The following is a 72,089-nucleotide window of genomic DNA, read 5'->3' as shown; positions in this document are numbered from 1 at the left end:
CCTTCAGATTCATACTTAAGTTTATAGACTGAAAAATGGCTGTGAGAGATCAGAGGATGAGACGGTGTCTCATGATGGTGGTTGCATGTTAACTCAAAAGGTAGGAGTAGAGAGTAGGATATAGAATAAACAATTTTCTTTTGCATTCCCTGACAAATGTGTTTAATGTAAGCTACCTACATGATGATAAAACTTTCTCATCATCTTTTGCGGTTAACGGTAAAAAAGTCACTATTTTAATGAAGCAAAATAGCAATTTGTGAGGAAGGATGCGGTTGTGAATTTTCTCTATGCTTCTTAGTTGGTGCAGGGACAGTAGGATCCCTTGTGGCCACATAACCGCTGCTCATACAGGACACAACAGAACGAGAATGGAGATGACTCATGGCTTGTCAGTGCTCTGGTATTTGCCTCCGTGCACACTACCCTTGCCCATCTGCATCATGACACAATTACATCTTTAAGGTCTATTTCTGCTTCACTCACAGTCCTGCTCATCAATCACTGACAAAAAGAAGGGCATGTTCTTTATAAGTCAGCATACACAGGGCTCTATGCTACTGAGAACCTTAACCGCATACTCAAATTGGATAACAATGAATTGATCCTGCGCGTTGGTACTTTCTTGCGAATAGCCACAGGGGCTCACAAATCTATGTGCAATCCATTAAGTTACTCGCACTTTGCTATTTATAATATGTATTTTGCCCATGCTATTGTAATTCGCCATATTATGAATTTGACATGGTATTTATTAGTCCTACTGTGATTTTATCTTTTTATATGTTTTACCTTTATGTAGGCCTGGGCGAAAATTTCGTTCCGTTCGCGGAAATTGCGATAATTTGACATTTTCGCATTCCGCAGCTTAGCGATAATTTGGTTCTTGCTCGCGCTGTAAAATAATACATTCTCGCGCGTGCGCGATCGCCTTATCTGAATCCCTGCGTTCGCCGACAAGTTTTCTTGATCCGGTCGCGTTCTCCATGAGATGTTGTATTGTCTTTAGCCATTTGCGCTGTCTCGCGACAGTTCGCGCCCGCAGTGACGTCATGCGTCGCGCGATCACGTCTTCTTCTCGCGATCATGCACTGCGAGACAACTGAAAACAAGATGGCCGCGCCCGCGAGCAACCACATGGGTAAGTTGGCGAGCCGCAACCATGCAGAAAATCTCGCGAACATGCGGGAAAAAAACTTCTGCATCTTCGCGATATTTCCGCGTGTTTGGGATAATTTTTAACATTTTTGCGATAATTTGCGAAAGTGGATTTCGCAAATTCCGCCCACCCCTACTTTTATGGATACGTTGGATTGGATTGGATTGGATTGGATGCTACTGAGAAGCATGTGTAAGGAAATATTCAGTTTAAATATTTCAATGTTCAGCTGTACCATCCCTCAATCTAAAGCCAAAAGTTAAATAGTCACACATTCACATACATGTTTTCGCTAGACAGATTACATTAACTATAACTCCCCCCTCTACCATGAACAGTGCTCTCATAAATGATACCATTTCAAATGTCATGAGTGTTGCTATGAATGATAATATTTAACATGGTGTAAGTGATGTAATATGAAAGGGTATAAGCAGTGCATAGTAGAGGGTCGAGTTATATTTAGCATTGTTTGCCTAGTGACTTTACAATACTGTTATGGAGGTCTGGTCTATGAGTAATAGTACGTCTTTGCCAGCACATAAATTACAACATTAAGTTATTTTCTAATTTTTGTGTAGTTAAGTTTGTTTTGTCTCAAAATAATAAATCATGTTTTCCTAACTATAATTAATCTTTAACCTTTGTCTTTTCATTGTGACTATATATCTATATAGCATCATTTTTATACTGAAATAGCTGTATCGACTGTACTATATTTTTATATGTTTTATCTCTGCTTTTATGGCCTATCAGGCCGATATAAAGTATCTATTGACTTGACTATATATATCTACATATCTATATATAGATATATATATCCTCCAAAAGCACTCTCCGAACCTCCACACCGGCGAACAGAGAGAAACGGACCCAGATAATGATGGCAGGTAAGATGTTTATTATCCTCTCACTCCGTGATGCGTTTCGAGCACCCTGTGCCCTTATTCACATATATATATAGCTATATAGATATATATTCAATGCAAAAACCAAAGGTTGCTGGGATGCTACAGTTAGGCTCAGATTTCACTCACACAAACCATAAAAATTGAGAAGTTATAGTTACCTGAGCTATCTATAACCTACACCCCGGCAATGCGCTGCTTATGACCTCACAGATTGCATCACACATGACATGTCAGTGACATCACTGATGACACTTCAATGACATCACTGGTGTCATTATCCAGTGTGTGTGTTTCCTAAATGTTTCTGAGATTTAAAGATACATACTAAGCTACTGCATAAGTTAAATTACTATTCTTTCTGTACAACTAATTAGTGGCTGTATGGATCTGTCAGTGGGTGTGTGAATGGCTGTATAGGTCTGTCAGTGGGTATGTGAGTTGCTGTATAGGTCTGCATATGGGGTTGTGCGTATTTTTCTCAGTATCTGAGTGGCTGCCTGAGTGGTTGTATGGATGTGTGAGTGTGTGTATGGCTGTGTTAGCGGTTGTGGGGGGGTGTGGGTTGGTATGTGAGTGGTTGTCTGAGTGTGTGAGTGGTTCTGTGATTGGCTGTTTGTATGTGTGTTTGGTTAAGTTAGTTGGTGTGTGAGTAGTTGTATTAGAGAGTGAGTGACTGTGTGAGTGGCTGTATGGATGAGTGAGCAGGTGTGTGAGTGGTTGTATGAATGTGTGAATTGCTATTTTTTTGTGGTTGTTTGGGTGTGTCTGTGTGGTTGTATTGGTGACTGAGTGGCTGTGTTGAGAGGCTTATGGGGAGTGTGTGGCTGTGCAAGTAGCTGTATGGGTGAGCTATTGGTTGTGTGTGTGGCTTTATGAGTGAGTGTGTGAGTGGCTCTATGGATGAGGAAGTGAGTGTCTGAGTAGTTGTATGGGTCTGTAAATGGGTATGTGAGTGGCTGTGTGAGTGGGTGTATGAGAGGCCTCCCTAGCTAATTTTGGCCCCGGGGACCCCATCACCTGGGGTTCGGCCTCGTGTTCCTGAGTGCCCTGGAGCCCACCCAGAGCACACAGTGTGTAGTGTTAGGTACTGTGGCGGAAGCCTAAATGCCCCCGAGGTCCCTGGCATTACTCCAGCATGCAGGGAGCTGAAAAACATGCAGCTCCCTGTGTGTGGGACCAATACTTCATCTGTTTCTCTGCCCAAAGGAAAGCAGATAGGGAAACAGATGAAAAATCTGCTCCCAGCAAGCGGGAGCAGTTTGACAGCTCCCGCTTGGTGGGAGCAGAGTTAGTGTTTGCTTCCGCTGACAGCTCCTGTCAAGCAAAGGCAAACTGCTACCTCTCAAGTGTGGGCGCCTAAGGGAGAAAGCATGAACCAGTCCTGGGATGGCCTACCCTGGGGCCATTAATGGCTCCAGGATGGGGGGCATGCAGCCCCCCTCTTTTCATTTTTAAGGACCTGCCCCAGGAAGGTGGTGGTCTCTGAGGCAGACACTGGTCCGGGAGGGGGGCATGCATGCCCCCTCCTGTTTTTTTCACAAGGCCCCAGGGAGGTGGTGGTCCCTCAGGTTCTTAATGCCTCAGGAGGGGTCCTCCACTCTATTTTAAAGCTCGGTCAGCCCTGGGCAGGTGGGGGTCCCCAGGCCAAGATTGGCCATGGAGAGGTGGGCTCATGTGTGCTCCCCTCCCAGAAATATATTGTAAAATATGCCCTTGAATCCTTGCCTACCCGTGGACTTTAATAAAACAAGAGTGGTTAAAAAAATGATTTTTTGAGGTGACGTTATCCCTGTGGGACCCCAGCACCAGGGCTAGGAGGTCATGGCAATACATATATATATCCACTAGTACGTTGACAAAGGCTGTTCACAGCCAAAAAGCAACAGGAGAGATGCGTGGGCCTTAATAAAGCGCACTGACTTTTGCAATGCATCCTGGAGTTCTCGCAACCACTGAACTGTGTGTGATATATGTATATGTATTTTCGCACCAACATAGGCATACCACAATGCATCTGTTTGAAACAAAAGCGCATGGTGCAAGCATCTGATACAGCAATACACCTCTAAGGCAGAGGTGGGGGTCAAGCCATAACTCCAGTGGGAGTGGACTATTCAGCAAGTATATAGATCCCAGGTGAAGCCGCCCTGTGAGTGAGACCGGCACTGAAGAAAACCATCAGGCTAAAACGTGTCTGCCGTTGTGTTTCACCAATTTTGTAACGATGCACAGAGACCTTTGAATTGGCAATAAATCCACTTGAGTGTCGATTCCCCAGCTTTGCCAGACCCTGTTTGTAACTTCAAGTGGGTATTGGATTTTATAAAATCATGGATAAAAAAAATGGCTGCATCTACATTTCTTGCAACTGATGAAGAGCGGATGATTGCTCGAAACGCGTTTGGCCTTGGAGACATGTGAGCATCCTGTCAGTGCTGCTGCCGGCGGTGGTGTGCTGAAACCTCTTCGGGTGTGACCTCCTCACTGGGGCACTGAGGTTCTGTAGCGATCCGAACCCGTGAAATCGGTATCGTAGTACTGACACGATTTTGGTACCAATGAACCGCAAATGATCCATTATATGCATAACAGTGTTTTCGCTACGCAACTAGCATGAATTCACTGAGAAATAGGGCATTCTGTTGTAAAGTCATGGCATCCATTTTAGTTACGGCATCCATTTTGTTTCTTGCCCTCACATAGTCAATGAACGGCCGATGACCCTGGCAGAGTCACCTTGTTAAGGACACGTAAGCCCGAGCCCCGAGAAAGGCTGACGCTACATGACTAGGCAGAATCAAGCTGCCTCCCCTGCCTGAGGCCAGTCCTGCTATACTGGTTCTCGTGTCCGTTGTCCCGACTGAAAGGCCGAAGATGGTAGCCATGCCCGTTTATGATCCATAAACACCTCTTATCCTACTTTTCAATCCTTTGCACCTGGCTCTGCTCCTCTCCTTCTGGGCTTTTACAATGGGGAGGTTACGATTTTTATGATGGGGAGGTTCGGACAAAGAATGGAAAACTGTCAAGAGAATCTGATCGAATACCGAAATCCTACGACTAATTATTATTTGATGTCTATTAACTGTTTGTTTGGGATACCGGGTTGGGCATGAGAAATATTCGTGTAATGTAGCCTAAAGACATTTTGCGTGTATTTAAAGAACAACCCACTTAATGCAATTTGAACAGTCTCGTAGATTCTGCCTCTGTGTGGTTCCTATGACTTCTGTGTCCCTGCAGTAAATAAACCTTGGTCTTTGACGCCACCATCGAGAAGCCCGTGTCTCTGTTTATTTGTGCACCGAGACAGGAGGAACTCAGGGGTCTTTGGGTGTTGTTTCCCTGACACCTCTGGACTCTTAAAAGTCCAGAACCTCAAATTGGCGACAACGTGGGGCGACGTCATCCGGTACCGGTCCAAAGCCTGAAAAGTTCGAGAAGTTTCGTGTGAAGATTCCGGAGGGAGGTACCCCGCTTCATCGATCCCTGCATGTCGTAAAAGTGGCCCGACGATCTCTTCCACGAGGGTTCCCGTTCCCAGACGGCTACAGAGGACCGCTGCCCTGACTGTCGCCCTGTCTTGGACCCGAGGTGCAGACCTTAGTACGGCGAGACGTAGACGGGTTCTCCTTGGTGACGTCTTCCACATTTCAGTTAAGTATTAAGTGGGTTACGTTCAGTTTGGTTGTTCCTTGTTGCTCTGGTTTATTCGTAGATTATCACTGGTTGCTCTTGTTTAGATAATCTTTGTTTTGGTATTAGTTCATTTTGGTAGGCCTAAGTTCTTTGCGCATTTTGGTTGGAATTTGTCTTTGTTTGTCATGACTACCAGTAGTAATTGTTTCCTGTCCTGGTTACGTTGCAACGAGGATTCCCGGTTGGAGGATTCGTGTTCGGTTCCTCCGATTGGAACTCCTACATATGAGCTCTATTGTAAACATGGTGTTGGTCCTATTACGTATAATGAAGTATGGGTCCGTTATACCAGAAAAGATGGTGTCCTTAGTTGGCCACCGCATGGTAGCTTAGAAACCGAAATTCTAGACAATCTAGAAAAGAAGTTGTTTAAGAGAAAAGCCCGGCCGGCAATGTTTGATTCTTTTCGCGTATGGCGTAAAGAAGCCAAACAGAGAGAAATTAGGAAGACGAAGAAAGAACAAAAAGAGAAAGGGTTGACTTTAATGGAGTCTGCTAGGCAGCTGCATGTCAACGAGACTGAGAAAGCAATGGAGATGGCGAATAGAAAATATAATTTGGCAATTGATAAATGTTACCCTGTATTGCCATCTTGTCCTACTAAGCCGATGGAGGATCATGAGAAGGATCCTCTGTTGTCTTACCTGTTGAATTCACCTCCACCGTATGCACAGGGTATTACAGTAGCACAGTTACTACCTGTTGTACAGCCAGCTGCTGGTCAGCCTGGAATAGTTGCTCCACTTCCTGTGATTCCAGCTCCTGTCCTTCCCGTGGTTAATGTTCCTTCGGCACCCCCTCTTCCTGGGTCGCCTGCTCCGCCTTTGCCTGTCGTTACGCAAACTGCTTTACCTGCTACTCCTACCCTTACTATTTCATCTGCTCCAGCTGCCCTATCCCCGAACTCTGTGAACATTCTGACTCCGCTTTCCGTTCGTCGGAAAATAACCGACTCTGTAACTAATATCTTAACTCCTCTCTACAGGTCTTTAATTGGGACCCCCGTTTCTGACTCTATACAGAGACGTAGCCAGCTTCCTGGTCCTCAGGAACGAGACATGTTAGATTCGACAGCTCTTAGGTGGATGTCGAAAGCTGTGAAGTATGATGCACAAAGAGTGTTAGATACTTTTATGCAATGGAATGAAACTACTCAACGTTATGTTTTTGACGTGATGTGTTCTCTTGTGCGTGAAGAATGGGAAGATGATGACTTAGATTCCGTCCCCTCTGATTTGATAAATATTCAACAGAAGTTCGCCGCAGGAATGGTGATAGGTTCAGAAGTAAGGGGAGCGATAGAACTGATTTTAGCTCATAGGGATGATTCCCCTCTTCGAGCGACAAGAGACCCTGATGGTTCACCGATTACTACTAGGAAAAAACGAGGTCAATATCCGATGAGGGAAGTTCCGCCGATATGGCGTGATGCAGTTCAAGCTGATGGGGCTAATAATATTGTAGCTGCCCCGGCGCATTTCCAGAGAGTGTGGATACACATCCCTTGGAAATGGGCCGAAGTGTTAGCAGTAAAACAAGCGTTACCAGACCCACGTAAAAATCCTGCTGGTTATTACAAATAGTTAACGCAGACAGTTCAAGCGTGCATCATGAATTTGGCGGACATTGAAATGTTATTTGGTAATGTAGTGCCACAGCCTATATGGGCCAAGATTCGGCAAGAGAACCACCCAGTCGCCTTAGGAGGTGATTGGCCAGTTATTGTAGCAGCAGATGCGCAACAAGTTGGCGGTGCTAAACCTGAACCTCTGATTGCTGCCTTGCCTGGCAGAATAATTAATCTGATAAAAACGCTGATGCCAGCGTTACGAGTCAATTGGGATAAGCTGTCGGCATGCAAACAAAAGAAGGACGAAAGCGTCTCTGACTTTTTCACTAGATTTGAAGAGACCTTCGTAGACCACAGTGGGCAAGATATGAGTACTGAAGGAGGCCAGAGATTGTTTGTCGACAAGTTCGTGTTTAATTTACTACCTGAACTTAGTAACAAGTTAAAGGATTCTGAAAGTGCATGGGCAGTGTCGACGACAGCACAGATACTTGCAACTGCTCAGTATTACGAGAATAGAGAGAAAGAAGAGAAGGAAAAGTCAGAAAAGAAAACAAAAGATTTAAAGACTAAAGTTCTTTTGCAACAGGCATATCCGCCTCGTTCGAATCAGTCAGATTCACAGCAGCGACCCCAGTTTCAGCAACAGCCACAATTCCAGCAAGGGACGTCCCAAAGATTTAATTATGGTTTTTCCCGACAACAGTTAGCATGGAATCAGTGTGCCTATTGTAAAAAGGAGGGCCATTATAAGAATGAGTGTCCGGTACTGCACGCACAGACTAGTGGTGTCCCAGCTCAGAGAGGTACTGTTGGATCTATGCAAACTCCTAGAGGTAGAGGACGTGGTGCTATGACACCACAGGCCGATCGCCAATCGAATTATTTCGATCAGCGAAATGCACAATCTGCGCAAGCAGGTAGATCTCCACAGTATCATGTTGAAGATTATTATGATCATAATGAGGAGATTCAAAGAAGCGAGTACTAGGACAGCCACAGGCAAAGAGAGGGAGTAGTATCAGTTCCAGTTGATCAGAGTGGACCGTATGTCGCAGTAGTTACATCAGGCGTGGTCGAACCGTTTCTGTTGGATACTGGTGCGGCAAAAAGTTCAATTATGCATGCGAAACTCCCTGGCGCACCTTTGTCTGGCTTAACGAACACTTCAGTAGGTTTCTCAGGCGCCCCTGTTCACAATCCTGTTTCTAGTCCTTTGCCAATATCTGTTGGGCCATGCGAACTAGAAGCACCCCTTATTCTAACAACCGGTTGTAATGAGAATCTGCTTGGTTTAGATCTGTTGAAACGCCTACATGCGACACTGTACTGTTCTCCTTCGGGAGTACAGCTCACATTAGGCAAAAGAATCATCTCTCCAATGTATATGTCAATGGATAAGCTCCCACCGGAGCTGCGTTCTCTCCCTGATACTCTTTGGGCAACTGGTCCTAACGACGTAGGCCTCTTGGAAATTGCCCCTTATGTGGTAAGTCTGAAAGCGAATGTTAAATTCCCACGAATCCCACAGTATCGGATTTCGAATGAAGGTGAACGAGCACTCTTACTGATTGTGAAAGACTTAATACAGAAAGATGTGATTGAGGAAACTAGAGGAAATGTCTGCAATAGTCCGGTTCTGCCAATTTTGAAACGTACTGACCCTTCCAAACCTCCAATCTACAGATTTGTGATTGACCTCAGAGAAGTTAATAAAATAGTGATTCCACAGTTTCCTGTGGTCCCAGATATCACTGCATTATTGACGTTGATTCCTGCCTCAGCCTCATGGTTTACAGTTATCGACTTGAAAAATGCATTTTTCAGCATTCCCATAGCCGAGGAAAGTAGAGACATTTTTGGTTTCTCCTTAGGAGGTCGCAGTTTCAGATTCAAGCAGGCTCCACAAGGTTATTGTGAGAGCCCTTCAATTTACAGCCAAGCATTGAAGAGTCAATTAGATGCTCTTGTACTTCCTCCTGGTGTTGCTCTGATCCAATACGTAGACGATCTTTTACTGGCTGCCGATGACAAGGAAACTTGCAAAGCAGCTACAATTTCTCTATTACGTCATTTGTCAGACTTACATCACAAGGTGTCACCTTCTAAACTGCAATATTGTTGCCAAGAAGTGACCTACTTAGGTCATCTTTTGTCAAAGGAGGGAAGAAGGTTGACCCCAGAGAGAATCAAAGCAATCTCGCAGATGACTGTACCAAGCACACAAAGAGAAGTGCGTGCGTTTTTGGGTATTACGTCATACTGCAGGCAATGGATCCCAAAGTTTTCTCTCATGGCAAAACCATTGGTAGCCCTGACTGGAAAAGGTGTTCCGAGCCCTTTGCCATGGTCTAATGAATGTCAGCAGAGCTTCTCCGACTTACGTGATGCGCTGTGTTCAGCTCCTGTGTTGGGTACTCCTGACTACAGTAAGCCATTTACACTATATGTCCATGAAAGAGAAGGTTGTGCGTTGAGTGTTTTAACGCAGCAATTTGGTGACAAACAGCGGCCTTGTGCATATTTCTCATCCACATTAGATCCGGTAGCCAGAGCATTGCCAAGTTGTTTGAGAGCTACAGCAGCAGCTGCAGTGTCTATTCGACAGTCTGCTGGACTTGTCATGAACAACATGTTAGTAGTCATGGTTCCACATGCTGTGGATACACTCATGAATCGAACGAAAACTCAGCACCTCACCAGTGCTAGACTATCAGGCTATGAGCTGACGCTTTTGGCAAGTCACATTCAGATCAAGCGATGCAACATATTGAATCCAGCAACGCTGTTGCCGACTACTCAGGAGTCGAGTGATTCAGAGCCCCATGACTGTTGTTTCAGAACTGAGGAAGAGACAAAAGGTAGGATTGATTTGAAAGATACTCCGTTACTAGATCCAGACGGCACCTTATATGTCGATGGGTCGTGCTTTAAGTTACAGAATGGTGATGTGACGGCCGCGTATGCAGTTACGACTTTTAGTACGATTGTTGAGACTGCAAGAGTAAGTCAGAATTCTGCCCAAGCTGCAGAATTAATTGCACTAACAAGAGCGTGTGTTTTAGCTGAGGGAAAGAGAGTGAATGTGTTTACTGATCGCCAATACGCCTTCGGCGTATCACATAACTTTGGACGTCTCTGGAGAGAAAGAGGTTTTCTCACGTCCCATGGAACTAAGATCCAACATGGACAGTTAGTCAGTGATCTATTGGAATCTCTGACCCTACCGAATGAAGTTTCGATTGTGAAGTGCAGTGCACATCGGAAGATTACGGATGATGTTGGCCGTGGAAATGCGTTTGCTGATGAGGTCGCCAAAGAGACGGCCAAGAACATGACGAGCCGAATGTATGTTGCAACGTCTGCAAGATGGATTGCTGAATCAGGGATGAGTGAGAATACGATTGAAAGTGTGAAGGCAATCCAGAATGAAGCAACTGAAAATGAGAAGAATGAATGGAAGGAGAAAACGGGTAAAATGGATTCAAGTGGATGTTGGGTTGATTTGTCTGAGCAGCAACGTTGGATGTTACCTGATGCGTATGTACTTGCGGTAGTCACGATGGCGCATGGAGCGGCGCACATCAGCTCGAAAGGGATCTGTAAAATGTTAGCTCCAGTATGGAAGAACGATGGAATTACTAAGTGTGCGGAAAGAGTGGTGAAAAACTGCATGATATGCCTGATGCATAATCCTGGCAAGGGAACCCCAACCCCAACTGGTCATTTTGCTCCCCCTTCTTGTCCCTTTGAAGTGATTCAGTTGGATTATATCCACATGGATATGTGTAACAATCTTAAATACGTCCTAGTGGTAGTTTGTGCCTTTTCAAGATGGATTGAGGCATACCCGTTGAAGGATAACACTGCTATGTCCACTGCCAAAATCCTCCTCAAAGAATACTTCCCCAGGTATGGTATGCCACGGATTGTTTGGTCGGACAATGGAAGTGAGTTTGAAGGGAAAGTTATGAAGAGTGTGTGTGCGGGTCTGGGTATTAACCAAAAATTCCACAGTGCGAATCACCCACAGTCAGCGGGTTTGGTTGAAGGGTACAATGGCACCCTGAAGCTGAAACTTGCTAAAATTCAAGCTTCCACTGGTCTCTCTTGGCCAGACGCACTGCCTTTAGCTCTACTCTACTCACCAGAGCGACTGTACACTCTCGAGTAGGGCTTAGCCCATATGAGATTGTGTTCGGTCGTCCTGCTAATGTTTGGGGAGTCCCTAGGCCAAAGGAATTCAAACAGATTGAATACCCAATGTTGATTGATTATCTTTATGATCTGACTGCTAAATTAAGCCTTATTCATCAACAGGTATTCGAATCCTTGCCTAAACTGCCAGAGAGTCCAGGCCACACGCTGAAACCAGGCGACCAAGTTGTAGTTCGGAAATTCGAACGAACTCGGAACCTCCAGCCAAGATTCGTGGGTCCGTTCCAGGTACTCCTCACAACAAGAACTGCTGTACGCCTAGCTGGAAGGAAAAATTGGGTGCACGCTAGCCATACGAAGCGTGTCCCTCTCCCACTCCCCTATGACAATTGGGTTAGACAGGGATTTGGTGTATCCGAGACAGAACCTGTTCCTAGGCACATCCCTTTCAGTGATGCAGAGTACATAACGGACCACCCACGAACTGAAACACAGAACTTTGACACCTCAGCAGGAACCGCTCCTTTGAATCCTGGCCCGAGTATTGTACAAAGTGAACATTTGCCACCTGTGGAGTCGAACATTTCCGCACCTGTAGACCAGCTATTTCAAGATCAGACAAGACCCGGAAAGTACAGATATAATCTACGTTCTCATGTTATGAACTAAAGACATTGCATAATTGCCTTTCTGTTTGAAAACTGTTTTGATCTTACTGCATTCCATTCAGTCAGGAAGTTTGCTCAAAATTTTTATCTTTTTGTTTTTATTGTTTCTCTCACCTTGCCGTCTGGGTTACAGTAGGGTCGTAAAGTGTGCCTTGTTTTAATTTGCAGGGAATCAGACATAAGGTCGGTTTCTTCTGTCTATCTTGGGAACTCCCAGGGTAAACAGAGGCAAGTTTTTAACAGGTACAAACCATCCGTTGCGAACGGTTGTAGAAGATGGAGCTTCCTGAACTGCGACGGGTTAATGTCATAAATGTGCACAAGACAAAGCTATATGACATATTATATAGCAAATGTTTTCTAATGCAATGTACTCTGACACTTCTAATTGTTTTGATAACTTTGGTAGGCGGAATTATTTTTGGTATTCAGTTGATCTTTACACCTGTTACATCTACAGTATCTCCCCATGTTCCTGTTTCTCCGACTGTTGTTTCTCTTCATTCTTTCCATCCTTTTCCTGCCCACGAGCAAGCTCGACGCTCTGAGTTTATAAATAACACTTTCATTCAGCTCTTGCACCAACATCAACTAGTGGTTAACACAACAAACTGCTGGGTGTGTGGTTTGATACCACATACCATGGACAAGGGCATCCCTTACCTGGTTCTGCCCTTTAGTTATAATGGATCATTCTGGGCATTTCAGACCATGTTCGCTTATGCCCTAGAGACCTATCCTCCACGACCTCCGCGTTCCACTCGGTATAACTCTGCTAATAGAGCCTTGGTAAAAGGAATCACTGACATGGTTAGAGATGTCAATAATACTCCGTTCATTCCCAAGGATGAATTGCGAGTTTACATGGGTTGGAATGTTACGGAATATGGCATTACTCTGGGTGAGAACAAACGTAAAAGCTCGACTCCGATCTGGGTCGTACCCCACCAAGGTCAGGTCTGTTTGCAAGGAAATGGGAGGAATCCAAAAGCTCGACTAGGGAAGAGTGACTGTATCGAAACATATGTTTTCCCGTCACAGTCTTCCCCTGCATTCTTAGCTGCTAAGGGTACCTATTTTGTTTGCCAAGACAGAGCATACACATGGCTGCCTGCTGACTTCTCAGGCTCATGTTATATCGCTCAACTGCTACCTCCGACATACACTGCTGCACCGGACTATCACAAAACTAGAGTTGTGAGAGGTGTTTTCAGTAAGGAAGATACTGCTGGCCAAGAAGCAGGAGACTTCTTCAAAGGTTTCCTTCCGTTCTGGGGGCCTATGGCCAACAGTAGAAACTTACGTCAACTAACACGGGTAGTTGAATCCACCATCACCGAAACTGCGGGTGCCCTTAGTAACCTGACAGCTGAGCTTCAAGCGGATCGCCTCATGACGTTACAGAACCGTATGGTTCTTGATGTGTTACTTGCAGATCGAGGTGGAGTGTGTAAGATGATCCAATCGAGTTGCTGTGTTTTTATCCCAGATAATGCGCCAACGGTGTACAAGGCCATCTCTAAGTTACATAAGATCTCTGACTCTATACATGTAGAGGAAGGTGACTGGTCATTAATGGTATGGTTCTGGAGCCTGTTGTCTGCGTGGGGATGGAAGGTTCTGATAGTCACTGGTGTTGCGTTAGTATTTTTATTTTCGTGCTGTCTCATTGTTCAGTGTGGTCCTGCCTTATGTAACCTCTGCATTTCAACATGCGTAAGAAGACCACCTGTGTTTAGAGATACGCCACGGGATAGAGTAATGCTTCAACAACATATCAGTGACCTAATGAACATAGAAATGGATTCTGACATAGAGTGAGTTATTGCCTATGTAAGGGCAAAAGGACGGTCTGAGGTTCTGTAGCGATCCGAACCCGTGAAATCGGTATCGTAGTACTGACACGATTTTGGTACCAATGAACCGCAAATGATCCATTATATGCATAACAGTGTTTTCGCTACGCAACTAGCATGAATTCACTGAGAAATAGGGCATTCTGTTGTAAAGTCATGGCATCCATTTTAGTTACGGCATCCATTTTGTTTCTTGCCCTCACATAGTCAATGAACGGCCGATGACCCTGGCAGAGTCACCTTGTTAAGGACACGTAAGCCCGAGCCCCGAGAAAGGCTGACGCTACATGACTAGGCAGAATCAAGCTGCCTCCCCTGCCTGAGGCCAGTCCTGCTATACTGGTTCTCGTGTCCGTTGTCCCGACTGAAAGGCCGAAGATGGTAGCCATGCCCGTTTATGATCCATAAACACCTCTTATCCTACTTTTCAATCCTTTGCACCTGGCTCTGCTCCTCTCCTTCTGGGCTTTTACAATGGGGAGGTTACGATTTTTATGATGGGGAGGTTCGGACAAAGAATGGAAAACTGTCAAGAGAATCTGATCGAATACCGAAATCCTACGACTAATTATTATTTGATGTCTATTTACTGTTTGTTTGGGATACCGGGTTGGGCATGAGAAATATTCGTGTAATGTAGCCTAAAGACATTTTGCGTGTATTTAAAGAACAACCCACTTAATGCAATTTGAACAGTCTCGTAGATTCTGCCTCTGTGTGGTTCCTATGACTTCTGTGTCCCTGCAGTAAATAAACCTTGGTCTTTGACGCCACCATCGAGAAGCCCGTGTCTCTGTTTATTTGTGCTCCGAGACAGGAGGAACTCAGGGGTCTTTGGGTGTTGTTTCCCTGACACCTCTGGACTCTTAAAAGTCCAGAACCTCAGCACCCCTCTTGTTTTGATGTAATGCGGCTGGTCCGGCTGAGGTTCTGGACTTTTAAGAGTCCAGAGGTGTCAGGGAAACAACACCCAAAGACCCCTGAGTTCCTTCCTGCCTTGGTGCACAAATAAACAGAGACGCGGGCTTCTCGATGGTGGCGTCAGAGACCAAGATTTATTTACTGCAGGGACACAGAAGTCATAGGAACCACACAAAGGCAGATTCTACGAGACTGTTCGATTTGTAAAAAGTGGGTTGTTCCTTAAATACATAAAATATGTCTTCAGGCAACATTACACGAATATCTTTCATGCCCAACCCGGTATCCCAAACAGACAATAAACATACACCAAACAATAATTAGTCGTAGGTTTTCAGTATTCGATCAAGTCCCTTTGTCAGTTTCCCATTCTTTGACCGATCCTCCCCATCATAAAAATCGTATCCTCCCCATTGTAAAAGCCCAGAAGGAGAGGAGCAGAGCCGGGTGTAAGGGATAGAAAAGTAGGATAAGAGGTGTTTATGGATCATAAACGGGCATGGCTACCGTCTTTGGCCTCTCAATCAGGACAATGGACACGAGAACCAGTATAGCAGGGCTGGCCTCAGGCAGGGGAGGCAGCTTGATTCTGCCTAGTCACACAGCGGCAGCTTCCTCGGGCTCGGGCTTACGTGTCCTTAACAAGGTGATTCTGCCGGGGTCATTGCTCGTCCATTGACTATGTGAGGGCAAGAAACAAAATGGGTGCCGTATCTAAAATGGATGCCATGGCTTTACAACAGAATGCCCTATTTCTCAGTGAATTCATGCTCGTAGCGCAGCGAAAACACTGTCATATATTAAATGGATCATTTACGGTTCATTGATACCAAAATCGTGTCAGTACTACGATACCGAATACACGGGTTCGGATCGCTGCAGAACCTCAGACCGTCCTTTTGCCCTTCCATAGGCAATAACTTACTCTATGTCAGAGTCCATCTCTATGTTCATCAGGTCACTGATATGTTGCTGGAACATTATTCTATCCTGTGGCATATCTCCAAGAACAGGTGGTCTTCTTACGCATGTAGAAACACAAAGGCCACATAAGGCAGGACCACACTGAACAATGAGACAGCACGAGAATAAAATACCAATGCAACACCAGTGACTATCAGAACCTTCCATCCCCACGCAGATAACAGATTCCAGAACCATCCCATTAGTGACCAGTCACCTTCCTCTACATGAATGGAGTCAGAGATTTTGGGTAACTTAGAAATGGCCTTATATACCGTTGGCGCATTATCTGGGATAAAAACACAACAACTCGATTGGATCATCTTACATACCCCACCTCGATCTGCAAGTAATACATCGAGGACCATACGATTCTGTAACGTCATGAGGCGATCCGCTTGAAGCTCAGCTGTCAGGTTGCTAAGGGCACCCGCAGTCTCGGTAATAGTGGATTCAACTACCCGTGTTAGTTGACGTAAGTTTCTACTGTTGGCCATAGGCCCCCAGAACAGAAGGAAACCTTTGAAGAAGTCTCCTGCTTCTTGGCCAGCAGTGTCTTCCTTATTGAAAACACCTCTCACAACTCTAGTTTTGTGATAATCCGGTGCAGCAGTGTATGTCAGAGGCAACAGTTGAGCGATATAACATGAGCCTGAAAAGTCAGCAGGCAGCCATGTATATGCTCTGTCTTTGCAAACAAAATAGGTGCCCTTAGCAGCTAAGAATGCAGGTGAAAACTGTGACGGGAATACATATGTTTCGGTACAGTCACTCTTCCCTAGTCGAGCTTTCGGATTTCTCCCATTTCCTTGCAAACAGACCTGACCTTGGTGGGGTACGACACAGATCGGAGTCGAGCTTTTACGTTTGTTCTCACCCAAAGTAATGCCATATTCCGTAACATTCCAACCCATGTAAACTCGCAATTCATCCTTGGGAATAAACGGAGTGTTATTGACATCTCTAACCATGTCAGTAATTCCCTTTACCAAGGCTCTATTAGCGGAGTTATACCTAGTGGAACGCGGAGGTCGCGGGGAATAGGTCTCTAGAGCATAGGCGAACATGGTCTGAAATGCCCAGAATGATCCATTATAACTAAAGGGCAGAACCAGATAAGGGATACCCTTGTCCATGGTATGTGGTATCAAGCCACACACCCAGCAGTTCGTCGTGTTTACCACTAGTTGGAGTTGGTGCAAGAGCTGAATGAAAGTGTTATTTATAAACTCAGAGCGTCGAGCTTGCTCATGTGCAGGAAAAGGATGGAAAGAATGAACAGAAACAATAGTCGGAGAAACAGAAACATGGGGAGATACCGTAGATGTAACAGGTGCAAAGATCAGTTGAATACCAAAAATAATTCCGCCTATCAGAGTTATTAAAACAATCAGAAATGTCAGAGCACATTGCATTAGGAAACATTTGCTATACAATATTTCATACAGTTTTGTCTTGCGAGCATTATGACGTTAGCCCGTCGCAGTTCAGGAAGCTCCATCTTCTACAACCGTTCGCAGCGGATGGTTTGTACCGGTTAAAAATTGCCTCTGTCTACCCTGGGAGTTCCCAAAATAAACAGAAGAAACCGACCTTGTGTCTGGTTCCCTGCAAGTTAAAACAAGGCACACGTTACGACCCTACGGTAACCCAGATGGCAAGGTGAGAGAACAACACAAAAAAAAAAAAAAAAAAAAGAATAATTATAGAGCAAAACTTCCTGACTGTATGGAAATGTGATAAGATCAAAACAATTTTCAAATAGAAAGGTAATTATGCAATGTTATTGGTTCATAGAATGAGAACGTAGGTTATATCTGTACTTTCCGGGTCTTGTCTGATCTTGAAATAGCTGGTCTACAGGTGCAGTAATGTTCGAATCCACAGGTGACAAATGTTCACTTTGTACAACACTCCGTTCAGGGTTCGAAGGAACAGTTCCTGGTGGGGTGTCAGAGTTCTGCGTTTCAGTTTGTTTGTCCGTTATGTACTCTGCATCACTGAAGGGAATGAGCCTAGGAACAGGTTCTGTCTCGGATACACCAAATCCCTGTCTAACCCAGTTGTCGTAGGGGAGTGGGAGAGGGACACGCTTCGTATGGCTAGCGTGCACCCAATTCTTCCTTCCAGCTAGGCGTACAGCCGTTCTTGTTGCCAGGAGCACTTGAAACGGTCCCACAAATCTTGGCTGGAGGTTCCGGGTTCGTTCAAAATTCCGCACCACAACTTGATCACCGGGTTTCAATGTGTGGCCTGGACTCTCTGGCAGTTTAGGCAAGGATTCAAATACCTGTTGATGAATAAGGCTCAATTTAGCAGTCAGGTCAAAAAGGTAATCAATCAACATTGGATATTCGATCTGTTTGAATTCCTTTGGCCTAGGGACTCCCCAAACATTAGCAGGACGACCAAACACAATCTCATATGGGCTAAGCCCTACTCGAGAGTGTACAGTCGCTCTGGTGGACAGTAAAGCTAAAGGCAGTGCGTCTGGCCACGATAGGCCAGTGGAAGCTTGAATTTTAGCAAGTTTTAGCTTCAAGGTACCATTGTACCCTTCAACCAAACCTGCTGACTGTGGGTGATTCGCACTGTGGAATTTCTGGATGATTCCCAGACCCGCACACACACTCTTCATAACTTTCCCTACAAACTCACTTCCATTGTCCGACCAAACAATCCGTGGCATACCATACCTGGGGAAGTACTCTTTGAGGAGGATTTTTGCAGTAGACATAGCAGTGTTATCCTTTAACGGATATGCCTCAATCCATCTTGAAAAGGCACAGACTACCACTAGGACATATTTAAGATTATTACATCTGTCCATGTGGATAAAATCCAACTGAATCACTTCAAAGGGACAAGAAGGGGGAGCAAAGTGACCAACTGGGGTTGGGGTTCCCTTGCCAGGATTATGCATCAGGCATATCATGCAATTTTTCACCACTCTTTCCGCACACTTAGTAATTCCATCGTTCTTCCATACTGAAGCTACCATCTTACATATCCCTTTCGAACTAATGTGTGCCGCTCCATGCGCCATCGTGACTACCGCAAGTACATACGCATCAGGTAACATCCAACGCTGCTGCTCAGGCAAATCAACCCAACATCCACTTGAATCCATTCTACCCGTTTTCTCCTTCCATTCATTCTTCTCATTTTTAGTTGCTTCATTCTGGATTGCCTTCACACTTTCAATTGTATTCTCACACATTCCTGATTCAGCAATCCATCTCGCAGACGTTGCAACGTACATTCGACTCATTATGTTCTTGGCCGTCTCTTTGGCGACCTCATCAGCAAACGCATTCCCACGGCCAACATCATCCGTAATCTTTCGATGTGCACTGCACTTCACAATCGCAACTTCATTCGGTAAGGTCAGAGATTCCAACAGGTCATTGACTAACTGTCCATGTTGGATCTTAGTCCCATGGGACGTGAGAAAACCTCTTTCTTTCCACAGACGTCCAAAACTATGTGCTACGCCGAAGGCGTATTGGCTATCGGTAAACACATTCACTCTCTTTCCCTCAGCTAAAACACACGCTCTTGTTAATGCAATTAATTCTGCAGCTTGGGCAGAATTCTGACTTACTCTTGCGGTCTCAACAATCGTGCTCAAAGTCGTAACTGCATACGCGGTCGTCACATCACCATTCTGTAGTTTAAAACATGACCCATCGACGTACAAAGTGCCATCTGGATCTAGTAACGGAGTATTTTTTAAATCAATCCTACCTTTTGTCTCTTCCTCAGTTCTAAAACAACAATCATGGGGCTCTGAATCACTCGACTCTTGAGTAGTCGGCAACAGCGTTGCTGGATTCAATATGTTGCATCGCTTGATCTGGATGTGACTTGCCAAAAGCGTCAGCTCATAGCCTGATAGTCTAGCACTGGTGAGGTGCTGAGTTTTCGTTCGATTCATGAGTGTATCCACAGCATGTGGAACCATGACTACTAACATATTGTTCATGACTAGTCCAGCAGACTGTCGAATAGACACTGCAGCTGCTGCTGTAGCTCTCAAACAACTTGGCAATGCTCTGGCTACCGGATCTAATGTGGATGAGAAATATGCACAAGGTCGCTGTTTGTCACCAAATTGTTGCGTTAAAGCACTCAACGCACAACCTTCTCTTTCATGGACATATAAAGTAAACAGCTTACTGTAGTCAGGAGTACCCAACACAGGAGCTGAACACAGCGCATCACGTAAGTCGGAGAAGCTCTGTTGACATTTGTGGAAATATGGATTGTTCTGATCAGTTATGTCCCCTATCTTGGACCCCAACGGTTTCATGTATGAAACACAAGTACATGTATGTTTCCTCCAGTTCCAGTTATGAAGACGCAAACACATGTGCGTCCACCGTCAACATGTCCTCTTTCAGATCCGCCATGAATAGGCCGGATATTCCATTCCTAAGTACGAAAGGCCACCGGCTTTATATGGTTCACTTATGCCATTTTACAGTCCAGGCAAGTAGGCCCTGATTCTGTCATCAAGCTTTTCTTGCTTTCTGCCTCTGAAGCTCCAGTCTGAGCCTGCATCTGTGACCATGAACTTTGTCTCATTCCCTGCGCGGCTCTCGAAGCCTGACATCAGCCTGTTGCCTGCCAAGAAACTGTATTTCACCTTCGAAATTATCTGCTCCGCTCCCTGCCCAATGCATTCCTGTCTAGTAGTTTCAGTAAACATTCTTCCAACTACCGAGCAAAGGCCCGGCCTCTCCGTCTTTATGCAAGTAATTCATAGCCTTATTACTATGGAAGACTTCTGCCCTCGCATCTAGTGTAGACACTTAGACGCTTGTACACGCACTAACAGTCAGTATAGTCAGTATAGAATAAGATTCTACTCTAAGAGACCTCTCTTTTGGATAACGTAGTTCTTTAAACATAGGATGTTAGATATGATTTGGGATTAGGTTGACTTGACCCTCCAGACTTCTGTCGCCACATGTAGAGCTAAATGTCAAGTCCCCTTCACCCCCTAGTTACACGTCAATCACACGTCATGCTGCTGTGCGCGCATCTCTGCCAAGTATTTCTGCTGACATTGCGAAATTATTTCATAGGTCCACCCATATGTGACATCACAACCAATGACGTTTCCTTGTTACTCCCAATTACGCCTCCTTCAGCTACGCATGTGAAATGTTATCTTTGCTATCAATTGTTACGCCTCTTGCATTTGCTTCACTGTAATGCCTATTGTATAAAAGTGATTAATTATCAATAATGTATGTACTTCACTTCCTGAACCTTCGTGGTGATGGAACTTGGAGCAACCGATTCGAATCGTCCATTGGAATAAAGCCCATTCCGAACCTCTAATACCACGGATTCTGCCTCTTATTTACTGAGCTATTTTTATTATGTTTCTGTATCAAATTAAGTCCCGGTAATTAAATTATTTACCACATGAATGGCGCCCGAATAGGGACACTTTCTCATCTCACGCGCCGGCGGTGCGTTGCAGGCCCGGTCTCCTGCCACAGCTGGACGGACAACAACGCGTACCAGCAGGATTTCCTGTATCTCCCTCCGGTCAAGCGGGGGCGACTGAGGCTGCGATCAACACCCAGACGAGGCGGTGAGAAGTGCGAAGTATCCCGACCAGAGCCTAGCTGAGAGAGCAAGATCCGAGGTATACAGAGGCCCACCAGGTTCCCGAAGCTCAGAAGTGTCCGAAGTTTTCGAGTCGAGTCCAGTCCGGTCCAGTTCAGTTCAGTTCCGTTCCGAGGCCTTCCGTTCCGAGCTACCCGGTGAGTACCATTACTGGGGAGGCGTTCTGGCGTGCACGTAAGTTGTGCCGGTCCAGACGGGTTTGGGTACACAAATCCGGTCTGCACTGTTTCAGCAGTGTATCTGTACTGTTTAGCAGTATATCTAGTATATCAAGTATATAAATTCAGAATAATCCAGATAATGCCGAGTATTATGTTTAGTGATTAAGTTTTCCTTAGATCGTCATCATCATTGTTTGCTCATTTAAATGTTAAATGTTAAATGTGTTAATACGTTCTGCATATTGTGGTATGAATGACTGTTCATTATCGTGTTTATTGTATTAAGTTTGTTCAAGATCAAGTATCAGATCAGTTCTCAATATGCCGCTCTTTTCGAAATTAAGACAGATCACAACTAGAAAAGGGGTACTCGAAGAAGCTGTTCCTATTCCTCCTAGGGACACTCCAGGGTACTTCATGTATCATAAACACGGCTTAGACGCTATATTATTTCTTGATTTATGGGTAGACTACACCAAGGAATTACCAGAAAGTCAGAGGTGGCCCGCAGCTGGGACCTGGGATGCAGAGTGCATCATGAAAGTAGAGGAAGAGTTATGGAAAAGGAAAGTCAGACAGTCACAGAAAGACGCCGTTGAGTTATGGCGTAAAGAATCTCATAGACGTACAGAAAAAGCACTCCGACAGGAAGAGAAAAATAAGGAGAATTCAAATAAAGTCCGAGAAAATCTATTAATTGAAGAAGGTATACGAGTGAAATCAGAACAAGTAGACAGACAAAGAAATGCCCTTATGAAGGGTATGTATCCCCTTCTGGCCGAGGGATTACCTAAGGCTACCCCGGGGATACCAAAAGACTTGCCACCCCCATTATTTCCAATAAAAGTACATCCTAAGGGGCATCCTAGAACCGCAGAAGATGTTTTTCTTTCCTCATATTTAGATGACGCAGCTCCCGAGTATGCTAACCCCGCCCCACATAGACCGTCGGCCGGGGAGGTTCAACGCCAAGATCCTGTATCTGTATCTCTACAACAACAAATCCTGACACAAGTTCCGGCAAGCACATCTGTTTCTACATCTGTTCCTACAGCTACTTCTATAGCTGTGTCCACACCTATAGTTGCTGTATCGCGTTCAACGAATCCTTTCACGCCCGATACCCCAGACGGGGCTACCGGAGGTGCTACCAATATTTTTTCTACGCCACCCAGAATAAATAAACTTACCTTTCAAGAATCAGCACATCCACGTACCCCCAAACTCATAAATGCCCGTACGCTTAAGGAACTTCTTATAGATTGTAGATATGACCCTGTGCCCGGCAAAGAGGACGAAATGATCCTGGCATCATTACGTATCCGACGAGCCGCGGTGTATTTAGGGAAGTTACCAGGAATGACTATGCATCTAGATAATATATACCATTTTGTCCAAACAGGGCGAGATTCTGAATGTATTAACAGAGCTATGGAATACCAGAAAGTGGAGATACAAGGGGAACTGTTACGTTTCCTTATAAATTGTGTGATCAGAAATCAAGACCGACCGGGAGTAGACCCGGAAGCAATGCAAACTCTTACCAGATGGAGCCAGAATATATCAGAAGGGAGACATGATAAGCAAAACTGCATAATAGCCATGTGCCGAAAGATCCGTAAAGAAATAGAACGCCTACACGAAGAGAGATTAGCGGTAGACCAGTTCGAACAAAGCGAGGAGGAAGGATCAGGACTGCCCACAGGACAGTCAGAAACCATAGCCTATGTAGGTAGAGGAAGATCTTGTAATAGTACTAGATGTTTTACTGACCCGATACGTCCGATATGTCCAGATAATAACAGGAATTTACAAACACCTATAATAAATATAAGGTCCCCCGAGCATTCGTTCCAAGCCGCTGACAAATTACTGCGAGAACGAAGGGGTTATCATTTTCTCGATTCTATGGATGAACAAGAATTAGCCAGGTCAGCCGTTCATTGGGTTGACAGTCCCGAAAAGTATGATGATGATACCGTAGCACACACATTTTTGAATCTCACCCCAGATGAACAGCGTTTAGCTGGGATTTATATGATTCAACAACTTCTTATACTATATAAAAGCCAACATTCAGATCCTGGTCCCTTACCTGATATATTGACTGAATTACTCACGAATAGATGGAGAGGTTCAGGTACTAAGCTAATTAAAGAAATACTAGAATCAAGAAAGCAGTACATTCTTTTTGTACGTCCAGAACATGTCTCACTGCCCATCAAGGAAAGACCGATGTATTACATAGACAGACAGAATCCCTTACGAGAAGTACACCCAATAAAGGGCGAGGACAATCAGTTTAAACGTGTATTTGTATATACGCCCATATCGAAAATAGAATTGTTAGAGATGAAGAAAGTGGTACCCAGTCATGACAAAGACCCAGCGGGTTTCCACCGGGAAATTAAAGACATGTTACTCATGGGAGAGTATACCTATCCCGACATTATGACAATATTAAAGGTATTGATGCCTGCTGGCATTTATGAAAAACTAAAGGAAAAAGAGTGGGAGGTGGGAGACCAAAAGATAGACTGGACAGCATTAGAAAATGAAGAAAAGGCCCGAGGTCCAGGCTCGGGGCTTGGGGACAAAACTAAAGCACTACCAGGTTTACTAGTACAGGTACTGCCGCGTTTATTAACTACGAAAAAGGAAGACTGGGGTGCAATTTCAGCCTGTAAACAAAAGCAAGATGAGGACACTAGTGATTTCTATGCACGATTTGAAAAATGTTTTGGTATAAATAGTGGCATAAAAGCAAGTAGCGAATCATACCCACATCTGTTTCCGATTCTTAAACGAACAGATCCGAAGGCCCCGCCAGTATATCGATTGGTTATTGATCTGCGCGAATTAAACAAGTGCATCGTGCCACAATTCCCTGTGGTCCCAGATATCTCGTCATTACTGACAGCCATTGATTCCGAAGCAACATTTTTTACTGTAATTGATCTCAAGAAAGCCTTTTTCAGCGTCCCTATAGATCCGGAAAGCCAATACTTGTTTGGATTTAGTTTAAATGGACATAGCTTTAAATTCTCACGCGCACCTCAAGGATTTACAGAAAGCCCCAGCATCTATAGCCAAGCACTGAAACGAGAACTCGACAGTATCCACATGCCAGTGAACACTGCCCTGCTTCAATATGTCGATGATCTGCTGATCACCGCTAGAAGCGAACCTGAATGTGAGAAAGCATCACTGACAGTTTTACAATTTCTAGCCGAAAAGGGGCACAAGGTGTCCCCTTCTAAGCTGCAATTCTGTGTCCAGCGAGTTGTTTATCTTGGACACTCGCTGTCCAAGGAGGGAAGGCAGCTTACACCCGACCGCATTCAGTTAATAGCTAACATGCCAATACCCAAGACACAAAAGGAGGTGCGGGCTTTCATAGGCCTCACTTCATATTGTAGGCAGTGGATCCCTCAGTATGCATTTCTAGCAAAACCACTCATTCAATTGACAACACAGGAGGCAGCCACATCGACTGTTCTCCCTTGGACCCAGGAACATACACAAGCTTTTGAAAGCTTAAAGAAAGCTTTATGTCAAGCACCGGTTTTAGCAACACCATGTTACAATAAACAGTTTACACTCTTTGTTACAGAACGCGAAGGTACTGCCTTGTCAGTACTCACACAGGAACAGGCAGGATCCCACAAACCATGTGCTTATTTTTCTAGTACATTAGATCCCGTAGCTCAGGCTTTGCCTGCATGCCTGAAATCGGTGGCAGCAACAGCTTTAGCAATCAGACAAAGCGATGCCATAGTGTTAGGACATCCATTGACAGTTCAAGTACCACATGCAGTAGAAGTTCTTGTGAATAGAACGCAAACACAGCACCTGACTATAGCGCGACTTACAGGGTATGAATTAACATTGTTTCAGCCACATATAGAAATCAGACGTTGTAACACATTGAATCCTGCCACACTCTTACCCGTAATTGGAACAGACCCACTAGCTCATGACTGTATTGACGTTATTACAATCACAACGAAACCCAGACAAGACTTGACAGATGTCCCACTGTCAGACCCAGACCTGACGTTGTATGTAGATGGTTCATGTATGAGAACAAGTACAGGAGAGTTAGTGGCCGCTTACGCAGTTACAACAGACACTGAAATCATTGAAACAAATTGCATAAATACCTTGTCAGCTCAAGCCGCAGAGCTCGTCGCTCTGACACAAGCCTGTATTCAAGCCACAAATAAAAGAGTCAACATATACACTGATTCACGTTATGCATTCGGAGTTGTACATGACTTCGGCGTGCTGTGGCGAGAGAGAGGTTATTTAACTTCTCACGGTGCCCACATTCAGCACGGACCCCTCATTCATGCCTTATTAGATGCAATACATCTACCCACTGCAATATCAATTATGAAATGTAAAGCTCATACGAAAGTTATTGATATCATTTCTCAAGGCAATGATCTAGCTGACAGAACAGCTAAACAGACTGCTCAAACTCAAACATCCGACATGACAAAGACAATAGTCCCGACGCCAACACATTGTATGACGATTAAAGATCCCGCTCTTGACGTAATTGACATACAGACGCATGCTACACCAGACGAAATAAAGAAATGGACTGAATTAGGAGGGATTCAAACGGACCAAGGATGGATAACGAAGGAAAAATCTGTGTGGTTCCTTCCTGATTCAATGGTCCAAGTCATTATTAACACTATACATAGTCCAGCGCATCTAGGAGAAAAAGCTATGCTAGACAGCATCCAACACATTTGGTTCAATAAACATTTACGAGCAGCAGCCAAGCAAAAAGTTCGTACCTGTATGATCTGTTGTCAGTTTAACCCAGGAAAAAGCGTTCCCGTAGAACAGGGTGGATTTCAGTCTCCTGATCACCCTTTTGAAGTCCTCCAGATGGATTATATCCAGATGGAACGATGTCGAGGATTCAAATATGTTCTCGTAGTTGTCTGTGCTCTTTCCCGTTGGACAGAGGCATACCCGGTTTCAGATTACACTGCCCCGACTACTGCCAAACAGTTAGTTCGAGAATTCTTCCCACGATACGGTTTACCACGTGCTGTCTACTCAGATAACGGCCAGCCGTTCTCATCCGAACTAATGAAACACGTTTCACTTTTGTTAGGCTATCAGTGGAAATTCCACTGTGTCCGACACCCCGAGGCAGCAGGTCTCGTAGAAAGACATAATCAGATCCTGAAAATCAGATTGTCCAAAATATGCAGAGAGAAAGGTGTCGACTGGGTAGTAGCCTTACCAGTTGCACTCTTTTACATGAGAATGGTAGCACACTCTCGAACAGGGCTATCCCCGTATGAGGTGATCTTTGGCAGACCACCAAATATGTGGGGGACGCCTATACCACGAAAAATAACTGATATTGACTGTAATATGCTGACAGATTATTTGGCTTCCTTGATGTCTGCACTACAATCTTGTCGTTCACAGGTAGCTGCAGCTTTTCCTGACAACACTGAGGTGAAACCCCATGACATAGTTCCGGGGGATCTGGTCCTCGTGAGGAACTTTGATCGAAAGACTCAGCTGGATCCTAGGTGGAAGTCACCGCAACTGGTCTTGCTCACCACAAGGACAGCCGTGAAGATCGAAGGCAGAAAAGGCTGGATACATTCAAGTCATATCAAGAAATTTCATGGACTATCATCGGACGTAACCACCACACCTCGTGTGCCTTCACCCATTGACTCAAAACTTCCTTTTGTTGAAACAAGTAGTCGCGAACAATATAAACTAAAACTCAGATCTAACCAGTCGGGAAATTTGATTGTTTAAGTCCTCTCCAAGGTGAAGCGGTTGAATTTGTCCCTGACATGTATCCCTTAGATCTGAATAGAGAAAACACCCGAAAAATGTTGAAACGACATGCATACTGTAAATCACTGCGTAGTCATTGCACAGTGACGTTATTAATTTTGTTTTTCTTAAGTCTTTTAATAATTACTGCAAGTATATTGTTGCACATATATTATCCTATTTCTAGACATGTTTATAATGTTACTGCTGAACATTCTTTTAGTGAATTACCTCCGCATGAGTTGTCTTATAGATTTGCGCTGCGCAATAATACGTTTATTAGTATGTTACATCATTCCCATCAGGTTAGCAATGCTACAAATTGTTGGATATGTGGCCGACTCCCTCCCTATCAGAATTATAAAGGAATTCTACTTCTCTTTCCATACTCGTTCACACACAACGGCTCCTGTGGAGCATGGTTTAGTTTAATTAATCCCCTAGATTCAAATTCTGCAGTTTATCAAGACAACTGGGTATGGGGAAATTTAAACTTAGTTTTACTTAAAGTCTGCTACCCTAACAAGGAGGGACTTCCCAAGAGAACAGGAACTGATCTAGAAAATGAAGTATATGGATTAGGTAATTTTACGCTTAATCTTATGATCCTAAATGTCGAATCCGAAGCTACTCCAATTTTGCCCGCTATGTCAATATTTCCAGTAAAAGGTGAATTATGTGTAAGAAAGAATGGTTCCATACATATGGGCCATAGTAGATGCACCACTGTAATAGAATTCAGTGATCAAGGCAAGTCGATATTTAGAGCTTCCCGCCATTCCTATTTCATATGTGGTCAGACGGCATATGTACGCCTACCTCTAGATTGGGATGGTACCTGTTACATTGGATTTCTTTTGCCACCTGTTTTCCTAGCTCCTCCTGATTATCACAGAAATACTCATTTAGTACACAATAGAGAAAGGAGAGATCTACCAATTGTCGATTACACTGAAACAGCATGGGAAAAATACACAGATTTCAATAAAGGTCTCTTTCCCTATATAGGTACCGTTACTAATAGTAAGCTGATACGTAGATTAACTAGAACCCTTGAAGCAGTAGTGAACGAAACTATTTCCGCCTTAGGCAATTTAACAGAAGAGCAGTCTGCTATGCGGATTGTTGTGCTTCAAAATCGTCTTGTCCTTGACGTCATCCTGGCCGATAGGGGCGGAGCTTGTAGGGTCATCGGATCAAGTTGTTGCATTTTCATACCAGAAAATTCGCCATCTGTATATAAAGCCATAACCCGCCTTCATAAGATTGTAAGCCAGATACACCAGAATCCAGGCACCTGGACTTGGTCCGGTTGGTTTTGGAGTGTATTATCTACCTTTGGATGGAAGGTCCTATCCTTCCTAGGTATTGGCTTTCTCATACTATTCAGTTGCTGTCTATGCCTACAATGTGGACCAGCGATCTGTGGTCTGTGTGCCACATCGTGTATTCCACCACCAAGATCTCGTTCGTCCCAGAAGAAAAAAGAACAACAAATGATGCTATATGAACAGATCAATGGATTGATGAAGATTGATATCTCTTGACGGGCAAGTAGGGGACAAGGAGGGAATGTGGAAATATGGATTTTTCTGATCAGTTATGTCCCCTATCTTGGACCCCAACGGTTTCATGTATGAAACACAAGTACATGTATGTTTCCTCCAGTTCCAGTTATGAAGACGCAAACACATGTGCGTCCACCGTCAACATGTCCTCTTTCAGATCCGCCATGAATAGGCCGGATATTCCATTCCTAAGTACGAAAGGCCACCGGCTTTATATGGTTCACTTATGCCATTTTACAGTCCAGGCAAGTAGGCCCTGATTCTGTCATCAAGCTTTTCTTGCTTTCTGCCTCTGAAGCTCCAGTCTGAGCCTGCATCTGTGACCATGAACTTTGTCTCATTCCCTGCGCGGCTCTCGAAGCCTGACATCAGCCTGTTGCCTGCCAAGAAACTGTATTTCACCTTCGAAATTATCTGCTCCGCTCCCTGCCCAATGCATTCCTGTCTAGTAGTTTCAGTAAACATTCTTCCAACTACCGAGCAAAGGCCCGGCCTCTCCGTCTTTATGCAAGTAATTCATAGCCTTATTACTATGGAAGACTTCTGCCCTCGCATCTAGTGTAGACACTTAGACGCTTGTACACGCACTAACAGTCAGTATAGTCAGTATAGAATAAGATTCTACTCTAAGAGACCTCTCTTTTGGATAACGTAGTTCTTTAAACATAGGATGTTAGATATGATTTGGGATTAGGTTGACTTGACCCTCCAGACTTCTGTCGCCACATGTAGAGCTAAATGTCAAGTCCCCTTCACCCCCTAGTTACACGTCAATCACACGTCATGCTGCTGTGCGCGCATCTCTGCCAAGTATTTCTGCTGACATTGCGAAATTATTTCATAGGTCCACCCATATGTGACATCACAACCAATGACGTTTCCTTGTTACTCCCAATTACGCCTCCTTCAGCTACGCATGTGAAATGTTATCTTTGCTATCAATTGTTACGCCTCTTGCATTTGCTTCACTGTAATGCCTATTGTATAAAAGTGATTAATTATCAATAATGTATGTACTTCACTTCCTGAACCTTCGTGGTGATGGAACTTGGAGCAACCGATTCGAATCGTCCATTGGAATAAAGCCCATTCCGAACCTCTAATACCACGGATTCTGCCTCTTATTTACTGAGCTATTTTTATTATGTTTCTGTATCAAATTAAGTCCCGGTAATTAAATTATTTACCACACATTCATCAGACCATGGCAAAGGGCTCGGAACACCTTTTCCAGTCAGGGCTACCAATGGTTTTGCCATGAGAGAAAAATTTGGGATCCATTGCCTGCAGTATGACGTAATACCTAAAAACGCACGTACTTCTCTCTGTGTGCTTGGTACAGTCATCTGCGAAATTGCTTTGATTCTCTCTGGGGTCAACCTTCTTCCCTCCTTTGACAAAAGATGACCTAAGTAGGTCACTTCTTGGCAACAATATTGCAGTTTAGAAGGTGAAACCTTGTGATGTAAGTCTGACAAATGACATAATAAAGAAATTGTAGCTGTTTTGCAAGTTTCCTTGTCATTAGCAGCCAGTAAGAGATCATCTACGTATTTGATCAGGGCAACACCAGGAGGAAGTACAAGAGCATCTAATTGACTTTTTAATGCTTGGCTGTAAATTGAAGGGCTCTCACAATAACCTTGTGGAGCGCGCTTGAACCTGAAACTACGACCACCTAAGGAGAAACCAAAAATGGCTCTACTTTCCTCGGCTATCGGGATGCTGAAAAAGGCATTTTTCAAGTCTATCACTGTAAACCATGAGGCTGAGGCAGGAATCAACGTCAATAATGCAGTGATATCTGGTACCACAGGAAACTGTGGAATCACTATTTTGTTAACCTCTCTGAGGTCAATCACAAATCTGTAGATTGGAGGTTTGGAAGGGTCAGTGCGTTTCAAAATCGGCAGAACAGGACTATTGCAGACATTTCCTCTAGTTTCCTCTATCACATCTTTCTGTATTAAGTCTTTCACGATCAGTAAAAGTGCACGTTCACCTTCATTCGAAATCCGATATTGTGGTATTCGTGGGAATCTAACATTCGTTTTCAGACTCACCACATAAGGGGGAATTTCCAAAAGACCTACATCATTAGGACCAGTTGCCCAAAGAGTATCAGAGAGAGAACGCAGCTCCGGTGGGAGCTTATTCATTGACATGTACATTGGAGAAATGACTCTCTTACCCAATGTGAGCTGTACTCCCGAAGGAGAACAGTACAGTGTCGCATGCAGGCGTTTCAACAGATCTAAACCAAGCAGATTCTCATTACAATCGGTTGTTAGAATAAGGGGTGCTTCTAGTTCGTATGGCCCAACAGAAATTTACAAAGGACTAGAAACAGGATTGTGAACAGGGGCGCCTGAGAAACCTACTGAAGTGTTCGTTAAGCCAAACAAAGGTGCGTCAGGGAGTTTCGCATGCATAATTGAACTTTTTGCCGCACCAGTATCCAACAGAAACGGTTCGACCACGCCTGATGTAACTACTGCGACATAAGGTCCACTCTGATCAACTGGAACTGATACTACTCCCTCTCTTTGCCTGTGGCTGTCCTAGTACTCACTTTTCTGAATCTCTTCATTATTTTCATAGTAATCCTCAACATGATACTGTGGAGATCTACCTGGTTGCGTAGATTGTACATTTCGCTGATCGAAATAATTTGATGGGTGATCAGCCTGTGGAGTCATTGTACCACGTCCTCTACCTCTAGGAGCTTGCATAAACCCACCACTACCTTTATGAGCTGGGACACCACTGGTTTGTGTGTGCAGTACTGGACACTCGTTCTTATAATGGCCCTCCTTTTTACAATAGGCACACTGATTCCAAGCTAACTGTTGTCGGGGAAAACCATAATTAAATCTTTGGGACGTCCCTTGCTGGAATTGTGGCTGTTGCTGAAAGTGGGGTCGCTGCTGTGAATCTGACTGAACTGAGCGAGGCGGGTATGCCTGTTGCAAAAGAACTTTAGTTTTTAAATCTTTTGTCTTGTTTTCTGACTTTTCCCTCTCCTCTTTCTCTCTATTCTCGTAGTACTGAGCAGTTGCAAGTATCTGTGCTGTCGTCGACACTGCCCATGCACTCTCAGAATCCTTTAACTTGTTACTAAGCTCAGGCAGTAAATTAAACACAAACTTGTCGACAAACAACCTCTGACCTCCTTCAGTAAGCATATCTTGCCCACTGTGGTCTACGAAGGTCTCTTCAAATCTAGTGAAGAAGTCAGAGACGCTTTCGTCCTTCTTTTGCTTGCATGCTGATAGTTTATCCCAGTTCACCCGTAACGCTGGCATCAGCGTTTTCATCAGATTAATTATTCTGCCAGGTAAAGCAGCAATCAGAGGCTCAGGCTTAGCACCACCAACTTGTTGCGTGTCTGCCGCTACAATAGCTGGCCAATCACCTCCTAAGGCGACTGGGTGGTTCTCTTGCCGGATCTTGGCCCATATAGGCTGTGGCACTACATTTCCAAATAGCATTTCGATGTCTGCCAAATTCATGACACACGCTTGAACCGTCTGCGTTAACTCTTTATAGTAACCAGCAGGATTCTTATGCGGGTCCGGCAATGCCTGTTTTACTGCTAACACTTCTGCCCGCTTCCAAGGGATGTGTATCCACACTCTATGGAAATGCGCCGGAGCAGCTGCAATACCATGAGCCGCATCAGCTTGAACTGCTTCGCGCCATATCGGCGGAACTTCCCTCATCGGATACTGACCTCGTCTTTTCCTAGTAATCGGAGAACCATCAGAACCCATTGCAGGCCGAGAAGGAGAATCATCCCTATAAGCTAAAATCAGTTCTATCGCTTCCCTTACTTCTGAACCTATCACCATTCCTGCGGCGAACTTTTGCTGAATATTTATCAAATCAGAGGGGACGGAATCTGAGTCATCATCATCCAATTCCTCACGCAAAAGAGAACACATCACGTCAAAGACATAACGCTGAGTTGGTTCATTCCATTGCATAAATGTATCTGACACTCTTCGTGCATCATACTTCGCAGCTTTCGACATCCACCTGAGAGCTGTCGAATCCAACATTTCTCGTTCCTGAGGACCAGGAAACTGGCTACGTCTCTGTGTAGAGTCAGAAACGGGGGTCCCAATTAAAGACCTGTAGAGAGGAGTTAGGATATTAGTTACAGAGTCGGTTATTTTCCGACGAACAGAAAGCGGAGTCAGAATGTTTACAGAGTTCGGGAACAGGGAAGCTGGAGCAGATGAAATGGTAAGGGTGGGAGTAGCAGGTAAAGCAGTTTGCAAAACGACAGGCACAGGCGGAATAGGCAACCCAGGAATAGGGGGTGCCGAGGGAACATTTACCACAGGAAGGACAGGAGCTTGAATCAAAGGAAGTGGAGCAACTATTCCAGGCTGACCAGCAGCTGGCTGCACAACAGGTGGTAACTGTGGTGCTGTATTACCCTGTGCATACGGTGGAGGTGATCTCAACAGATAAGACAACAGAGGATCCTTTTCTCAGTCCTCTATCGGCTTAGCAGGACAAGATGGCAAGACAGGGTAGCATTTATCAATCGCCAAATTATGTTTTCTATTCGCTATCTCTATTGTTTTCTCAGTCTCGTTGACATGCAACTGTCTAGCAGACTCCATTAATGTCAACCCTTTCTCTATCTGTTCCTTCTTCATCTTTCTAATTTCTCTCTGTTTAGCTTCTTTACGCCATACGCGAAAAGAAACAAACATTGCCGGCCGGGCTTTCTTTTTAAACAACTTCATCTCTAGATTGTCTAGAATTTCGGTTTCAAAGCTACCATGCGGTGGCCAACTAAGGACACCATCTTTCCTGGTGTAACGGACCCATACTTCATTATAAGCGATAGGACCTACACCGTGTTTACAATAGAGCTCATATGTAGGAGTTCCAATTGGAGGAACCGAACACGGATCCTCCAACCGGGAATCCCCGTTGCAACTTAACCAGGACAGGAAACAATTACTACTGTTAGTCATTATAAACTAAGGACAGATTCCAACAAAAATGCGCAAAGAACTTAGGCCTACCAAATGAGCCAATACCAAAACAAAGATTATCTTAACAAGAGCTACCAATGATAATCTACGAATTCAAAAACAAACGTATCCAGAGAACCAAACAAAAGCAACAAAGCACAACCCACTTAATACTTAACTGAAATGTGGAAGACGTCACCAAGGAGAACCCGTCTACGTCTCGCCATACTAAGGTCTGCACCTCAGGCCCAAGACAGGGCGAGAGTGAGGGCAGCGGTCCTCTGTAGCCGTCTAGGAACAGGAACCCTCGTGGAAGAGATCGTCGGGCCACTTTTACGACATACAGGGATCGATGAAGCGGGGTACCTCCCTCCGGAATCTTCACACGAAGCTCCCCGAAATTTTCAGGCTTTGGACCGGTACCGGATGACGTCGCCCCACGTTGGGCGCCAATTTGAGGTTCTGGACTTTTAAGAGTCCAGAGGTGTCAGGGAAACAACACCCAAAGACCCCTGAGTTCCTTCCTGCCTTGGTGCACAAATAAACAGAGACGCGGGCTTCTCGATGGTGGCGTCAGAGACCAAGATTTATTTACTGCAGGGACACAGAAGTCATAGGAACCACAAAAAGGCAGATTCTACGAGACTGTTCGATTTGTAAAAAGTGGGTTGTTCCTTAAATACATAAAATATGTCTCCAGGCAACATTACACGAATATCTTTCATGCCCAAACTGGTATCCCAAACAGACAATAAACATACACCAAACAATAATTAGTCGTAGGTTTTCAGTATTCGATCAAGTCCCTTTGTCAGTTTCCCATTCTTTGACCGATCCTCCCCATCATAAAAATCGTATCCTCCCCATTGTAAAAGCCCAGAAGGAGAGGAGCAGAGCCAGGTGTAAGGGATAGAAAAGTAGGATAAGAGGTGTTTATGGATCATAAACGGGCATGGCTACCGTCTTTAGCCTCTCAATCAGGACAATGGACACGAGAACCAGTATAGCAGGGCTGGCCTCAGGCAGGGGAGGCAGCTTGATTCTGCCTAGTCACGCAGCGTCAGCTTCCTCGGGCTCGGGCTTACGTGTCCTTAACAAGGTGATTCTGCCGGGGTCATTGCTCGTCCATTGACTATGTGAGGGCAAGAAACAAAATGGGTGCCGTATCTAAAATGGATGCCATGGCTTTACAACAGAATGCCCTATTTCTCAGTGAATTCATGCTCGTAGCGCAGCGAAAACACTGTCATATATTAAATGGATCATTTACGGTTCATTGATACCAAAATCGTGTCAGTACTACGATACCGAATACACGGGTTCGGATCGCTGCAGAACCTCACGGCCAAGAGGAGGTCCCACTGCATCTGGAGCAGATCCTTGGTGCTCGGAACAGCGGTACCGCTTGGACCGAAGGGGGCCTCGCTCTCCGGATTGTAATTGGCTGCATTGCAGTTTTTCCTGTTCATGTACTTCCACCCACTTTGGATACTATTTTATTATTTTTTATTTTTCCACTAGGTTTGACTTCAATGCAGTATGTGGCACCCACTGGGGTTTACAGAATCCTGAGTCCTGGCAATCATTTATGGACTATCACAAACCGAATGCCTTGCGCCCATTGGGGCGGAACTTTTGAAATAAAAATCATGGATTCAAAAAATGGCTGCATCTACATTTCTTGCCACTGATGAAGAGCGGATGATTGCTCGAAACGCGTTTGGCCTTGGAGACATGTGAGCATCCTCTCAGTGCTGCTGCTGGCGGTGGTGTGCTGAAACCTCTTCGGGTGTGACCTCCTCACTGGGGCACCCCTCTTTTTTTGATGTAACGCGGCTGGTCCAGCCGCGAGGAGGTCCCGCTGCATCTGGAGCAGATCCTTGGTGCTCGCAACCGCGGCACCGCTTGGACCGAAGGGGGCCTCGCTCTCCGGATTGTAATTGGCAGCATTGCAGTTTTTCCTGTACATATACTTCCACCCACTTGGGACACTATTTTATTATTTTTTATTTTTCCACTAGGTTTGACTTCAATGCAATATGTGGCACCCACTGGGGTTTACAGAATCCTCAGTCTTGGCAATCATTTATGGACTATCACAACCAGAACGCCTTGCGCCCATTGGGGCGGGACTTTTGAAATAAAAATCATGGACTCAAAAAATGGCTGCATCTACATTTCTTGCCACTGATGAAGTGTGGATGATTGCTCGAAACGCGTTTGGCCTTGGAAACATGTGAGCATCTTGTCAGTGCTGCTGCCGGCGGTGGTGTGCTGAAACCTCTTCGAGTGTGACCTCCTCACTGGGGCACCCCTCTTTTTTTGATGTAACGCGGCTGGTCCAGCCGCGAGGAGGTCCCGCTGCATCTGGAGCAGATCCTTGGTGCTTTAAACCGCGGCACCGCTTGGACCGAAGGGGGCCTCGCACTCCGGATTGTAATTGGCAGCATTGCAGTTTTTCCTGTACATATACTTCCACCCACTTGGGATACTATTTTATTATTTTTTATTTTTCCACTAGGTTTGACTTCAATGCAGTATGTGGCACCCACTGGGGTTTACAGAATCCTGAGTCCTGGCAATCATTTATGGACTATCACAAACAGAATGCCTTGCGCCCATTGGGGCGGAACTTTTGAAATAAAAATCATGGATTCAAAAAATGGCTGCATCTACATTTCTTGCCACTGATGAAGAGCGGATGATTGCTCGAAACGCGTTTGGCCTTGGAGACATGTGAGCATCCTCTCAGTGCTGCTGCCGGCGGTGGTGTGCTGAAACCTCTTCGGGTGTGACCTCCTCACTGGGGCACCCCTCTTTTTTTGATGTGACGCAGCTGGTCCAGCCGCGAGGAGGTCCCGCTGCATCTGGAGCAGATCCTTGGTGCTCGCAACCGCGGCACCGCTTGGACCGAAGGGGGCCTCGCTCTCCGGATTGTAATTGGCAGCATTGCAGTTTTTCCTGTACATATACTTCCACCCACTTGGGACACTATTTTATTATTTTTTATTTTTCCACTAGGTTTGACTTCAATGCAGTATGTGGCACCCACTGGGGTTTACAGAATCCTGAGTCCTGGCAATCATTTATGGACTATCACAACCAGAATGCCTTGCACCCATTGGGGCGGAACTTTTGAAATAAAAATCATGGATTCAAAAAATGGCTGCATCTACATTTCTTGCCACTGATGAAGAGCGGATGATTGCTCGAAACGCGTTTGGCCTTGGAAACATGTGAGCATCCTGTCGGTGCTGCTGCCGGTGGTGGTGTGCTGAAACCTCTTCGAGTGTGACCTCCTCACTGGGGCACCCCTCTTTTTTTGATGTAACGCGGCTGGTCCAGCCGCGAGGAGGTCCCACTACATCTGGAGCAGATCCTTGGTGCTTTCAACCGCGGCACCGCTTGGACCGAAGGGGGCCTCGCTCTCCGGATTGTAATTGGCAGCATTGCAGTTTTTCCTGTACATATACTTCCACCCACTTGGGATACTATTTTATTATTTTTTATTTTTCCACTAGGTTTGACTTCAATGCAGTATGTGGCACCCACTGGGGTTTACAGAATCCTGAGTCCTGGCAATCATTTATGGACTATCACAAACAGAATGCCTTGCGCCCATTGGGGCGGAACTTTTGAAATAAAAATCATGGATTCAAAAAATGGCTGCATCTACATTTCTTGCCACTGATGAAGAGCGGATGAGTGCTCGAAACGCGTTTGGCCTTGGAGACATGTGAGCATCCTCTCAGTGCTGCTGCCGGCGGTGGTGTGCTGAAACCTCTTCGGGGGTGACCTCCTCACTGGGGCAACCCTCTTTTTTTGATGTAACGCGGCTGGTCCAGCCGCGAGGAGGTCCCGCTGCATCTGGAGCAGATCCTTGGTGCTCGCAACCGCGGCACCGCTTGGACCGAAGGGGGCCTCGCTCTCCGGATTGTAATTGGCAGCATTGCAGTTTTTCCTGTACATATACTTCCACCCACTTGGGACACTATTTTATTATTTTTTATTTTTCCACTAGGTTTGACTTCAATGCAGTATGTGGCACCCACTGGGGTTTACAGAATCCTGAGTCCTGGCAATCATTTATGGACTATCACAACCAGAATGCCTTGCACCCATTGGGGCGGAACTTTTGAAATAAAAATCATGGATTTAAAAAATGGCTGCATCTACATTTCTTGCCACTGATGAAGAGCGGATGATTGCTCGAAACGCGCTTGGCCATGGAGACATGTGAGCATCCTGTCAGTGCTGCTGCCGGCGGTGGTGTGCTGAAACCTCTTCGGGTGTGACCTCCTCACTGGGGCACCCCTCTTGTTTTATATATATATATATATATATATATATATATATATATATATATATATATATATATATATATATATATATATATATATATATATATATATATATTCACTGAAAAAACCAAAGGTTTCAGGGGCGTTATAGTTAGGAATTGGCATTTAAAAAACCTTAGAAATTCACTGTAAAAACCATAGGTTTCAGGGGCGTTATAGTTAGCTGGACATTTCCCTCGTACAAAACCCTAGAAATTCCCCGTTATAGTTAGTTCAGCTAACTATAACTCGCGCCCCCACAATGCACTGCTGATGACGTCACATATTACATCACTCATGACATGGTCAGTGACATCACTGATGACATCACTGATGACATCTGAAATGACATCACTGATTACATCACTGATGACGTCATCCTGTGAGTGTGTGTTTCTGTACATTTTAAATATGTTTAATATATATATAGGGAAAAACCTATGGAAGAATGAGTGGGTGTATAAGTGTGTAAATGGATGATTTAGTAGGTGCGTGACTGACTCTGTAAGTGAGTCATTAAACATATCTTACTGCAGACTAGTGACTAAACTGTGTGAATGTCTATATCTGCCTGTCTGTTGGTGTATAAGCGGCTGCATGGTTTTGTGAATAGCTATATGAGTGGCTCTATGGGTGTATGGGTGCCTGAGTGTTTGTGTGGGTGGGGTGTGTGTGACTCTGTGCATACATGTGTGAGTGGGTGATTCTATGAGTGCATGGTTTTAAGAGTGCATCTGTGATGGACTGTATGGTTGGGTGAGTGTATGTATGGGTGTGTTAGGGATTGAATGTATATCTCAGTGGTACATGTGTGACTAACTACATATGTGAAAGGCAGTATATATGTGTGTAAGAGTATATAAGTGGGTTTATGTGAGAGTGTGTGATTGTGAGAGTGGCTGTATGGATGAGTGTGTGCTTGTATCAATGATTGTATAAGAGCGTAAGAATGTGGTACTATTTTTATGAGTAAGTGAACTTGTGTGTGTATAACTGCATAGGTGGGCAAATGGGAGTGTGATTAATTATTTGCATGACTGACTAGGTATGAGAGTACCTCTATGGATGATTGGTGGTGTGTGAGTGTCTATGTAGGTGTATAAATGAATATGATAGTCCTGTACTGAGTGACTGTAAGTATGAGTGACTGTACAGGTGAGTGAGTGGATGTGTGTAGATCTAATAGTCAATGAGTAGGTATGTAGTTATTGGTATTGGAGTATCTATGGTTTTGAGAATGGACGTCTGAAATTTTGATTGAGTATATCAAAGTGTGTGAGAAGATGCACTAATTTATCACAAGGATGACGTCATCAGTGATGTCATCAGTGATGTCATTTCAGATGTCATCAGTGATGTCATCAGTGATGTCACTGACCATGTCATGAGTGATGTAATATGTGACGTCATCGGCAGTGCATTGCGGGGGCGCGAGTTATCAAGTCAAGTCAAGTCAAAGTATGCTTTATTCGAAGTTCATTCATAAAAGCAGAATACGAATTTACAATAAAAACAGTTCATACAACATTTTTAAAATAAAATTACATTCCATCAATAATATCAGAATACAAGGCATACTTTAAAATTTTCTGACTTAATTACTAATCCTATTTTTAAGTACAACATACTGTTCTATTAGACAATAGGGAATTATAAAAAGTGGTAAAAATGATTTAATAAAAAAGTAGTTTAAAAGGAGACATGCAAGTTAAAAATGCAGACGAAATGACATAGCAAAGAATAGCCAAATGGCTAGCAGTCTCTGTCTAATCAATAGAATAGTCAAGTGACTAGCAGTCTCTGTCTAATCGACCACGCCCACCCTAGGTACTTTGCAGTAGCTACTGAAATCCAGGTCAAAGTGCTGGTGCATATGATACGCAAAGCGACAATACTACTGTGGTCCCCAGGTTCTTACACATCGGGGACAGCCAAATACGCCTTGGGACCGCGTAAACTTTACAAGAAAATAAAAAGTGACCGATGGTTTCTTTAGTGATACCACAAACAGGGCAGCTATCACAGCATCCACCTTCCCACTTCGCTGTCAGATATCTGAGGGGAAGTGCACCTGCTCTGAGTTGGAAAAGGAGCTTTCTTTCTCCTGGCCTGGTTATAATGTCCCAATAGGGTTCTAGACAAGTATACATCTTGGCCTCTAAGAATTCTCCAGTCATAGATCCAGCACTGGAGCTACTCCAATGCCGGGAGGCAACCATCTCCCAGTAAGTATCTTTTAGAGTGCTTTTAGATGGAAAAATTGCTCTCGCCGGAGCTTCCCAAAGTGAACACAAACCAAGCTCAGTCAAAATTGTCTTAAGTGATTTTAACTACCCAATTTTGTGGTATACATCAGATCTTATAATGTCTAAGAAGCCCTCGGCATAATGAGAGAGCACGGGAGTCGTCCATAACCTACGCCAGTACAAAATCGGTCGAAGCTTAACCAGATCTGAGACTGCTCTTCTACCCAAATCGTATTTAAGGGGCAACAAAGGGGTGCTTTTAGGAACACCGGTTATTGCCCTGAGAAATTTGTTCTCCGAGGATTGAAGTGCAACCACTTTCCCAAAGCCCCAAAGCTCGGCACCGTAGAGCGCAGAGCCTAGAGCCTTTGCTTCATAAACCTGAAGGACAGGTTTTACTGGTTTGGTTAAAGATTTTCTATGCTCTGTGCAAATAGCACCAGACAATTGCCTATGTCTAAGTGTGGCAATATCAATGTGATGCCGCCAGCTCTTCTCGCTAGATATGTGTAGACCTAGATATGAAAAAGTATTTACTACCTCTAGCGGGCGGTCATTCAAAGTAATTTTAGATTTAAAACTACGATGGGGATTAAAAATCATAAGTTTTGTTTTGGCTGAATTGACCTCTAAGCCATACTCCCCACAAAATTGATCAAAAATAGACAAGGCACGCTGCAAGCCGCTAGGGGTTTTAGATAAAATGAGCGTGTCGTCTGCAAACATTAAAATAGGGATTTTAATCCCAGCTAAAAAAGGAGCGTCCACTTGGGCAGAAAGCATGCGGGCGACAACATCATTAATGTACAATGTAAAGAGGACGGGAGCCATTGAACATCCTTGTAGAACTCCCCTCTCGACTGGAAAGTCCGCAGTTACCGAGCCCAGTCCCCCCCACTGGATTCTAGCAAAATTAAATTTGTGGAGCCTCATTATCAAGGATAATAACTCACTTGGTAGTCCCTGCTTCTTGAGGACCAACCATAACTTAGACCGGGGAACAAGGTCGAAGGCAGCCCACAAGTCGACAAAAGCCGCGTACAAGCTGCCCTCACCCAGCACGACGGTCCTCCATTGCAACAGGGTAAAGCGAAAGGCCTGGTCCACCGTACTTGTAGACCGACGAAATCCTGCCTGAAAGGGTGACAGGGCATTAGTCTCCTCCGCCCAGTCCAGGAGCCTATTGACAATCACACGCCCCACAACCTTTTGAATAGTGTCAATAAGGCTTATCGGTCTATAGTTGCCCGGCTGGGACCGGTCGCCTTTCTTAAAGACAGGAATGATTACAGCACCCTGCCAGGATGCTGGTACCGCTGCACCCAGTGCAATGGCATTCATGAGAAGACGAATGTACTTACACCAGCGCTCTTTGTCATTAATGAATACGTCAGCTGGGACACCCTCAAGACCAGGGGCACGTCCAGAAGCCACTGAGCTAAGGGCCATCATAATTTCATCAGTACCAAAGAAATTGTCTTGGAGCTGATTTACACTTAAATCTGGCCCCAACACAACATTATTTGGCTCAGCGTACTGGTTTTTAAAATTTTTTACCCATTCATCTTCTGGCACATTGTTATCTGGGGGATCGGGTAAACCTGAACTTCCCCACTTGACAATGTGCCACAATAACCGAGAATCCTTTCTATCTCTAGCTACCTTTAGCTCCGACCAGTGGTGCTCGTCCCAGGATTTCTTTGCCTTAGATATACTAGCTTTGTAATCTTTTCTAGCAGATTGGATTACCGTAGATTGCCCACCCTCAATGGCATTACCTAAAGCTAGTCGTGCCACCCTACACTGGTCATTGTACCACTTTGCAGGCTTTGGGGCTCTGGCTCCTTTGTTTTTCACAGGTTTGAGGAAGTAGTCTTTAATTGTACTAAAAAGGGTGTTATGAATTCCTACTACCTTGTCCAAGCCGGTGCTAAGTGAGTTGGAGTGCTCTATGGCCAGTATTGCTTTGTCAACCTGTCCACTGATATTAGCAATAGCCTGATGGTTAGTCACTATGTTTTCCCACCTTAGTCTATGCATGTCATTAGTGGGGACAATCTGGGGAGGGACGATCTCAGTGGGGTCTGTTGGCCGGTTAATGTGGGACCACCATTTATGAACTGCGCATAGAGGGTTGTGATCGCTCTCTATCCTCCAAACAACTTCCATGTCGCAGATCAAGGGTCATAATTTAAGACTACATAAAACGTAGTCAATCCTGCTGTTGTAACGCCCGTTATCGAATGTACTGGTCCCATTTTTGTCACTACAGGTCCTTCCATTTAGAGCTCTTAAACCCTTTTCATAACAGAGGGCGTTTAGACTAATCACATCATCAGTCCAACGCACAACCGGGGTGAGCTCCAATTTAGGAACTCCCCATTGCCGGTCCTCTTCGTCCCCAAAGAGATCATCGTCATTGACTAGGGGTTCGAATGTTCTATTGAAGTCACCCGCTATGACAATGTTGTTATTTAAAGAGTGGGAATCAAGGAGACAACCCAAGACTGTTAAAACCTCGGACCTCCCTCCCCTATTACTCCTAACATAGACATTGTAAATATCCAACGTTCCTGATTTATCTAAGGTCATTTTAATGAGTTGAATATCTCTATGGCTAGTGTCAATAACTTTGATGACTAGCTTTAAGCTCTGGCGAACCCAGATAGTTAATCCCCCCATAGGTCTCCCCTTTGGGCCCTTTAATGCAGGCACAAAATAATTCAGATATCCCTGTGCAAAAGATGGTTCACATAACCAAGTCTCTTGGAATATGCATAGATCAAAGTTGTTAACAAAACATATCCAGTCCTCAGATCCTAGTTTAGAGGACAGGCCTGCAATGTTCCAAGAGAATAACTTCCCCGTGATAACCTCAATGCCCACCAAAAGATTGGCAGATAGCGGAGAATCAGGGACAATAAAATGGTTAGTACAAGTGTCTATACTTGCTTCAGATACTAGGTTTCTTGGCTCATTGGGAGATGAAAATAAATCAGAAGATGGCTCAACAGGGGCTAATGACGAACCCTTGGAATGATTAAGTCAATCCACATCTTCAAGATTTACTAGTGCCTCATAACGGTTTCTGAGCGGAATGGAAGGATTGGGCTGGTTACAGAATAGGACCCCTGGATTATGAGTGGAAACTGATTGAGGTCGAGGATAAAAATAAGTCAGTTCCCAGGTGGTAATAAATGACTTCACATGGTTTGTGTGCCGGTTGAGAATGTGACTGACAGCTCTAGGGTCTCTAAAATTAATTATAACGATGTCCCCGTTTATATTCTTTGGTGTGTTTCCCAGCCAGGATAGACGCCGGACATGTAAAATTTCCCCGTTTATATACGAAGGAAGAGGGCGATTCTGACCAAGCCAGTGGATCACTTTGTTTTTTAGCTGGAAATGGCCGTCAGTTACACCGTCCTTTAAGGTTGGAACACCCGCAAGAACGACTACCAGAGGGACAGCTTCTGGTGGCAATTCAATAGAAAAAGGCCTGCGTACCTTTGCAATAGGGATTGGAGTGTTACCTCTACTGTCGTATATTATACCTTTTTGTGTTGGATTATTTCCTCCCAAGGAGTCTCTTTCCTTATTTAAAATAATGTATTGCGCTGACTTGGGGAGAGTAGTTCTTTCTACATTGTTATTAGTTACATTATTGATGCTTGGGTGATTTTGGGGAATGGACTTTGGTGATAATGCAATGGGGGGTGATACGACAGAGGCTGAAACAGTAGAGGGTGCTATAATTGGCTTTGTAAGATTCATGATTGATTCCCTATTATTACCTATTAACAGCTCTACTTTATCAAGCCTTTTATCAATTGCTTTTAAACTCTCAACAATAGGTAACATAAGAGATTTCAATATCTGTTCTATGCTACTCAGTAACTCCGTAATAGGTGTATCATTTACAGAACGAGATGTAGACGTGACTGAAGGAGATGTATTAGCAATACAGAATGTAGGACCTTTGTCAGTAAAAGCCAAATCAGAGTTACGACTGGGTTTTTTTTTTACTCCTTAGTGACTCAGAGTCTATCTTTCTCCTTTTTCTAGGTATTGGGCCAAGATTTTTGGCTTGCCTAGATAAATTAACCTTTTGAGTTAGAGGCTCTGTAGCTTGTGGTGATGTCCCATTTAATACAACTGGTTCAGGAGTTAGATTAAGGGGTAAAAGTGGAGCAATTGCAGACGAGTCATTGGATGACTCAGTTGAAAAAATTTAATTTCGAGATGGTGTAGAGGAATCAGCCTTACTGGGGATGTATGGAACTTCTTTATGAGAGGAACCACTCTTAACTGGGGAGGTGACTGTGAAAGGGAGCCACGGAGAGAGGCGTATTTTTAATAAGCTCAATAGAGCTACGACGCTTCGCCCTTAATTCTGCAAGAGTGGCATCACGTTCGATTCCCGAGTTAACTTTAAATAAATAACCATCAAGGGTCCCCTTGTTTACTCCTTCGGCCATGCTAATGATGCAAATACAATAACCCGCTATAAGTGATGCATACAACGGAACAGAAGGAAACAAATCAAGTATATCAATACAAATGCACTAGGTAATCAATCCAAGGCAAAGGGTACAGAAATAAGAACAGTACGAACAAAAATCAAGGGGGTGAGCCCGGCCCGGCCTCCCTCGGCTCCTGAGGGCTACAGAGGGCCTGCCCTTTGCCCGGGCTTAGCCCGGCACCGCCCGCGCGCGGTCCTGCATCGCGGGGGGTTAAGTTATTTTTGTAGCGCCTTCGGGCGCGAAATGCCGGGTACAGCAACGAGGAGAAGACAACCCCCCAAGACAACCAAACAGGTAAGCACAGCACCAACTGCAATGCGGAACAAGCGTTTCAGGCAACCCCCGCTCTGCCGGGGGTAAAGTTATTTTTGTAGCGCCTTCGGGCGCGAAATGCCGAGTGTCCGCTTCCGCTTCCGGTGGGCTGCAAACTAAGGAGCCTGGGAGTTGTAGTTTTTAACTCCCTCCACACAGCGGTCGCCGATATCACCAGTGCGACGGCGGGAGGGAGAGGCCAGTGCAGCAACGAGGAGAAGACAACCCCCCAAGACAACCAAACAGGTAAGCACCAACTGCAATGCGGAACAAGCATTTCAGGCAACCCTCATTCATCAACACTTCTATATAGTCACTCATATATGTACTCAGTCATCATATGTACTCATACACCTATACATCCTGTTACACACCTACACTCCTACATAGAGTTACTCACACACATACTCACACATGCAAATAAATATCCATTTACTTGCATATACAGCTATTCACACACCACTACACTTACTTCTACAGAAACGTACACATACTTACTCTCTTAAACAATCACTTATAGAAACACATACTTATTTATACAGGAACTCTTCCAATCTCTCACTCTCATATATCCTCACTTATATACATGAATACTCAAATATACTAGTTTAAAACATATGCACTTACTCATAAAGACACTATTGAGACAGTCATTCACTCTCTTACTCACCCATACACACACTCATCCACCCATACTGTCCTGCTCACATACTGTCTTCAAAACACATACAAACAGTGAGTCACTCATTCATGCATCTATACGCTAAGTAACATCCCCCACTGAACCATACAGACACTCATACTGATACTCTAGAAACGAAATAATAACCCATATACACACTCATGTAGCTACTCACCAACCCATGCATCCACTTATACACAAAGTGAGACACTGATACAAATATTTAAATATTTAAACATTACTCACTAATACTTGTATTCACTAAGATACTGTTAATAAGTCAGTTATACAATTAATTTTACCAAAAAAAAATCCATTTATACACTTATTTACCCATTTATTCTTCCATTAACCTTTAGATATACATATATAAAAAATATTTATTTTTCAGAAAGACACATATTCACTGGATGATGTCATCAGTGATGTCATCAATGATGTCATTTGAGATATCATGAGTGATGTCATGAGTGAGGTCACTGACCATGTCATGAGTGATGTAATATGTGATGTCATCAGCAGTGGATTGCGGGCGCGCGAGTTATAGTTAGCTGAACTAACTATAACGGGGGAATTTCTAGGGTTTTGTACGAGGGAAATGTCCAGCTAACTATAATGCCCCTGAAACCTATGCTTTTTTTCGTGAATATATATATATATATATATTCACTGAAAAAACCATAGGTTTCACACACGTTATAGTTAGGAATTAGCATTTAAAAAACCTTAGAAATTCAGTGAAAAAACCATAGGTTTCACACATGTTATAGTTAGCTGGACATTTTACTCGTAAAAAACCAATGAAATTGCCCCGTTATAGTTAGTTCAGCTAACTATAACTCGCGCGCCCGCAATGCACTGCTGATGACGTCACATATTACATCACTCATGACATGGTCAGTGACATCACTCATGACATCACTGATGACATCTCAAATGACATCACTGATGACATCACTGATGACATCATCCAGTGAATGTGTGTTTTTCTGAAAATTAAATATGTTTTATATATGTATATCTCAAGGTTGATAGAAGAATAAATGGGTATATTACTGTCTAAATGGATGATTTCTTTTTGAAAAATTGATTGTGTAACTGACTGATTAAGTGTATCATGGTGAATACATGGCTTAGTGAGTAATATTTAAATATGTAAATATCTGTATCATTTTTTCACTTTGTGTATAAGTGGCTGCATGGGTTGGTGAGTAGCTACATGGGTGGCTATATAGGTTATTAGTTGGTTTTTTTGAGTATTAGTCTGAGTGTCTGCATGGTTCGGTGGGGGGTATGACGTAGTGCATAGGTGCATGAATGAGTGACTCACTGTTTGTATGTGTTGAACAGAGCATGTGTGCAGGACTGCATGGGTGGATGCGTGTGTGTATTGGTGTGTTAGTGAGTGAATGACTGTCTGAATAGTGTCTTTATGAGTAACTACATATGTTTTAAACTAGTATATGTGACTATTGGTGTATATATGTGAGTATATGTGAGAGGGAGAGATTGAAAGAGTTCCTGTATGAATAAGTATGTGTTTCTATAAGTGATTGTTTAAAAGACTAAGTATGTGTAAGTTTCCGTAGAAGTAAGTGTGGTGGTGTGTGTATAACTGTATATACAGGTGAATGTATGTTTGATTCTTTATTAGCATGAGTGACTATGTGTGTGAGTAACTCTATGGATGAGTGGCATTATGTAACAGGATGTATAGGTGTATGAGTACATATGATGAGTGAGTACATGTATGAGTGACTGTATAGGACTGTTGGTGAATGAGTGGATGTGTATGTTGATCTTAGAATTACTGAAGAGGTTGTTGTAACTGGTATTGGTATGTCCATTGTTTTGAAAATTTTAGTCTCTATTTTTGAATGTGTGTATCAAAGCTTATATTAAGGTGAGAGGAGGTCTGCCACTCTATCACAAGGATGATGTCATCAGTGATGTCATCAGTGATGTCATTTGAGATGTCATCAGTGATGTCATGAGTGATGTCACTGACCATGTCATGAGTGATGTAATATGTGACGTCATCAGCAGTGCATTGCGGGCGCGCGAGTTATAGTTAGCTGAACTAACTATAACGGGGCAATTTCATTGGTTTTTTACGAGTAAAATGTCCAGCTAACTATAACATGTGTGAAACCTATGGTTTTTTCACTGAATTTCTAAGGTTTTTTAAATGCTAATTCCTAACTATAACGTGTGTGAAACCTATGGTTTTTTCAGTGAATTTCTAAGGTTTTTTAAATGCTAATTCCTAACTATAACGTGTGTGAAACCCATGGTTTTTTAGTGAATTTGCAAGGTTTTTTAAATGCTAATTCCTTACTATAACGTGTGTGTAACCCATGGTTTTTTCATTGAATTTGCAAGGTTTTTTAAATGCTAATTTTTTTTTTTATTCTTCATTTTTTTCAAACATATTTTTAATTTAATTTTCTTTCATTTTATAAAGACTATGCTTAAATTTTTAAAATCCTTAAATATTTTTTTTAATATATTTTTTAAAATAAACATGTAAAATTTATTACCAGATTTTTTTTTTTTTTTTTTTTTTTTTTTTTTAGTACGCGTACCGTAAGCTCACGGTAAGCGTACGGTTTACGCAACGTCCGTAATCTATCTACGCTGCTTGCGTATAGTTACGCAATTTGCGTAGCCGCGCGTACTGCGCGTGGGACGCGTGCGCGCTTACGCCACACGCGCACGTTACGCGGAAGTGCCGGGGAGTGACTGTTATGCGCATGCGCGGAAGCGCGTGTCTTTTTTACGCGCACGCGTACTTTTTGCCGTAAGCGTACCGTAAGCGCACCGTAAGCGCACCGTAAGCGTACGGTAGGTCATGTGATCATGAAACACAACTTTTGATTGGTTGAAAGTACTTTCAGTTCTAGAACTCTCCTACACCACACCCATTCCCCTCATTTCTGCTTGTGATCCCTTGGGAGAAGGAGCTGGTTTGTCTTTGGGATACGATGGCAGAACAGCAGAGCTCTTCTGAGAGTGAGGCTAGCACCAGCAGCACTGTCTTGAGGCAGAGAGCGAGGAAAGTAAAGCCTTCTTATGTTTGGGATTATTTTACTTTTCCAGAAGGCCAGCAAAAGGTGAATGCACCCTTAGTTACTTGCAAGCTGTGTAAGCGTGTACTTTCTAGAGGTAATCCTAACAGGAAGTATTCCTTTGGGAATCACACCATGAAGAGACACCTCCAGGATGTACACAGAAGGACACATGGTCATCTTTTTGGAGGTAACTCTTCAGAAAGACGAGCCAGTACATCCACAGCAGCTCAGCCTGGACCATCACCTGCAGGGCTTACTCCTTCTTCTGCAGGTCAGGTGAGCCCTTCATCTGTGGGGGGAGAATCTCCTTTTGCTGGCCCTCTGGAAATGAACCTTCGATTTCGGAAGGTTGATATTCATTGCACATTTTGTAAAGGTCTAATTTGTCATAGGGAGACCAGTGTTTCCCTAGTGAACAACAAAATAGATCAGCACATTTGTAGCTTTGAATGATTTTCCCATGCTTCCTTTCCTCTGTCCCTGCATGAACACAACGGTTCTTTTAAGAGCCAACCTTATCTTCCATCTTTTTTTTACTTGTTTTTAAAAACTTTTTTTTTTTTTTTTTACCGTACGCGTACGGTAAGCGTACCTTTTTTTTATTTTTTAAAAAAAAACACTAAAAATCATTTATCACATTATAAAGTCCTTGAGAGACTACAATTTTTATTATTGACTTACCATACTCACTCAAAAAAATATTTATTCATTTGTTTTTTTAAAAAATAGTTTTTAAAATGGTTGTAGTTTCCGAAAATTTTCTATATCGATCTGAAAATAAAGAAAAAAGTATTAATATTTTTAAACCATTTAATAATACAGTACACATATTTACATTTTTTACCAAAAAATATTTTTGCCTTATTTTTGCTGTTTTCAGAATAAATTGCATTTCACTATTAATTGTGAAAGCAATTGCATTCAGCCTTAGTGATGCTGAATGTATTTGCATTACAGACTTAAACCTGAAAACCCCACTGGCTTGTAAATACTGTGCATGACTATACACGGCAAGGACATGGGTGTGTGCTAAGCCTCTGCTTCTTCCCCAAAAAATTCGCTCCCCCTTTCCATCTAATGCAACTGTGAAATCACCAGAGCAAGACGCAATAAATCTCTGCCTATAATTCTTCTATGCACACAGAGTCATGTTTTCACATTAGTGCCAAAACGAAATTTCTTTGCCAATTTGAAAGCACACTTACTGCTCTTTTTTTTTCGGGCCAAGTGAAAATCTCTTTTTACAATTTGAAATCACTTTTACAGACTGACACATTATGAAACCACTATTTTTGATTTATTTAATTGCACGTGTCCAAGCTGTTTTTTTTTCAGACCACCACCATGTGCATTCTCTGTGACTGCCTACACTCCAGCAAGGGCAACCAGCCTTAGTGATGCTGAATGTATTTGCATTACAGACTTAAACCTGAAAACCCCACTGGCTTGTAAATACTGTGCATGACTATACACGGCAAGGACATGGGTGTGTGCTAAGCCTCTGCTTCTTCCCCCAATAATTCGCTCCCCCTTTCCATCTAATGCAACTGTGAAATCACCAGAGCAAGACGCAATAAATCTCTGCCTATAATTCTTCTATGCACACAGAGTCATGTTTTCACATTAGTGCCAAAACGAAATTTCTTTACCAATTTGAAAGCACACTTACTGCTCTTTTTTTTTCGGGCCAAGTGAAAATCTCTTTTTACAATTTGAAATCACTTTTACAGACTGACACATTATGAAACCACTATTTTTGATTTATTTAATTGGACGTGTCCAAGCTGTTTTTTTTTCAGACCAACACCATGTGCATTCTCTGTGACTGCCTACACTCCAGCAAGGGCAACCAGCCTTAGTGATGCTGAATGTATTTGAATTACAGACTTAAACCTGAAAACCCCACTGGCTTGTAAATACTGTGCATGACTATACACGGCAAGGACATGGGTGTGTGCTAAGCCTCTGCTTCTTCCCCCAATAATTCGCTCCCCCTTTCCATCTAATGCAACTGTGAAATCACCAGAGCAAGACGTAATAAATCTCTGCCTATAATTCTTCTATGCACACAGAGTCATGTTTTCACATTAGTCCCACAACGAAATTTCTTTGCCAATTTGAAAGCACACTTACTGCTCTTTTTTTTTTCGGGCCAAGTGAAAATCTCTTTTTACAATTTGAAATCACTTTTACAGACTGACACATTATGAAACCACTATTTTTGATTTATTTAATTGCACGTGTCCAAGCTGTTTTTTTTTAAGACCACCACCATGTGCATTCTCTGTGACTGCCTACACTCCACCAAGGGCAACCAGCCTTAGTGATGCTGAATGTATTTGCATTACAGACTTAAACCTGAAAACCCCACTCGCTTGTAAATACTGTGCATGACTATACACGGCAAGGACATGGGTGTGTGCTAAGCCTCTGCTTCTTCCCCCAAAAATTCGCTCCCCCTTTCCATCTAATGCAACTGTGAAATCACCAGAGCAAGACGCAATAAATCTCTGCCTATAATTCTTCTATGCACACAGAGTCATGTTTTCACATTAGTGCCAAAACGAAATTTCTTTGCCAATTTGAAAGCACACTTACTGCTCTTTTTTTTTTTCGGGGCAAGTGTAAATCACTTTTACACACTGACACATTATGAAACCACCATGTGTAACTACAACAAAAACAATTCCCATTTCTATTATTCATTTCTTAAGTTACCACATACATCCCCTCTCAAACTGTAAACTCACCTTTAAAATTAGTTAGTTGTGAAAGAAATGTGACACTCAAACAGCAGATTATCAGAGCCAGGATCTCTGTTCTGTTCACCTCTCTCCTCTCAGCAGAACCAGATAATGGCAAACTTTCCCTCTATTTTTCCACACATATACATGTAAGTTTCAAATCTCAGTGCTTCCCCCTTTTTTTCACATGTATTCACACATTTCTATTGGTTGAAAACCAACCCTTTTCCAAAAGTACCCTGCCCCCAACTTGACTTCTGCCTAGTACCCTTCCCCCAACTTGACTTCTGCCTGCTACCATAGCAACAGCTCATGGAACACTGCTGTGTGCAGTTAGGTCAGAAGTTCGACACACAATGTTTCAATTCCACAGAGCAAGAGTGCTTGACTTTTCAAACCTTACAGCAAATCCATAGTACTGTTCTTTGGTTACACATTTTTTTGTACCAATACAAAACATGCTTCTATTAATTTTCACATACAGCCTAGTTTTTATTCTAGAATGGTATGAAACAGCCAATCAGTTCTTTTTGTTTTAAAAAAATATGTATGCCTCCATTTCCAAACTGTCTTTCTTTTCTTATTGCCATTCTACTGAAAGACACCTCCTGAGTGCATCCAGTTCTCCTTTGAAGATGTTCACAGTGTGGATTGTAGGGCACAGCTATGTCTTCTGGAGTGAAAAGTTTGCAGAGAAAACAGATATGGTGAGAGACCTTGCTTTGCCAAATGTAGACATTAAATGGATTGGTCAGAGAGGGTTAAAGTGGCACCAATTGATGCCATTGGTGAAATCCTTCATTCAAATCCAACACCCTGACCTCATAATAGTGCACTGTGGTGGCAATGACCTAGGCACTTTGACTGGGGTAGGTCTGGAAATGCTTATGAAGGACACCTTTGCACAACTGTTTACACTTTTCCCTAAAACTGCCTTTGTGTTTTCCAACATATGCCAAAGGCAAAAATGGAACTGGTCCAATCATTTCTGTCCACAGATTGACAAAGCAAGAAAGCACGTCAACAAATCTGTTTCTGCTTTCCTCCGTGACTATGGTATGGGTGCCATTTACCACAACAACTTGCGTTATGACATGCAAGACATTTATAGAGGAGATGGTGTGCACTTCAATGATGAAGGGAACAGAGTCTTCCTCTTGAACCTTAGACTCTGCATCGGTACTTACTTGTAGGTACCACTAAAAAAATGACTTCATAAACACAACAGCTCTTTTTAGAGCTCCCTAATTTCTAAACTCTTAAATCTGCTTTTCATTTATCTATTTTTTTTTTTTTCTACCGTACGCTTACCGTAAGCTTACCGTACGCGTACCCCGTGATTTTTTTTAAAATCAATAAATGTTTTCTTTGTACTTTACAGTCCTTCTTTGACCCCCTCACAAATGTAAGGGGGTCTGTAACTCTCCTCATTGCCCCCTTTCCTTGTTTTCACTCTTTTTTTTCAGAGTGAAATACACAAAATGGCGGCCGCCGCTTCCTGGTTTCGACCGATTCGAATGTTTACTAAGATCTAAGAGCCAATCAGAATCGCGCTCGCGCACGCCGCCGTACGCTTACCGTAAGCGTACGGTAAGCGTACCGTAAGCGGGCTCAGATATATATATTGATTTAAAGGCTATTTTCTCAGAATCTACTGAACAGATTTACACCAAACCTACAAAAGGCACTTCCTTGACCTGAGGACTACCTCTCTGCCAAATTTCAAGTAATTCTGTTCAGCCGTTCGGGCTGTAGCTCGTTCTAAAGGTCCTATGGAAAAATGCATGGGAAAAACGCGTTTTGGGACCCCCCTTTTATCTCAGCCCCCGCTTGACGAATCCCCCCGAGACTTTCAGGGTAGGAGCGGAGCGTAGCGCCCCACCTATTTTGAGAAATTCGCGAGGATTCGTCGACCGGCGCCAAAGTTATTCAAAATAGAATGTTGAGGTTTTCCTATGGAAACGTGGTCCTAACTATAACTACCTACTGGCGACCGCCAGTAGGTAATATATATATATATATCCAAAACACAGTATTCCACCTGGGGCCAGCCGAACTCGCGGCGGGTGCAACCGGGAAGTGGTGGCGGAAACCACTTAATACACAGCAAAAACAAGGAGTTCATGGTACTCCCAAGGTCCGGTGCACTCACGGGGTATGTGTCGGCTATAAAACATCCGCAGACGCGTTTCTGGCTCTTGCCGTCATCAGTGCGGAAAAGCCGTCAATAAAAACATCCTCTCGCCTGCCACTGTTAGAACGAAAACTCTGAGAGTGTCCCACATATGGTGAAGCACTCTAGCTTTGTATAAGCCACAACCTGAATAGGTCAACAGAGTCCGTATATTATCTACTGGCGGTCGCCAGTAGATAGTTATAGTTAGGACCGTGTTTCCATAGGAAATCCGCAACATTCTATTTGGAATAACTTTGGCGCCGATTGACGAATCCTCGCGAAATTCTCAAAATAGGTGGGGCGCTCCGTTCCGCTCCTTCCCTGAAAGTCTCGGGGGGATTCGTCAAGCGGGGGCTGAGAAAAAGGGGGGTCCCAAAACGCGTTTTCCCCATGCATTTTTCCATAGGACCTTTAGTCCGAGCTACAGCCCGAACGGCTGAACAGAATTACTTGAAATTTGGCAGAGCGGTAGCCCTCAGGTCAGGGATGTGCCTTTTGAAGGTCTTGTGTAAATCTGTTCAGTATTTCCTGAGAAAATAGCATTTAAATCAATATATATAGCTATAGGCGCGCTCCGAGCGCGTACCGTAAGCTTACCGTACGCGCACGCCGCCGTGCACGAGCGCGATTCTGATTGGTTGTTAGATCTCAGTAAACATTCGAATCGGTCGAAACCAGGAAGTGTCGGCCGCCATTTTGTCTCTCGCAGTCTGAGGGGGTGAAAAACAAAGGTGGAGAACGTGAAAAGGGGGCAGGGTGGACAGTTCCTGACCCCCTAGCCTTTGTCAGGGGGTCCCAGAAGGACCCCCAAGGGCAAAAATTAATTTTAATTTTTTTTCGAAAAATCGCCGAATGCGCGTAGCGTATGTGCACGGCGTAATTGGAAAAATTCCGCGTGAAAAATTTCGCAACCTTCGCGTAACTGTTACGCGTACCGTACGCGCACGGCAAAAAACATTTTTCAAAAAGGAAAGCTTAAAAAAAATTTGGAGGTAAGGTTGGCTCTTAAAAGAGCCGTTGGGTTAATACAGGGATAGAGGAAAGAAAGAATGGGAATATTATGAGCGTCTACAAACGTGCTGGTCTATCTTATTGTTAATAAGGGAAACACTGGTCTCCCCAAAAACAATAAGACCACAACACGTTGTACACCTCATTGAAACCCTCCGAAATCGAGGGTTAATGTCCAGAGGAGCAGAAGAAGGTGATGCTCCCACCTCAGAGGAAGGGCTCAGCTGAGCTGCCGATGATGTACTCGGCTGAGCTTCTGAGGTTGGGCTCCGGTGACTTACTGAAGAGTTTTCTTCAGTATGTCGAGCAAAGGTCCTGGGATGTTTATCCCTAAGGTGTCTCATCATAGAGTGATTTCCAAAGGAATACTTCTTCCTTGGATCTCCTCTAGATAAAACACGGTCACAAAGTGCGCAAGTGACCAATGGAGCATTGACCTTTTTCTGCCCCTCTGGAAAAGTAAAATACTCCCACACAAAAGAATCCTTTTGTTTCCTCCTTCTCTGTCTGATGATGGTGTTGCTAGGATCACTCTCAGAAGAGGTCTGCTACTCTGCCATTGTATCTCAATGTCAATTCAGCTCCTTCTCCTAGGGGATCTCAAGCAGTAATGAGGGGAATGGGTGTGGTGTGGGAAGTTTCTGGAACTGAAAGTAGTTTCAACCAATAAAAAGTGTTCTTTGTGGATCACATGACCTACCGTGCGCGCTCCGTAAGCTTACGGTACGCGCTCGTAAACAAGTACGCATGCGCGAACGTGATGCTTCCGGAGCGCGTACGTAAGACGCACTCACGCATGCGCATTACACGCCCCTGCGTAACCGCGACATTGCTTCCGCGCAACGCGCATGCGTGTACGCGTACGTCACGTACGTATCACGTAAGTGCACTGTACTTATGATGTACGGAGCGCGTAGCGCCAGCTTACCATACGCACATCGTATCACGTAAGCGCACCGTACTTATGACGTACGGAGCGCGTAGCGTCAGCTTACCGTACGCACACGGCAAAAAATGCATAAAAAAAAAAAAGTTTCAAGAGTTGTAGAAGATAATAACTGTGATGTACAACTGTATGTAAACATTAATTTTAAAAAAATTAACCATTCCATAATGCAGGATATAGTACATATATTATTTTATACATAGGTTGGATATTATTTTTTACCAAAAATCTCAAAAAAAAATTTGCATTTAAAAAACCGTACAAATTCACTGAAAAAAACATAGGTTTCACACACGTTATAGTTAGGAATTAGCATTTAAAAAACCTTGCAAATTCACTGAAAAAACCATAGGTTTCACACACGTTATAGTTAGCAGGACATTTCACTCGTGAAAAACCAATGAAATTCCCCCGTTATAGTTAGTGCAGGCAACTATAACTCACGCGACCGCAATCCTCTGCTGATGACGTCAAATATTACATCACTGATGACATATGTGTCTTTCTGAAAAAAAAATATTTGTAATATATGTATAGCTGAAAATTAATGGAAGAAGACATGGGTAAATAAGTGTCTAAATACAGTGATGTAATATTTGACGTCATCAGCAGAGGATTGCGGTCGCGTGAGTTATAGTTGCCTGCACTAACTATAACGGGGGAATTTCATTGGTTTTTCACAAGTGAAATGTCCTGCTAACTATAACGTGTGTGAAACCTATGGTTTTTTCAGTGAATTTGCAAGGTTTTTTAAATGCTAATTCCTAACTATAACGTGTGTGAAACCTATGGTTTTTTCAGTGAATATATATATATATATATATATATATATATATATATATATTACCTACTGGCGGTCGCCAGTAGGTAGTTATAGTTAGGACCACGTTTCTATAGGAAATCCGCAACATTCTATTTTGAATAACTTTGGCGCCGGTTGACGAATCCTCGCGAATTTTTCAAAATAGGTGGGGCGCTACGCTCCGCTCCTACCCTGAAAGTCTCGGGGGGATTCGTCAAGCGGGGGCTGAGATAAAAGGGGGGTCCCAAAACGCGTTTTTCCCATGCATTTTTCCATAGGACCTTTAGACACAGCTACAGCCCGAACGGCTGAACAGAATTACTTGAAATTTGGCAGAGAGGTAGTCCTCAGGTCAAGGAAGTGCCTTTTGTAGGTTTGGTGTAAATCTGTTCAGTAGATCCTGAGAAAATAGCATTTAAAAGCATATATATATGTGGGCGGAGCCTAACCACACATCTCATCCTGAGATCTGATTGGCTGTCAGCACTTCATCCAAGAAGTGTTGGCAGCCATCTTGGGACCAATATACATGATAGCACCTCATTAAAAAGCATTGCAGTTAATAGAAGGTTTTAAGACTTTAGTTACATTATAAATCATTTGTTGATGGTACCATACTCATTTTAGGAATTGTGGTATGTTCTAAGGTGATTTCACCATGTGAAAAAGCCTTCTGCTGGGATATCATGATTGAGAGAAAAATATTTTCTCATGCTTTTACCACAGAGGTTTGGAAGGTGATCTATAGGCTAAACTGAGAGCTTATTTTCTGTAAATTCACATTATCTTTCTCAGTCATGTGAGAATGAAGTCTGACATTCTCAGTAAAACATGTACATCCAACAAGGGCAGAGACTGTCAGTTGATTCCTTTGTGTTCTACTGCAGCTTCCCAGAGTGTTCCAAAGAACTACAAGAGCGCTAACAGTCCTACTTATGATAAACGTATGGCACACCTGAAGCCATCTTGCTTGGATTAAAGTGGTAACTCTTAAAACATTTAATTTAAAAAGAAACAAAATGAGGGGGTTCATTTTTCAATAAAAAGTATGATTAGTGCTGCAGAAAGAAAAATTAGGGCACATTTTGAGTGACTTCTCAAATCCTCTTCTATTTCATTAAAAAATTCTGACATGCAGACTGAAACATGCACTTTCAATACCAGCAGCAGTTTTCCCTGGTGAGCAGTAGCTTTACTACAGTGATCTAATGAGCAAAAAGAGTGCTAACATTCTGAATTTATGGCAAATGTGTGACACATCTGAATGCCTTCTTGATGGAATCAAAGTAAAAAACTGAAAGTATTTCCTACTGAGGAGACTGCAGTAAATGAGGAAATTAGGAAACTTCATAACAAATAAGTCTCCCAAGATGGCCACCAGAGACAAAAGAGCCCAAATGTAGCCCAAATATCACCCAGATGTAGCCCAAGTATAGCCCAATGACAGAATGTCCCAGAATGTTCTTAAAAACAACTAGAGCGCTTACTGTCTTCATTATGACAAAAGTATGGCACACCTGAAGCCATCTTGATTGGAATAAACTGGTAACACTTAAAACATTTAATTTAAAAAGGAACACAATGAGGAGGTTCATTTTGCCATAGAAATTATGATTAATGCTGAAGAAAGAAAATGAGGGCACATTTTGAGTGACTTCTCAAATCCTCTTCTATTTCATTAAAAAATTCTGACATGCAGACTGAAACATGCACTTTTAATACCAGGAGCAGACTTCCATGGTGCAGTAGTTTTACTACAGTGATCTAATGAGCAACTAGAGTGCTAACATTCAGAATTTATGGCAAATGTGTGACATATCTGAATACCTTCATGATGGAATCAAAGTAAAAAACTGAAAGCATTTCCTACTGAGGAGACTGCAGTACATGAGGAAATTAGGAAACTTCATAACAAATAAATCTCCCAAGATGGCCACCGGAGACAAAAGAGCCCAAATGTAGCCCAAAATCACCCAGATGTAGCCCAAATATAGCCCAATGACAGAAGTGTGCAAAACACTTATTATTTTGTGTTTTTGCAGTGTTATATAGTGCAGACTTGTCAGGTATTGGAGTGCTTTACATGAGCATTGGTTACATCACACAAGAACACATTCATTTTGGTTGTAGACATGGGGAGACTAAGTGATTTGACCAGAATCACAGAATGTCGAGCTGAAGCAGAAACTTCAACCTGGTTCCCCAGTTGCAAAGTCTGCAGTTCTGGAAGTAACACCACATCATCTCCCCTAAGTGCAACATTTAATCAAGTGGTCAACTGGATAAAAAAACATAAAGATAACAAATAATTTAAAAGTGCTTTGTCGCTATTTGAAAACTCAGAAAATATGTCCTTATTTTAGCCTTTTAGAGCACTAACCATAATTTTGATGCCAATAAGACCCTCTCATATATGTAATTTCTAAAGGAAATGCTCTAGGTATTACAGTTTTGATTACATCAAGATGCTGTCAGGCGTTCCACACTTTTGTAATAAATATAGAATGTTAGCAATCTAGTTGTTCATTAGGATACTGTTGAGAGGCAGAGGCCAGGGGCACGGACTCTGAAAATTGAAGGCAGGTAGGAGGGTGCAAAGGCAACAATTTAACCACACTGAGCAGGCAGGAAGGGCCGTGGAAGCACAACAGACTATGGAGGGCAGTGGAAAGGGGGGCAGGGGCAACAAACCAACAATACAGGACTTGCAAGAGAGGCTGTTGGAGGCAAGATCTATTACGGGTCAAGGAAGCTAGGGGCGGTCCCCAGATCCCCGGGAGCCACCACAGAACTGAGCAGGAGAGTGAGTCAGGGACAAAAGGGGCACCTTAATTTGAGCCGGGGTGCCTAGGAACGCTTGCTCCAAAAATGAAGAAAACAGACATATGAGACATGGAATTGGAGGCAGAATACAATGGCAGTTTAATGAGAAGATGCAACTTCAAAGAAACCGCAGAATAGAGACATAAAGTACAAAATACAGACTCCAGATAATCATACAGCTGTCATGATATTCTCTGTATCTCAATTAATGTACTGACAGAGAGAGAGAGAGAAAACACATCTATAAATGCATCATGAGAAACAAGTTACACCAAGGAAAATGTTACCTAGGAAGACTCACGTTTACTCTTAGAGCAAGCATTCCTGCAATTACAATACAAAATCTTTTAAATGCAAAAGTAAAGAGAACAATGGTTAAACATAACATGACATTTCATATAGGTAAAATAGAATAAGATACTTCAAGCAAAGCAGAGCAAGACATTTTAAGCAAAGGAAGACAAGAGCTCCCAGCTCTTGGGGAAAACCTGCACTGCCTGTTAACCTACATACAGACGGCGAGGTAGTCCGTCGATATCTGTGGGTGCTCCCTTTTTATATCATTTTGTGGGCTCCTTTGCACGCTACATCTACCTACGTATGCTACCCAAAAGCTTCGTCTGCAGATTTTACCAGACATTTCGTCATTTACCCACTTAATGCTGACAATGGACTGGGTGAAAAGGTCAGTCTCTCAGGCCAATCGCTTATCGTAAGTTCCATAGAGCAAGCAGAAAATAATGGGTATTGTACGGGAATTCAATATATTCATGTATAAAATCTCCTCAGTTCTCCTAACTTGACGCTCTGCGGTTGCCACTTCCTTAAAAGCGGGAAACCTGCCCAGGAAGCAAGTACCAGTCCAGGATGCAGCCTACTGTATGTCGACAGCTTCAGGGGGATGTTGAACTTTGATACCGAGCACGGAGCACTCAGGTAGGGTGGGGGCTACTGGTTTGGAGCAGAAGGCCTCGCAGACCTGCCTTCAGACTGCTATACACTAAAATTGCAGAGCTATGGTCAATTTAACAAAGAGGCCTACATATTGAACAGAAGGGCCTACACAGGGGTTTTATACTGGCTGAGTGGTAAGGATGCCTCAGGATAATTATATAGCAACACAGGACCCGCTGGTCAATTTAATACGGCCTACAAATGCAGCTGGCAGGGCAAGGACAAGGGTCTCATACTTCAGGTGTGGACAGAACGGGCCAGGGGCCCCCTGTGATACAAAATCTACCCTCCTTCAAGCCTGTGGCAATGTAATAGAACATTGTGGGCAGAAGGAAGAGGCAATGGTAGTACAACCATACATGCCAACAGACCCGATTCAGCCAGGAAACGTCCAATGTTTTTAAGCTCAAATGGGCTTTATTTGATCTGTCTCCTGTCTACAATATCCTCTTTTTCAATGTAACTCAAAGGGGAAAATCAATACCCCAGTTTTTTTTCAAAATCTCCCTCTTACCAAGTTCAAAATGTTCGCAAGTATGGTACATTGGATCATGGAAGGAAATGGGATAGGGACATGGACTTGGATAACAGAGGACAGGAGGGACATGGAGAGGTGCACCAAACTGACCCTGCAGGGCAGGCATCAGGGTTTGCAGCAGCACAATACACCACACAGGGCATGCAGGACGGGATTGCAGCACAACAATCCATAGAAAGCAAGAGAGAGGGGACAGGACCATGCACATGGACAACAGAGAACAGAGGGGCAAGAGGCAATGGTAGCTAGCTGACCATAATGGACAGACAGGAGAGAAAGCTGCAGCATAACAGACCATAAAGGGCAGGAGGGACGGATCAGGGGCATTACAATGGAACAGACAAGCCAGGAGGGAGGGAGTAGGGCTGGGGGCAAGGGGGCAGGGCAGGAGCAGCAAGATAGCCATGGAGGTCAGGCAGGATGGGCACTAGAAGCAAGACACACCATGAAGAGCAACAGTGAGACTGTGATGGCATACACACAGACCATGGAGGGAAGGTGGGAGGGGGTCAGGGGCAGCTAACTGACCACACAGGGAAGGTGGGAGGGGCCATGGCAGCACAGAAGACCATGCATGGCAAGTGGGAGGGTTAGTGGCAGCACAATGGCTATGATGGGCAAGAAGGAGGGTGGAGGGGCATGCACAAAGGACGATGGAGGATAGAAGGGAGGGTCAGGACCTGTGCACAGACAAGAAAGTTCAGGGGAAGGGACCTCACAACAGACCACACGTGGCAGGCAGGAGGAGCAGCTGCAGCACAACAGACCAGGGAGAGCAGAAGGGTGTGGCAGTACAATGGACCATGTAGGACAGGAGGAAGAGGATAGGGGCATGGCATGTGGACAGGCAGGGTGGAGGTGGCAGGGACAGGTTACAGTCATCTGACAATGCTAGGCAGGTGGGAGGGGAGTGGCAGCTCAACAGAACACTCAGAGTAGATAGGAGTGGCAGGTCCATGGGACATGGTGGGCAAAAAGGATGGAGCAGGGGCATGCACAAAGACATCGGAGGGCAGGGGGAAGGAGAATAGGGGCAGCAAGCTAAGCACAGAGTTTAAGCAGGAGGTCAATGATGGGGCATAGAATTGGGCAATGGAGGGCAGGAGGAGTGGACTGGTACATCATACTGAGGGCAGTGGCAGCACATCAGACCATGCATGGCAGGAGGGAGGAGGCTAGTCCATGGATTCACACAACAGAGGATAGGGAGGAAGGGGATGGGGCAGCAAGCTAACTGTTCAGAGAAGGCGGGTATTAGGAACTTTATTGTTTTTAAAACATTGTGTCTGTGCGAACTACTTAAAATATGAACAAGTATGCAGCATAATCTCACTTTTATTCAGGAAGAAGAGGACGTTTGTGACTGTGACTCCGGGCTCACTTGGCAGAAACACCCCCTGACCCTCCACCCCCTATCGCAAAATATAATGCCCGTGAAAAGGGTAGGTGAACACAGTGTTATATAGAACATAGTCCTGAGAGCACGATTGAAAATGAAAACTAGATATAGTGTATGGTATAAACTATGCACCAAAAAGTGTGATATAAGATGAACCGGGCATGAAATATAATATGCAATACATTGTGCGCAATGACAGATTCATTGGAGAGCGCGAGATAGCACAGGCACTAGCGCGTGCTATGCGATATGCGCCTTGGAGTGTAATATGCACAGGGCAGTGTTGTGTAACCTAACTAGTCTCTAAAGTTGTAATATAAAATATGTGCTGGGGAGTGTAAGGTTGCATATGCACTGTGACAAAGATATGGATCCCAGATTGTAATATGTATGGCATAGCACTGTGCGTTATAACATAGGCATCGAGAAAGGCACGTTAGATGGGGCAATATAACCCGTGCGAAGACAAGTGTGGCATGACATATTCACGGGGTGGTGTTACAGTGCACATGGGCTAGAGAGTGTCATAGCATATGCACTAGCTAGTGGAATACAACACAGAGGTGTGTGGCACACGGCAGGCAATGGTGGGTGTAACACAGCATTGGGCTCTGTCAGGAGCGCGCTGTGACTCTCAAGTGATGTTCGTCCCCTTTCCAGAGAGTAAAATAAAAAGTATTACACATCCGGCAGTGGATGTGTGTTTTATTAACCGTGAGGGGGGTTTCTTGCATAGTTTTGGTCGAATTTTTGTCGAATCCCCTTTGAATGGCTTGGTGTGCATGTGTATTAAATGTGCCCGTCAATAGCTACCCAAGTTTGTATAAATAAACGACAAGGGTGTCTACCGGGATTAGGCACGGTAGGGCATCAGACATGTCAGAGCTTCACTAGTGGTGTAAATACATTCCACGTGGATTCATTGCATGCATAGTCGCCTTTTAATGAATATCACGCAAATCGTCATGGTGATAGGTACGTACGGTTTGTCCAGCATGTCCTAGGTGTGTCTATAAATATATTTTTTTTAAAAAAATTAAAAAACAGTGGCCGGCCCTGGGGATTGGGGTCAAAAAAATATAATTAGGAGACTGGCCCTGGGGGATGGGGTCATCAGGGCCAATAAATTAGAATAAGAAGGGGAACCAAACAGCCCCCCTTCTTAAAAAACTAAAATAAATAAAAGACTGGCATCGTGCCGGAGGCCATGCCCCCTCCGTGCAGCACTCTGCAAACGCGCCCCCAACAGGTATCTCCAGTATGCGCCAGGGAGCTGCGCTGCAGCCAGGTGTTCTGAGGCCAAGCCCCTTTTTACACCTCTCTGCAACGCAGCTCTGTGGCGCTTACTGGAGGTACCTAGTGGTCTAGTTTGACCCTAGGGACCCTTAGGATTCAAGGGGACTTAATCTCTCAACTTAGAACAGCCACAGGGCGCGTTTACACAGTGGTGAAGGGAGGGGACGGGGCCTGAGGTGACGTGTGCAAACACGCACTATGGCACGTTTTAAATTGGGGATATAATTTCCCTTCAATACTGAGGGCCCCTGGGGGCTAACTAGCCCACCAAGTGCTTCCAGTAAGCGCCACTGAGCTGCATTGCAGAGAGGTGGTCCAGGCCGTGCCACTTTTTACACCTCTCTGCAACGCAGCTCTGTGGCACTTACTGGAGGTACCTAGTGGGCTAGTTGGACCCCAGGGACCCTCAGGATTCAAATGAACTTAATCTCCCAACTAAAAATGGACACAGGGCGTGTTTACACAGTGGTGAAGGGAGGGGACGGGGCCTGAGTTAACGTGTGCAAAAACACCCTGTGGCCTGTTTTAAGAGGTAGTTTTAATCCCCATGCCCTCTTATATACTAGGGGCTTACAGAGGAGGTCATGCTAATCACAGGGGGACCCCAACGCATAATGTTCCCTAGTGTATGTAGGTGTTTTCACTGTATTCTAAGTGTCTTTTAACATAGCACTGGCTCTAGGACTGGTTAGTCAGGCTCAGTTACCACCAGTATCCGTCTGAAAAAGTTGAGGGTACAGGATGATTTTGCAACAAGGCTTCTTTCTGCTCTTCTTTTTGTTCTTTCTGCACGTTATCCTTCTTCCTGCACTTATCTTCGTATTTGAGGACTTCTGTTGCTTCTTTCTGCACTTCTTTTGTTTCTTTCTGTGCATTTTTTCTTCTTTCTTCACATGTCCTATCTCTGTAGGCATAGTTAGAAATTAGCATTTAAAAAACCTTTGAAATTCACAGAAAAAACCATAGGTTTCAGGCACGTTATAGTTAGGAATTAGCATTTAAAAAACCTCAGAAATTCACTGAAAAAACCATAGGTTTCAGGGGTGTTATAGTTAGCTGGACTTTTCACTTGTACAAAACCATTGAAATTCCCCCGTTATAGTTAGTTCAGCTAACTATAACTCGGGCGCCCGCAATGCACTGCTGATGACGTCACATATTACATCACTCATGACATGGTCAGTGACATCACTCATGACATCACTGATGACATCTCAAATGACATCACTGATGACATCACTGATGACATCATCCTTGTGATAGAGTGGCAGACCTCCTCTCACCCTAATATAACCTTTGATACACACATTCAAAAATAGAGACTAAAATTTTCAAAACAATGGACATACCAATACCAGTTACAACAACCTCTTCAGTAATTCTAAGATCCACATACACATCCACTCATTCACCAACAGTCCTATACAGTCACTCATACATGTACTCACTCATCATATGTACTCATACACCTATACATCCTGTTACACAATGCCACTCATCCATAGAGTTACTCACACACATAGTCACTCATGCTAATAAAGAATCAAACATACATTTACTTGCATATACAGTTATACACACACCAGCATACTTACTTCTACGGAAACTTACACATACTTAGTCTTTTAAACAATCACTTATAGAAACACATACTTATTCATACAGGAACTCTTTCAATCTCTCACTCTCACATATACTCACATATATACACCAATAGTCACATATACTAGTTTAAAACATATGTAGTTACTCATAAAGACACTATTGAGACAGTCATTCACTCACTAACACACCCATACACACACTCATCCACCCATACAGTCCTGCACACATGCTGTGTTCAACACATACAAACAGTGAGTCGCTCATTCATGCACCTATGCACTACGTAATACCCCCCACCGAACCATGCAGACACTCAGACTGATACTCAAAAAACCAACTAATAACCTATATAGACACCCATGTAGCTACTCACCAACCCATGCAGCCACTTATACACAAAGTGAGAGACTGATACAGATATTTACATATTTAAACATTACTCACTAAGCCATGTATTCACTATGATACACTTAATCAGTCAGTTACACAATCAATTTTTCAAAAACAAATCATCCATTTAGACACTTATATACCCATTTATTCTTCCATCGACCTTGAGATATACATATATAAAACATATTTAATTTTCAGAAAAACACACATTCACTGGATGATGTCATCAGTGATGTCATCAGTGATGTCATTTGAGATGTCATCAGTGATGTCATGAGTGATGTCACTGACCATGTCATGAGTGATGTAATATGTGACGTCATCAGCAGTGCATTGCGGGCGCCCGAGTTATAGTTAGCTGAACTAACTATAACGGGGGAATTTCAATGGTTTTGTACAAGTGAAAAGTCCAGCTAACTATAACACCCCTGAAACCTATGGTTTTTTCAGTGAATATATATATATATATATATATATATACATTCACTGAAAAAACCATAGGTTTCAGGGGCGTTATAGCTAGCTGGACATTTCACTCGTACAAAACCATTGAAATTCTCCCGTTATAGTTAGTTCAGCTAACTATATAACTTGCGTGCCCACAATGACATCACATATTACATCACTCATGACATGGTCAGTGACATCACTCATGACATCACTGATGACATCTCAAATGACATCACTGATGACATCATCCAGTGAATGTGTGTCTTTCTGAAAATTAAATATTTTTTATATATGTAGATCTCAAGGTCGATGGAAGAATAAATGGGTATATAAGTGTCTAAATGGCTTAATTTTTTTGTTTGTAAAATTGATTGTATAACGGACTGATTAAGTGTATCTTAGTGAATACATGGGTTACTGAGTAATGTTTAAATATGTAAATACCTGTATCAGTCTCTCACTTTGTGTATAAGTGACTGCATGGGTTGGTGAGTAGCTACATGAGTGTCTATATGGGTTGTTACTTGGTTTTTCGAGTATCCGTATGAGTGTCTGAGTGTCTGTATGGTTCAGTGGAGGGTATTACTTAGTGCATAGATGCATGAATGAGTACATCACTGTTTGTATGTGTTGAAGACAATATGTGTGCAGGACTGTATGGGTGGATGAGTGTGTGTATGGGTGTGTTAGTGAGTGAATGACTGTCTCAATAGTGTCTTTATAAGTAACTACATATGTTTTAAACTAGTATATGTGAGTATTGCTGTATACAAGTGAGTATATGTGAGAGTGAGAGATTGGAAGAGTTCCTGTATGAATAAGTATGAGTTTCTTTAAGTGAATTTTTAAAAGAGTAAGTATGTGTAACTTTCTGTAGAAGTAAGTGTGTTGGTGTGTGTATAACTGTATATGCAAGAAAATTGATGTTTGATTCTTTATTAGCATGAGTCACTATGTGTGTGTGTAACTCTATGGATGAGTGGCATTGTGTAACAGGATGTATAGGTGTATGAGTACATATGATGAGTGAGTACATGTATGAGTGACTATATAGGACTGTTGGTGTATGAGTGGATGTGTATGTAATTCTTAGAATTACTGAATAGGTTGTTGTAACTGGTATTGGTATGACCATTGTTTAGAAAATGTTAGTTTCTATTTTTGAGTGTGTGTATCAAAGGGTATATTAGGGTGAGAGGTCTGCCACTCTATCACAAGGATAATGTCATCAGTGATGTCATCAGTGATGTCATTTGAGATGTCATGAGTGATGTCATGAGTGATGTCACTGACCATGTCATGAGTGATGTAATATGTGACATCATCAGCAGTGCATTGCTGGCGTGCGAGTTATAGTTAGCTGAACTAACTATAACAGGGGAATTTAAATGGTTTTGTACGAGTGAAATGTCCAGCTAACTATACCGCCCCTGAAACCTATGTTTTTTTCAGTGAATTTCTAAGGTTTTTTAAATGCTAATTCCTAACTATAACATGTCTGAAACCTATGGTTTTTTCAGTGAATATATATATATATATAATAATTATCTACTGGCGGACGCCAGTAGATAGTTATAGTTAGGACCGTGTTTCCATAGGAAATCTGAAAATTCTATTTTGAATAACTTTGCCGCCGGTTGACGAGTCCTCGCGAAATTTTCAAAACTAATGGGGCGCTCCGCTCAGCTCCTACCCTGAAAGTCTCGGGGTGATTCGTCAAGTGGGGGCCGAGAAAAAAGGGGGGTCCCAAAACGCGTTTTCCCCATGCATTTTTCCCTAGGACCTTTAGACGAAGGTACAGCCCGAACAGCTGAACAGAATTTCTTGAAATTTGGCAGAGAGGTAGTCCTCAGGTCAGGGAAGTGCCTTTTGCAGGTCTGGTGTCAATCTGTTCAGTAGTTCCTGAGAAAATAGCATTTAAAAGCATATAAATATCTGTAAGCGCGTACCGTGCACGCACTGTAAGCGCACGGTGCGCGCACCCTAATGTGCGCAAGCGAAATTCTGATTGGCTGTTACATGTCTGTAAACATTCGAATCGGTCGAAATCAGGACGTGTCGGCCGCCATTTTGTCTGTCACACTGAAAAGGAAAGGTGGAGGACGTGAACAGGGGGCAGGGTAGGGAGTTCCTGACCCCCTAGCCTTTGTCAGGGGGTCACAGTGGGACCCCGAAAGGCCAAAATAAAGATTTTAATTTCTTTAAAAAATTTGCGGAGTGCGCGCACTGTGCGCGCACGGCAAAAAGTTTTTTAAAAAAAAGGTTTAAAAACGAAGATTAAGTGTTTAGATATTAGGTGGCTCTAAAAAGAGCTGTTGTGTTTATTGAGTGTTTTTTGGTACCTACAAGTAAGTACCGATGCAGAGTCTAAAGTTCAAGAGGAAGACTCTGTTCCCTTCATCATTGAAATGTACACCGTCTCCTCTATAAATGTCTTGCATGTTGTAACGCAAGTTGTTGTGGTATATAGAACCCATACCATAATCTCTGAGGAAAGCAGAAACAGACTTATTGACGTGCTTTCTTGCTTTGTCAATCTGCGGACAATGTTGGTTGGACCAGTTCCACTTTTGCCTTTGGCATATATTAGAATTTACAAAGGCAGTTTGTGGAAAAAGTGACATCAATTGCACAAAGGTGTCCTTAATAAGCATTTCCAGACCTACCCCAGTTAAAGTGCCTAGGTCATTTCCACCACAATGCACAATAATAAGGTTAGGCTGTGGGAGATGTAGAAAGGTTTCACCAAAGGCATTAATTGGTGCCACTTTAACCCTCTCTGACCAATCCATTTAATGTCTACATTTGGCAAAGCAAGGTCTTTCACAATACCTCTTTTTTCTGCAAACTTTTCACTCCAGAAGACATAGCTGTGACCTATAATCCACACTGTGAACATCTTCCAAGGAGATCTGGATGCACTCAGAAGGTGTCTTTCAGTAGAATGGCAATATGAAATGAAAGATAGTTGTAAAATGGAGGCTTACATACTTTTTTTAAAATAAAAAGAGCTCATTGGCTATTTCAGATCATTCTACACAAAAAACTAGGCTGTATGTTTACATTTATAAAAGCATGTTTTGTATTAGTTGTGAAAAATGTGTTCTAACAGAACATTAGTTTGGATTTGCTGTTAGGTTTGAAAAGTCAAGCACTCTTGCTCTTTGGAATAGAAACATTGTGTGCTGAACTTCTGACCTCTCTGCTCACACCAGTGTTCCATGACCTGTTGCTATGGTAGCAGGCAAAACTAATGTTGGGGGTAGGGATCATTTGGAAAGGGTTGAAATTTGCAACCAATAGAAATGTGTGTTTCCATTTGAAAAAATGTGGGAAACACTGTGATTTGAAGTTAACATATATATGTTTGAAAAAAGAGAGGGAAACGTTGCCTTTTACTGGTTCTGCTGAGAGGTGTACAGTTCAGAGATTCTGGCTCTGATAATCTGCTGTGTGAGTGCCACATTTCTTTCTCAACTAACTACTTTTAAAGGTGAGTTAGGAATTTGAGAGGGGATGTATGTGGTGTATTTTGATATAAATAATAGAAATGTGATTCTTCTTTTAAAGTTGTGTTTTACATTTTATGTTTTGGAAGATATTTAACTACCTTGAACATGTCAGATATTATGGAGTATGTCTTCACCATAAGTTAAGGTGTTCTGGTATCACCCAGCAATACTGTTTTGTGCCTAGAATCACACCATGAGTCTGTCTGCACACAGGAATTCTTCTCAGAGATTTAATTTGTGTTGCTCTTGCTCTGTTAGACTTGAACTTGCAGGAAAGGGGCAGCTTGTTTTCTTGAACTGTGATGGTTAGCATTCAGCAGAAATCACTATCTCACAAATGAGAGGCAAATGCTAACACATTTGAAATTAGCATGGTACATTTCCCTTCCACTTTTAAAGTTGTGTTTTACATTTTATGTTAAGGAAGAAATTTAACTGCCTTGAACTTGTAAGATATTATGGAGTATGTCTTCACCATAATTTAAGGTGTTCTGGTATCACCCAGCAATACTGTTTTGTGCCTAGAACACACCATGAGTCTGTCTGCACACAGGAATTCTTCTCAGAGATTTAATTTGTGTTGCTCTTGCTCTGTTAGACTTGCACTCGCAGGAAAGGGGCAGCTTGTTTTCTTGAACTGTGATGGTTAGCATTCAGCAGAAATCACTATCTCACAAATGAGAGGCAAATGCTAACGCATTTGAAATTAGCATGGTACATTTTCCTTACACTTTTAAAGTTGTGTTTTACATTTTATGTTAATGAAGATATTTAACTGCCTTGAACTTGTCAGATATTATGGAGTATGTCTTCACTATAAGTTAAGGTGTTCTGGTATCACCCAGCAATACTGTTTTGTGCCTAGAATCACACCATGAGTCTGTCTGCACACAGGAATTCTTCTCAGAGATTTAATTTGTGTTGCTCTTGCTCTGTTAGACTTGCACTCGCAGGAAAGGGGCAGCTTGTTTTCTTGAACTGTGATGGTTAGCATTCAGCAGAAATCACTATCTCACAAATGAGAGGAAAATGCTAACACATTTGAAATTAGCATGGTACATTTTCCTTCCACTTTTAAAGTTGTGTTTTACATTTTATGTTTTGGAAGATATTTAACTGCCTTGAACATGTTAGATATTATGGAGTATGTCTTCACCATAAGTTAAGGTGTTCTGGTATCACCCAGCAATACTGTTTTGTGCCTAGAATCACACCATGAGTCTGTCTGCACACAGGAATTCTTCTCAGAGATTTAATACGTGTTGCTCTTGCTCTGTTAGACTTGCAATAGCAGGAAAGGGGCAGCTTGTTTTCTTGAACTGTGATGGTTAGCATTCAGCAGAAATCACTATCTCACAAATGAGAGGCAAATGCTAACACATTTGAAATTAGCATGGTACATTTTCAGACCACTTTTAAAGATGTGTTTTACATTTTGGTGGCGATTACGATCCTGTAAAAACCGGGTACGAACCGTCGGACGGAGCATATTCTCCGTCCGACGCGTACCCGGTCGTCAAAATATACAAACATGGAAGTACGATTCGCACGGAAACTCCATTTCCGTACGAATCGTACAAAACCCCGACCGACGAAAATAAACATAGAAATGTGATCTGGGAAAGCGCCGACATGACGTCGGGACGCACGCAGCCTGCCATTCACGAACCAGGAATTACGATTCGCACCGACGTCATCCCGCACGGTGAATATTTTCCGGCTGCCAAAAACTGCCGGGAAATCAGGACGACGCGAACAAGGAGTACCTTTACACGACGGACAGACATGGACCCGAACCTACGTGTCATTCCGGCCCTCATAGCAGTCGACCTCCTCTACAGGTTCGGACGCAGACGCCGCAGAAGGTCAGAACAACAAAGGGAGGGGGGAAAGGGGGGGGCAGGACCAGGGGCAGGCCACAAAACTCCCACCAAAGTCACACAGCACACATGCCCTGGACATACCTGACCCCCAGGCCCTGGTCACCACGAGGGGGTGGGGGCATGTCCAGCAAAGCCAGCGTCCGCCACAACGGAAGTGCCTGACGACGCGAACCGGCAACACAACAATACAGGTACGTCCCGTACCCACGTCTTAAGAGCGTGGGTACGAGTCGTACCACGCCCACACCTACGTCATCCCAACAATGGCGGGACGGCTGTACCCATG

The sequence above is a fragment of the Triturus cristatus genome, chromosome 10 (assembly GCF_964204655.1).
Source record: "Triturus cristatus chromosome 10, aTriCri1.1, whole genome shotgun sequence".
NCBI lineage: Eukaryota > Metazoa > Chordata > Amphibia > Caudata > Salamandridae > Triturus > Triturus cristatus.
This window is presented reverse-complemented; position numbering follows the sequence as displayed.